The sequence below is a fragment of the Molossus molossus genome, unplaced genomic scaffold (genome assembly GCF_014108415.1).
Source record: "Molossus molossus isolate mMolMol1 unplaced genomic scaffold, mMolMol1.p scaffold_m16_p_4, whole genome shotgun sequence".
Classification (NCBI taxonomy): domain Eukaryota; kingdom Metazoa; phylum Chordata; class Mammalia; order Chiroptera; family Molossidae; genus Molossus; species Molossus molossus.
The window spans coordinates 122,392,004-122,464,092 of record NW_023425377.1 but is presented as its reverse complement, the minus strand read 5'-3'; positions in this window follow the sequence as shown (position 1 = coordinate 122,464,092).

Sequence of the window (72,089 nt, the reverse complement as noted above, 5' to 3'; positions counted from 1 at the left end):
GAGCTGCCGGTGTGTTGTGGGAAGCACCCCTGGAGGGCTGAGCCTCCTTCCATCCTGGGGTCCGGTCCCGGTCCTGGGTTCTGGAAGCTTGTCTGCCCCCTTGAACCCTGGGTGCGTTCTGTTTTCAAGTTGTTGACATGGAGCGTATTTGTCACTTCTCCACTGACAGGCAATGGCAGAGGTTACTTTAAAGCCTTAATATTTTCTGGTCCTTTAATCATTGCTTTACATTTTTATTTCTGTATCCATGTTTGCTCCTTCACAAATATCTCAAGATTTTCCATATCTTGGCATCTGACATGAGGAAGAATCACGTCCTCCGGTGCCTTGTGATCTTCCCACGATGTTCCTCTTTTATCCTTTAATACTTAAGAGCCCCCGAGCTCTGCAGCCATGAGGCCGTCCTCGGCCACCGCTGAAGAAGCCGCACAGTCCCGACGTCCAGCCCGGAGCCTCAGGTCCAAGTGCTGGTGTTGTGTTTGTACTTGGAAAAGCCAAACCTCCCCAAGCAGCCAAGTCTGAGTCTAAGTGTCAGTGAAAGTGCCCATGTAAGTCGAAAACTACATCCAAGTGTAAGTCAAGCCAACCCGAGACAAGTGTTGCTGATGGTGCTTGTAGTTCTTGCTGTTGTTTCACCCAAATTATTTGGAAGTTTCTGGAGTTGCGATCACAGGAGATGGAACAGTGCCACCCACCGCGGAGCAGAAGGAATAGGGACAGTAAATGGTGGAGGTTTGCTGCAGGACCGATCCTAGATTGGATGGAGCCGCCGACGCTGTGGCTGGCACCCCAGGGTGAAGCCGGGACGTATAGCCTTTCCCGTCCTGCTCCAGAAGGACAGTCCCCGAGCTCTGAATGGGCTCGTGTGGAAGAAGGTGCAGCTCAGGCTCCAGAACTGAGCCCCTCGGAAGGGGCTTAGACAGAGCCCGGCACTCGGGTCTGTTCGACATGACCTTGAGTGACAGCGTGGGGAAGGCTGCGCATCGAACTCCTCTCTCCCAGTGTGGCTCTGCTGTTCGAAGCCCAGTGTCTGAGTCTTTTTTTTCTTTTTCTTTTTTGGCTTAAACCTAAATTTCTTTTATTGATTTAAACATAATTTTTATCAATTTTTTTAAAATTGCTTCTTGTGCCCTGGCCAGTTTGGCTCAGCGGTTAGAGCGTCAGCCTGCGGTCCACAGAGACCCGGGTTCGGTTCCCGCTAAGGGCACGTACCTTGGCTGCAGTTTGTCCCCGGCCCTGGTTGGGTCGTGTGGGTGGCAACAACTCGATGTGTCCCTTTCACATCGATATTTCTCTCTTCCTCTCTCTCCTTCCCGCTCTATCTAAGTAAAAAATTGAAAAATGTCCTCGGGTGAGGATAAAAAAACAAAAAACAAAACAAAAATTGCTTCTTGTTTTTCTATGACAGTTGACATACAGTCTTCTGTTAATTTCAAGTGTATACCACAGCAATTACACATTATAAAACTTATTAAGCGATCATCTCCCAAATATCACACTCATCTAACCATACATAGTTATTAGAATATTATTGACCACACACCCTATGCTGTACTTACACCCCTGTTTCTACACTGTAACTACTAATCTGTACTTCTAAATCCCTTCACCTTTTTCACCCAACCCCAACCCCACCCCCATCTGGCCACTCTGAAATTGTTCTCTTTATCTATGAGTCAGTTTCTGTTCTGCTTGTTCGTTTATTTTGATGTTTAAATTCAATTGTTGATAGATAGTATCTGAATCTTGACAGAGATGCCCGGGAAGCTGGCTGGATCCTAGCTGCAAGGGATTTGAGACATTTACACAATTGAAAGCTCAGAGCATCTCGCCTTTTCAGACCCAACCCGGCAGGAATTTCCAGCTGAAACCTGAAACAGGCTGATATTGTGTATCATGCTTTACTAGTAAAAATTGAGCATGTATTACTGAAACTTGAGTATTTTTCTAAAATAAGTTACCATTAGTCATTAGCAATGAACTGTTATTGATGCATCTATATGTAATTTTTTTTTTTTAATTCAAAGTATATTTTCTACTATCACGTAAGGTTTTGAGGCAAGTTTTCTGGGTGTTGAATAATTTTCTTCCTTTGTTTTCCCCATATTTCTGGATTGCGGTAAGAAGCCATTGTCTTTGATGTTTCAGTCTTTACACAAGTTTGTGAATAGACTTCAAGTCCACCTCTTAGTCATTGTTAACTATAAATATCAATACTTCTTGTCTGACTTTGTATTATTCTCCCTTGGTTACATATTCAGCAAATGGCTGTGGCATGGCTGATGTGATTTCATATGCAAGTGTCATCCTCTATTATTAGTCTCCTTAGCCAGGTAATTACATACATTTTTAAGTAATTAGAGCAGAGCTAACATATTCATCTGTGAACATCAATGAGCTAATTTTTTTTTTTTCAATAGGCAATTACAATTTTACTTGAGGGATTGATAAACCATAAAAAAATTTTTAATATTTTCCAAACAAGGGCTTTGGAGATGATAGTTTAGCAGTGTTTGTGTGCACACCAATAGCTGTATATGGTCACTGGAAAGAGCATTTTCCTCATGAGGTTCGATGCTTGAAGCTTTAGATTTGGATGCCGAGTACGAGGTGTGGGCCTTTTAGAAAAGAAAGGAATTTTATTTCTTTTCTAAAAAAAATTTTTCTACTTCAAAATGATAACTAATCTATACCAAAAAGAGGTTTAAAATTGTTAAATAAGATAATTTTGCAAAGCCCCCGGCAAACAGCTTGACCCCTAAGAGGACTTCTGTAACGGGGGAGCCCCGCAGCATGCACCTTTCATGTAACTGAATTCCTCTTACATCACGCCAGTTAGTTTTTATTGTGAAGTATAAAACTATACTCTAGAGCCTATAGAGTAATGTGGTGAGAACCCTTTTTTTTTTTTTTTTTTGCTGAAAAAGTGTATAATTTCTTGCTGTTTTCTTTTTCCAATACAAAAAATTTCTATGAATTGTTATTTCCATTTTTCTTAGCTGTATAATATAATCCTTTAAATGAAAAATATTAAATGCAAAAATTTTGCTTTAAATCACTATTACACAATTACAATATAGGCTTTCCATCTGGACACGTTATATATTCTCTTTACTAAATTTAGTAAAGAATGATTAGATTATTATTTATCTAATAAAACTACGTTTAGTAGCAAAACGAGAACAACAAAACAAGAACAAGCCCAGTCTCCGGAAGAAGAGCCTGATTTAATGTGAGAGCGTGAACTGTGTATTGCCACCTGGCTCCACGTTCTAGAGGCATCAATACAGAAAACAGAACGTCCTGTTCCTGGGAAATGTACGTTCTGGTGGTGGTGGGAAAATAGAAAATCAACAACAACAACAAAAACAATGTCTCAAGTAGCAACAGGGGCTTTGAAGAAAAATAAGCTGGGCTATGAAAATATCTGGTACCAGTGAGGATAGCATGTGAGTTTCAATGGGAGTCAAATCCTCTCTGATAAGAAAAAAGGAAGGGAAAAAGACATAACAATGTTTCATGAAACTGTGTTTCAGGTAGTAGAAGCAGCAAGTGAAAGGCCCTAAGAGAAGAATGCATTTTATATGTTTGAGAAGCAGAAAAAAAATGTTGTGTGGCAGGGTGTCACAAGGCGTGGAGTAGTAAGAGGTGACGTTGGAGAAGCACCAGGGACCCATACCTTGTAGCCCCTGGTGGGCCACCAACTGGGCTCCGGAGTTCACTGCACTCAATATGGGGAGAATTTAGAGGGTGCCGAGCAGATTCGCAGCGAGGTCTTATTTTTGTGTTTAAATGATCACTGCCCTCTGTGTGGTTCATTGGGAAGGAGCAAGTGTAAAAGATGGGAGACTGGTTAGGAGCTCAGTCACCCTCGACGCTGATCTGAATCAGGGAGCCACTGAGAAGCAGGAGGGTCTAATATGCTACAGAGGTGGATCAACACTCATTTCCTAAGGCGGGGCTGTGTGTGGGATGTGGGGGAAAGAGCGATTTCCTCCTACCCGGAAGAAGGCAAACAGTAGGACTTTATTGGCTCAGTTAACATAACAATCTAGGCTGGGCTCCAAGAACCCTTGATCAGTTTTCTGGCTCTGTGGTTCGTGATTCCCTGTGTATCATCCGTTACTGGCCAACCTTAGCCTTCACTGAACTAACATGACTATAGGAACTCACGTGACCCATCTCTACATTATACTATTTGGAAGGGAGAGCTCTTCTTTCAGACTCTATCAAATTAAAATCATAAGTCTCCCTCTGATCCATGGTTATATCTCCATGGTAACTTCAGCACCACTGGTCTCTGCATCCATCAATCATTACATTGGATTAGCAGCATTGGCATGATGCTCTCACACCTGATGGCACTCTGTGTTATATAGTCTTTTAAATTCATGACTGCATAGTCTGTGTCTTCCTCATTGAGATGTTAAGAGCCAAAACAGCGTAGGAAACATGACCAATACTAACTTTGCGTTCAGTCATAGGCAATCCTTGCTGAGAACATACTCATCTTTGAATAAGTATTTAAAATTAATAGGATAACGACATGCATTTATTTTACTGATAATTTATAGGATTTTACATATATTGATTGTGATTAATTGGTATGTTACTAGAGCATCCTCTGACTACTGCTACTGACATTTTACTACCAACCACCTGGCATACAGATAACCTATAGATCACAAAGGGATATTTCTAACATTTAAGCAAATAATCCACAGTAGAAAGTGGATAAATTAAAGTCATCATTGACTTACTACTTGATCTGAATTGCACTTTGCAGTCTAGCCTCTATTCCCAGAAAGAATACAGAAAACAAAGAAAGAGAAAAGAGAGTAGAGAAAGAGAAGAGAGACTTGAAAGTTGCTATTTCAAAGCATCTAATATTCGAAGACAGATATACGACTATTAAAAAACATTTTCCTAGAGATGAGATTTTAGATGAAATACCCAAAATGCATGATCCAAAAGTATAATCCATAAAAAAATAGGCAGGGTTGCACTTTATGAAAATTAGAAATTTTGCTTCACAAAAGACACTGTTAAGAAAATGAAAAGACAAGCCACAGGCTGAGAGGAAATGGTAGCAAAATACTTATCTATTAATATAAGTAGAGCTATTCAAAACATACAAAGAACTCTTCAAATTCAACAAGAAGAAAATAAACAACCATTTTTAAGAAGTGGACAAAAGATATGAAATGGCACCTCACCAAAGATACGCAGGTGACAAATAAGCATGTAAAACGATATTCAACATTATTGCCATCAGAGAATTGTGATTAAAATAACAAGATATCGCTACACATGTATCAGAATGGCTAAAATCCAAAACACTGGAAATATCCATTACTGGCAAGAACGGAGAGTAACAAAACTCTCATTCATTTCTGATGGGAATCCAAAATGAGACAGGCACTTTGGGAGGAAATTTGGCAATTTCTTACAAATCTAAACAAACCCTTACCCTGTGATACAGCAGCCCTGCTCCTAGATTATTTACCTTACTGATTCGAAAACATTGGTCCACCCCAAAACGTGTATGCTTTATCCATAATTGTCAAAACTGCAAGCAACTAGTATTTCCTTCAAAGGTGAATGGGTAAATTGTGCTACATTCCTGCAACGGAATATTATTCAGCAATAAAAACAAATGCTACGAAACCATGGATGAATCTTAAATGCTTTGTTATAAGTGGCCAAAGTAGGTCTGAGGAATCTACGTAACCTTTAATTCCAAGTATGTGACTTTATGGTAAAGGCAAACTTTTGACAGTCGTGCGACCGGCGGTTGCGGGAGTGTAGGGGTAGGGGATCAGATGGAACTCGAGCGATTTCCTTGCACAGTGAAAGTCTCCTCAACGGCACAGTAGATACATGATATAGTGCATTTGGTAAAATCCAGAGAAAACTAAACCGCAGAAAATAAACCTTCATGTATGCAAATTAAAAAAACAAAACCTCACTTAGGAATGGAGGGATCCCGGAATGTAGAATGTGATAAAAGCAGCTCACCTACTACAAATGCATGAAACAACTTCAAAGATGGTGTTGACCTGAGCAAGTAACTTTGGACACGAGTGGGGTTTGTCATTGTGCTCGAGTGGATAAACGTGTTTCCTGTGGGTGTCCAAGAACAATTCTGTCCCTGCCAAGCGTACACTGGAAATGATTAGGCCAACGGAGGAAGGTTGGTCGGATCCAGGTTTCTTGCTGGTGGAAGGGTAGTTTGCAGATGCCCAAGAGGAGGTGGCTAGAATGATCCATTTAGTAAAGAATTACTAAATACTAAGTACAAATCATGTGTGTAGACATTGTTCCTCAAAGAGGTTAGCATGACCCCCCACTGCTGACGCGTGGGCTGCACGCTCGGACGTCCTTCCAGAGAGGACAGCAGAAAGGGGGAAGCAGTGCCGAACCCCAACACTGCCTGGGCATGTACTTACGCTCAGCAGGAGCGGCGGTGAGTCGTGCATCCTTGATGAGACACTGTGAATATAGTACTGTACTTCTGGGTCTGCCTCCTCTAACTCCTGGAGAAAAATCAGAGGAATTCCTATCGAGGGACACTCTTTAAAATGCAGGACCAGTATCCCCAGAACTGTCCAGGCCATCAAAAACAAGAAAAGTCTCAGTCACGAGCAGTGCTAGCGTACATGACGGATCAATGCGATGTGGTGTCCTGGATTGCACCCGGGAACAAAACAACACGAAAAAACATTAGGCAAAAGTTAAGGCAATCTGAATAAGCTATGGATTTTAGTTAATAATAATATATCAATATTGGCTCCAATTGTAATGTATTCAATGTACCACACTAATGTAAGATGTCACCAATAAGGCAAATGGCTACAGAAATACAAGAACTCTGAACTATGGTCACAATTTTGCATGTACTCAAAACTGTCCTAAAATTTTAAAAATTTATTTAAAAATAATTTGTATCCCCACTCCTCAAAAAAATGAAATTAACTAGTATCATTCTTTTATATATGTCATGAGCTCTGTCACTTTTTTTATATTAATATGCTACACAATACACAACATCTAAAAGAGAACATTATACAAGTAGTTAACTCCTCTAACCCAAACTAATTTCTTAAGAAGCCAGAACAGACTCTGTCTGGATGTCAATGCAGTGACAACCTTGGAATGTGCAAACATCTGGATGGACATTTTCTGTCTTTTCGACTCTGCCTCCAAAAATGACTGACTGAAGATTTTGAAGGAAAATACCATGACAACACTCAGAATATAAAACATTGACAAGATATTAAGATTAAAGAGTGCAGTTCTGATGGGAAAAAGCATTTGTCATCAACAAAGCACTCACAATACTTACTATTGAAGCCGAATCTTTAATGCTTAAAAACACCTTTGCAATTCAGGCCTGGAGATATTGCTTCCCTTAGTGAAATCCTTCGAATCTCCTAAATAATTGAGTGTTCAGAAGCCAGCAACTCAAATTAAAGCTAGAAGTGCTGTTTGTTCAGGTGCTGTGCCTACTGGGACAGAGATTCCTACTTCTGTTGTCCATATCAATTATTCTGAGACTGTGTTTAGAGTCTGCCAATTTTTATAACAACAGAAGACTCTTTTTAAAAATTGCTGACATAAGATTTATTAAAATATCCTAAGAGTAACATTCTATTTCCAAATAAAAGGAATCAGGAGTGGAGGGAAATGCTTGGATGATTAAATATTAAGTCAGTTATAGGATTCTCTCAGATGTAAACATTTAAAATGTGTCAACTAAAATTAGTAACGTGCTGTCTGCAGATCCTTCTGAAACACTTCGAGTCCTTATAAGCAGTAGCATTTTAAAACACTCATCTGCAGATTCAGTATTTTTTATTCTTGCTTTCTGTGTGTGAACATTTGATGCCTTTGATTTCTGAGTCTTTAAAATGTACGTTTAGCACCTAATTTTGAATTGTCACTGGAAACCCAGATCACCACACATAGAAACAGACAGGCAAGACTAATAATTACGAGAGCTTATTGAATTCTAATTAGGCAGGGATTCTCTAAACTTCGGCGAGGTGGAGAACATTCTCAAAAATAACAGGAAATCAGGAAAAACCTGACTACAGCCCTCGGAGTGCTCACTGCCTGGTCCTTCCTGACGACTCTGAACTTGTTGGCAATTAGTGGTGCTCATGATCATTACCATATCTAATTACTATTCATAATATTGGTTATTTATTGTTATTTGGGTTTATTATTAATAATTAAATATGTATGTTCAAACATTGAAAGCATTCTTGATGTAACTGAAGTGAAAATCTCTCTGTGCCTTGCATGTTAAAATGTAAAGGCAGGGAGAAAAGAGATTAACCGAAGACCTTCCATGCACGTATGCAGAAGCCAGGGACACAGACAACGGTGCGGTGAAGGCCTGGGGGGAGGAGGTGGGGGATCTGGGGGGAGGACTCCACAGGGGGAAAAAGGGGTACAGCTCTGATACTTTCAACAATAAAGATAAATTAAAAACATGTAAACAGTAATTTTAAGTATACTTGTATTTTTTCACAAAAGGAAAAGCTGTTGTCACATTTGATGATTGTAATGCTGTGATTTAAAAAATAAATTGCTCTGACTGGTTTGGCTCAGCGGTTAGAGCGTCAGCCTGCGGACCAGAGAGTCCCCGGTTTGGTTCCCGCTAAGGGCACGTACCTCGGTTGCGGTTTGTCCCCGCCCCGGGTTGGGGACGTGTGGGTGGCAACTGCTCGTGTCTCTCTCATGTCGATGTTTCTTTCTCTCTTTTCCCCCCTCTCTTCCTCCTGCTTTATCTGAAGATAAATGCAAAAAAAAAAAAAAAAGTCCGCAGGTGAGGATAAAAAATTTAAAAATAATAATAATAATAAAATAAATAAATACAAAACTTTAAAATAGATAATTAGAGTTGTATTTTAATAACTGATGTACACATGGTGTATTAGTTTGAAAATTAAGGATAATATTTCAATCCCTTGGAGCCATTAAATGTGTTTGTTTTAATAGAAATAATATAGTGGTATAGTATAAAATATGTTTTATCATAATTCTAATCTTTTCTGATTATTTGTTAAATTAGCTTTATAAGTGGGTGAATAACTTTTGAAGTATGCTTTTAATAATTTGTCATTTAATACATTGTAGATCATGACTCTCTCAAGAACAATCCTATTTTAAAATTCTTCACATATTGTGAGGATGAATTTAGAACAAAACATATATTTTAATGCCTCAAAATTTCACGATCAGAAAAAAAATCCCAAATCCCAAATAATAAATACTGAGCTTTCCAGCATGAACCATTTGGTTCGGTCCGATGTGGTTTGGAAGTCCACCCAGAGCGTGCGGGTGCTCTGCGTTTCTTATTTCCGGGCACCCTCAGCAGCCCGGTTCACACATGAGCTAAATGCAGGTCATCGAAGTCTGACGCTGACCCAGAGCAGATTGACGGTATTGTTGGAACTGTCAATTATGAACTCAAGAATTTACAGTCAACACACACTAGTTCAATCCAGACATTAAAAAGAAATGATTTTTTCAAAGAGCAAGAATGTCTCCAGAAGTACACAAAAGTTTCTTTTTTATTTATCTTTCTTATTGAAAGTATCACAGTGGTCCCACCTTTCTTCCCGCACGGACACCGCCTACCGGCCTCCACCTGGCTGTTCCGTGTCTGTTTGTTGTGCACGTGTGCACATCCGTGCTTTGGTCTGTCTCCTCCTGCCCCCCCCCACCCCCTTTCCCGCTGAGCTATGTCAGTCTGTGCCCTACTTCCATGTCTCTGGATCTGTTTTTTGTCAGCTTACTTTTTCATTGAAAATATGAACCTTATTAAAAAGAGGGCTGCTCATTGGTTGGGGCTAGGAATAGGGTGAGGGCAGTTTAACCAGTAAGCAGAAGGGTCAGAGCAAATGAAGGTGGTGACCTTGACCTGTCTGAGTACTGGGTGTGAGAAGTGACCGACCATAACTTTCTAGTAGTAAATCTCTGGACCATCCATGTACCTGCGGGCATGATGGTCAACCTTTACCTTCAGGAGAACAAGCCTGCATCTCAGTCACATATCCACACTGGGCTGGGGTCGTCCACATGTCCCCTACTAACGGTACAGAAGGATCAGGAACTCCAGAAGTGAACATTGAGGCTTATCACACAGAAGAGACCGCAAGGAAACGGGACTGCCTTTGGGTGACCTCGGACAGGGGAAGGTGGACACCAGGTTAGTTCAGAGGCTGCATTGCCAGGAAACCCACACAGGACTTTAAAATCATTACATTTTTTTTTTTTTTTTTTTTTAATTGAGAGCCCAAAATGCTATCAGGGTCTCGGTCTCATCGCCCTCTGTGATGTAATACTGTGCACACAGGATTTTCCTGGCGTGGAAACGCTCACGAGTTTCATTTCGTGGAAGCTGGAGGCTTCCGAGCACTCTCATGGGATTGGCAGCTGAGTCGGTGTGAAAACAATCCCTAGGGTGCAGCGTTGCATCCGTGTCACAGGCCAGAAGGAGCTTCTCATCCCTGAGTCTTATTGGAACCCATGCTCACGAAGCCAGCTAAGGAATACAGCCGGGCTTCCCCAAAGGAGGGTCAGCAGAGAGAGAGTGTTCTGGCCAGAGGACTCAAGTGCCCAGTCCCCTCCCAGTGAAGTCATAAACCAGGGCTTTGCTTTTAAAAATCAGTGTCTTGAGTGTGTTGAACGCCACTAGGCCCTTTAGACACAGACAACGTGGTTTCAGAGTCTGGAGAGGCTGAGGTCAGACCCAGATCAGGCAAGTCCACCCAGGTAAGGAGACGCGAGGAGGTCTGTCGGAAGGCATCTGGCACTGCCCAGCCACCCTCCTCTTCCTCACGCTGGGAGACAAGTCTGATCATTTTTCCAAGGTGAACTCGGCAAAGAGTACTTGAAAATCAAAATGATACTGTTCCTTTGTGCCGTGGTCTGAAACATGTTTTCCTCGAGTTGATCACATTTATAGAGCAAGCTCTTCAGCGTATTTATTGTTCCACTGGTTTTTCAGGTGAAGAAAATAAAACTCGGAAGGATGTCCCTGCATCTGCTCCCACGTTCCATGTATTTCCTTCAAAAGTGCTAACCTCTGGAAGGGAGCGGGAGCGGGAGGTGTTCCTGAGGCTGGCCGCGCTCGGTGCACGGACCTGGAGGCTGGCTACACAGGTGTGCTAAGGGTGACAGCTCATCAAGCTGTGGACACTGATGGAATGTTCATGTTTGTGGACAATTATACTTCAAAGAAGTTAATGAATGTGTGAAATGGCTAGCAATGAAAAAATACGAATGCTCCTGTTGTTGTTCTGTTCTATCTGTACATTGATCTAAAAATGTTCAGCGTAGTACAGTTAGTAACTCAGCAGCAACGCTTCAGCTAAAAATGGATCTATTTCAGGAGCCCCTTTCTTCCAAGCTTTAGAGCTAGCTGGTCCAGGCTGGTTGCAGGTGAAGCCTAAGAGTAGAAGTGAATGCGGCGCTGGACCTGCAGGGACATGTCTGAAAACCCTGACAAACCTCAGGAGCAAAGACCACAGGTCACAATCTCAGGATTCCGCTGGACTAGACCAGCGATTTGCAACTGGCGTGCTTCAAGAACCTTTAAAACATGCGATACCTGACTCTTCAGTCTGCGGCACTGACCTCTTTTCTCTTAGATTGTCAACTGAAAAATCACAACAGCCAACACACCAGCAGTCATCTCGTGTGAATGAATCAAACTCATACCTATGTTCTTTTTGTCAGGTTGGCAAACATTCTATTTTTTGGTGTGCCACGGAATTTTAGCAATTAGTTGGCGTGCGCCTGAGATGAAAGAGGTTGAAAAGCACTGGGCTAGACAAGTTAAACCTAGAAGTGATAAATAAATTATTCACAGAAATATTTTCAGGAGCTGGATGACCTTGAAGATTAAGACTTCCGTGTGGGGAGGGGCCCCGGGGGGGCAGTTACTGGAATACACCTGTGACCGGATTAGACTGGAGGAAAGTGTTGGGGTCTAAGGGAAGATCTGTTCACACACCCACTTCCCACATTTGGGCTCTCTCCCGAGGGGAATTTTAGAGCTTCACACTGTTTCTGCTTCGTTTGTGAAGAATCTGGAAGACTTCTGGAAACACCTAGAGAGAGAGGTGATTTGGCCTCAGATTTTGGAAACTGGAAACGTGTCTCCTGGACTTTTTGAAAGTGACCCTAGAAGAGCAGGCCCTGGCCGCAGCAGAAAGCAGGGTTCCAACAGGAAGTTGGGGGCTGTGCCACACAACACTCAGAGGGTCACTTAATCTGCTCTGAGACTATGAAGGAAAAAAATAAGTGAATAAACACCATTTGCAAAAATCAGGAAGTAGGAAGGCTTCGTTGCGGAAGTGACATTTTGGATGACCCTGGAATCAGGGGGACTGAGCACCTGGGCAAAGGGCAAGCCCGCATTTCCCTGCAGGCAGCAGGTGGCGCTGTCCCGAGCACGGTCTGGTGGAAAAGGGTGAATTCCTGACTACCAAGGAGCACGGGAGCAATGAGGTTCTCTGCAAAAACAAGTCCTGGTCAAAGATCCGAGTCTTTGGACTTTTTCCCTTTGGTGGATTCCGAAAACCGGTGCCCCTCCCCCATCTGATGCTCAGCGGGAAGGATTCTCTTCATGACAGATGCCTTGGCAGTCACCCCATGAAGCCCGGGCAGGGTTCCCCAAAGGAGCCTCCAGGAAAAGTATTTCCAGCTTGGTTACAACCCTATGCTAGGAGAAAACAAGGCCATCAGGAGCTAACAAAATGAACCTCTTGGCCCTTCCAAACCTGGGGAAGAAACCCATGGAAGGTACCTACCAACTGGCCCAGTGGCCCTGATTCTCAGGTTTGCTAACCAAGAAGTGGCCTAATAATCCCAGTAGGAAGTTTGGCCCGAACTTCACGAGGCTGACAGCAAATGCATATTTTTTTGCCTCTTCATCATCCCTTTGATAACCCCCAAGGGATTAAAATTAAGTCACATTCCTCCGCCTCTTAAATTTTAATAGAACAAAAACAGCAAGAATGCAGAAGGAGGAGACTCATAGACCGCAGAGTCTGGGGACCCCAAAGCCTGCACTCAACATGCTTCCCCGTTTCCTGCAGCTCCCGGACCCTCCTTTGGGGAATGACCCAATCAGTAATCCTAGTCCCCTCACCTTACCACTGGGACATGACGCTGTGAAGAACAAAGAGGAGGGATAGTACAATCGTGTCACCTCATAGTCATTATTGCAGTGAAACCCACAAAAACAAAGGAAGAAAGAATCCTGAAGAAGGGCCATGTACCGTTCAAAGGGTAACTAGCAACATTATAAGGAGCAGCAGAACTAAGAGCAAACCAGAGAATTCAAAATATAGAGGACTCGTTGCCAGGTGGCTCACTTAAGAAGGGTTAAAAAAAAAAAAAAAGCCTCTTCCTCCCAAATGCACACTAGGGACAACTTTTGGGTTACCAGAATTTTGATTTCTTTGGTTATTTCACATGCCCTTTCCCCAATTCCCTACCTAACATCTGCTCTTTACCAATGCTCATAGCTTGTTGGGAGTATTTCATTATTCATTACAATGCGAGGACCGGAAAGCTAGGAGGATTCTTTCATTCGCTGTGTGTTCAGAATGGAAGGCAATGAGCAAATACAGATTTGCTTGTATGCTCTGTGTGCCCGCACACTGTGCATCGGATGCTTCAGAGACTGAGATCATGTTTTACGACTGCGGCATCAAGAGGCAGGGTGTCTCCGCGCTCGCTGCGGCTGGGCTGGGTCGCTCTTGTGCAGAAAGTTATGCAGCGCTGCGTGGTCCGTGCCTCAGAGCAGCCTGCACGCGTCCCCTCACTCTTTCGGGTCACTCTGCTACCGGCACGAGGACAGCTCCAGGGCCGTCTGCTTGAGGACGAGGGGCCAGCCATTCCTGCTGCCTCCACCCACAGACCACCCAAAAAATAAAATAAAGGGGGACCTGTGAAAGAGATCGTTCTAAACCCTCAGCTTGCGAGTTAATACCAGATGCGTGAGGAAGCCCAGGCGAGGTCCGCGGGATTGCCCAGCTGACCCATCGACTCGGGAGAAAGAATAGTCTTTGTGGTTTGAAGCCACAGCGTTCCAGCTGGTTTCTTCCATGGCAGGATGCAACCCGTAAGCAAGCCGCTGCGTGGGAGCGAAATGTTATTAACTTAAAATACGAAACTCTGGTTGGAGGCAACGAGCACATACTGGTGGGAAGATGGTGCACAGATACCGAGGAGAGGCTGGGAAATGAGAGAGTTCTACCGGGGCCGAGGAACAGGGCCTCGTTATAACAGAACAGAACAATCGGCAAGACGGTACCAGCAGGTATGTTCCTAACAGACGGCTGGACTTGGCCACAGCGACTTCCAAACAGAACGTTGAAAGTGTCCGTCGGCTGCAGATGATCGGTGGTAGGAACAGGGTGTGTGAGAACGGGCTCCCCACCCTTTCTGCATCGGGCCAGACCGTGCAGGTTCCGGCTCTGCGACATGTGTCGCTGTCCCCACTCTGCGGACATGTGTCTCTGTCCCCACTCTGCGGACACGTGTCGCTGTCCCCACTCTGCGGACACGTGTCGCTGTCCCCACTCTGCGGACGTGTGTCTCTGTCCCCACTCTGCGGACGTGTGTCTCTGTCCCCACTCTGCGGACACGTGTCACTGTCCCCACTCTGCGGACATGTGTCTCTGTCCCCACTCTGCAGCTCTGTTCCTGTGCCCAGCAGCCCGAGCCCAGGGGGACGCGGTCGAGTGAGGCTGTATTTCAGGAAAGCTTATTCATGAGCACGGAAATGTGCATAGAACATAACTGGACTGTCTTACAAAATATCATCTTGATTTTTTTTGAACCATAAAAATTGTAATAAACAATAGTCTTAGCTCACAGCCCGGATAAAACTAGGAGGCGGGCTGGCTTTGGCCGCGCGTCTGTTTGCCAACCTCTGGACTGGAGAGACGTGGCCAGTTTTCAAGGAGATTTTAGAGATATATAAAAAATCAATAAAAGCAAAATTACATTTCATTTTCTATCTTTCTGACCAGGACGAGGCCCAAACTAGAACGTCCCGAGGACAAGCTCAAGTCCGGCGTGTTAACATGAGACCCGTGATGAGACTGCAGTGGGGCCCAGGTGTCCCCTCCGCTGGCGAGAGGGCTTCTAAGACGCGGAGTCTATCCCGAGCTCCCACGTGGCCCAGGCAAGTCACAGAGGGGTGCGTGGTCCCAGGGAACGGGGTCTGGCTGTCAGGACAGACCGGGGTCTGGCTCAGAGAAGCTGACAACGCTGGTAAGTTGCACTTTCAACAGAGCTTCATTCTCTCGAACCTGCTCAGCTGGCCGATGGATAACCCTAACCCAGCTGGTACAGAGGCCAAGAGCCCCAATGGGCACATAGCGAACCCCTGGCAGCTGAGGTGACAAAGTGCCACCGGAAACGCCAGCCCGGCCAGCCCGGCCTGCAGACTCGCTCACTGGGTCACTACGTGGCGGGGGCACGTGTGACACACTAACAAGTCGCTCACGCAGACGGTTCCATCGTTATGTTTACACAGGTTCACAGTATGAAAAAAGTAGGTTCACAGTATGAAAAATAACACAATAATTAATAAAAAATAGTGCAATAATGCAAGAATAAACTGCTGTTTTACATACAGCTGTAAAGCTACGTTTGCCCCAACCTGTGTTAGCTTGTTGGTTGTGGGGGCCTTAAGCTGGAAAAGCAAAATACGTTGGAATATTTCTTGCGGCATAATGTATTTACAAGTGAAGAATAATAGTAGTCCTGGCCGGTGTGGCTCAGTGGTTAGAGCATTGGCCCACAGACCAGGAGTCCCGGGTTCGGTTCCCATTAAAGGCACATACCTCAGTTGCAGTTTGTCCCCGGCCCTGGTTGGGGTCGACTATTTGATGTGTCTCTCTCACATCAATGTTTCTCTCTCTCTTCTTCCCTCTCTCCCTCCCGCTCTATCTGAAGATGAATGCAAAAAAATGCCCTCGGGTGAGGATTAAAAAAAGAATAATAGTAAATACTAATCAGATTTGTGTGGGCTGTATATAATAAAAATTATCTATAGCTTCTTAAAATGAAGAGGTAGTGAGCATTTTTACTAACTCTATGTGAGCAGTGTCCTTGAGTGGATTCTTGACCCCTAGTAGAGAGAAGGGCGTGTCAGTGACACAGACCAAGTGTCTAGTACAGTTCCCCAGTGTTCCAGGTCACAGAATTCGCATTGTTAAGAAAAAGGAATCTATAGGTTGATTTTCGCTAAGTTATAGGTCTCCAAGTATCTTTGGATGTTAGTGTCACATGCTTGGCTTAATTATATTTATTTTCTCCATAAAACAAAAAGGCAGAGAGAAAGAGAGAGAGAGAGAGAGCGTAAATGTAACCATTTTGACATTTCAGAGAAGTCTGACCAGGCAGTGATTAAAACTCCTTTCTCTGAGTAGGGAAAACTTAATGTTCAGCCTGCATGACCTGGAGGAATATGGCTCAGAGTTTTCACACACATTGTAAAAAAGCAACATTGTCAGACGCTATAAATTTTGTAGCTAAAATCTGTGAGAAGAAAATCAAGATCCACTCAAAAGCAGGTCAATTAAACTGTCCTTAATTGAATTTGAGTCCATTTTCAGGCTCATTTGCATTGTTGATGGGGGTGACAGAGGGGAAGCTTATATTCCAATTGCTTGTAAAATACCCAATGCAAGGATGCCATTGTCTTTACCTGCAGGTCTTTTAAAATCACCATCAACTCAAAAAGAGGGAGTGGAAGGGACTTTCTTGGGTGTCTGGTTAGCCTCTGGGTTTCCGTAAAATAAACTGTTTCTCTAAAACAAGCAGAACCAATGAGAAAGAAAAGGAATTAATTTTAAATGATCAAACTGGAAAAAGTGACCAGAAAACCCCTCTGGTCATTTTTTTTTTTTTTTTTTTTTAATTCTGTGTTCTCTTAACCATCATTTATGAGCCACATGTGAGATGAAAAAAGGATGTTAAAGGCCCTGGAGATATTGTAGCTGCATTAGCAACGGACCAGAACTCACGTAAAAAGCTTGTGAAGCCCCTGGCACCGCAAATCTGATGCATAACTTGTGCTACAACTTGTCTGCATTTCTTCCTGTCTTTGACTCATTCTTGGTGTTTTATTCTGACGATAGCAACGATGACCATTTTAATATGGAAACATTTTACTATGGAAATGACCTACACCTCAAAAAAAAAATTGTGCTAGGTGAAATTTTAAAACGGGAAGATAAGCATATTGTATCTTCATTGACATTATTGAATATAATCTTTGATTGTGGCTCCCAAATTACTTCATCCTCTATTGAGATTTTACATATCATATAACTATGTAACCTTATCTGCAGTTGGAGAATAACATGCAATAAAGATGAACAGATATTATGTCAACATATGTTCAACTTTGAATTTTAAGACATGAGAAAGTATTGGCTGTAATTTTCAATGTTAATGCCTAGAAAAAAATGTATTGCTTATAGATGTTCTATATAATTGAGATTCAGATTCAGTACTATTAATGTCAAATATATTTTGGTGTATCCAGTGTTTATCACCATTTAATAACTTTATTGGACAAAACAAGTCATATAAAATTGTGAAGACCCATTAAAAAGGAAAATAGAAACTACAGTTGATTCCAAAACAACCTAACGAATTACAAACAGAATGCAAAAAACTGAGTAATTAGAAAAAAAACTGAGGTATGAATTTTGCTTTTACAAAAGAGACATAATAAGAATCACTCCAAACAGAGCAGTGTATGATTAACATTGTTATATTCAAAGGTACCCTGTGGCTTACCCCAATGCTACTTGAACAATTAGATACCAGTCAAATCAGTTCTGAAATACTGAGTAGATTCATTTCTATAAAGTTATAGTTTATTATTATTATTATTCAGCTATGTGTGTGAAAACTAAGAAATAATTATTTGTTGCAGACAGTTTTATAACTAATAGTGTGTTATACTGTAAATAAAATGATCACTACATTTAATATATCTTCTATATGACAAAATGAGCCAAGGTGTACTTTTCCACAAATATTCTTAGAAAATTACTTTTTTAGGTCCTTGCAAAACTATCTAATTCCTGGGTGCTCTTGTAATAGCATTTTGTAAATAAAAATATACTATTCAAGGAAGACACGCTAATCTAAAAGGACGCATGCTGTTGCTAGTTTCTAGATATTTAAAGATATCTATATTTACATTTAAAATGAATATGTAGAAAAATTCAGACACTTAGATTTACGTTTAGATATTTATAGAGTCACTTGAAGTAATCTTTAAAAAGAAATAAAATAAATTTAATACAGATGGAATAATTATTTTCAAATGTTGAATATTGCAAACAAGTCTCTTAAATTCACTTTAAGAAGTCATGCAATAAAAAGGTGGTCGATATAATTGGCCACTAGGTTGAAGGATAAAACTGAACTACAACCTGCACAGATTTAAAAATCGTCATATCGCAAACATTTTAGGGGGAAACAAAGCCAAAGGCACACTCAAAAAGTGTGTCTTATGTCCCACAAAGGCTGCAGTGATGTCAATGGCCTATGCCAAAGACAGATCAAAATCTGAGTAGGTTAATTTATACACTGTAATGGGGGAAATGCCATCTTGTCACGTAATGCATTTTGTGTAAGATATAATTAAACACTTCTAAAATAAGTTAATGCATCTAAACCGTTATTCCTAGCTCTTTCAGTTTTGGGAAAAGGAGTAATGTTTGTAGCCCCAGCTTGGAATAAATTGTATTGTTAAAATGCTTTCGTGATTATGGCCAGAATATTATAAAGTAGAATGTGGTGGAAATTAGATTTAGAGAATAGTGTCGAAATGAAAAATGACTTTGATATTCTGGGAAGTAGGCAGACATTATGGAAAATACAACATTTTTAGTTAAGAAAAGTGAATTCCAGAAATAAAGATGAGGGAAAGTTGGACTTATTTGAGGATAGTGTAAAAATGATCTTAGGGACAAAAGGTTAGCAAAACTAGTATGAGTCATTGTGATGTTTTTATCACTAAAATAGAATGTAAATGTCTGGTATTTAGCTTTGCCTTGCTTCCTAAGTAAATGTTAGTTTTTATTTTTTGGTCATTATTTCAAAAATCTGGTAAGAGTTATGAATCTCTATCCTAAAGTGTTTAGGTAAACACACCATTTAGCTAATAGATTCTGGAGGCGAGGAGCCCAGGTAAGAACCCCTGCTTTGGCCTTGGAGCAATTAATTAACATCCACCTGGGGGCAGGTGCTGTCTCCCATTCAGGCGAATTAATGTTCCGTCTCAGCACGAAAAACAGAGAAGCAAGAACACCAGGACAGATTCTTCTAAGCAAACAAAACTTTTTCTTTAACTAAACAATTAGAATAAATACTAATTATATTCTTGAAGAGATTTTTGGAAAATACAATATTTAAGGCCGATTTCTTAAAAACTTAAGCACTGCAATAAACTCAATTTTAAGATAACTAATTCTCTTTTTAAAAAATAGTTTTTCCTAAGCAAAACAAGCCAAGCAGAGAAAGACAAATATCACATGATCTCACTTATTTCTGGAATAGAATGAACTAAACAAACTAATGAACACAATAGACCCAGAATCATAGAAGTAGGGTACAGACTGACAGAATCATAGAAGTAGGGTACAGGCTGACAGAATCACAGAAGTAGGGTACAGGCTGACAGAATCACAGAAGTAGGATACAGGCTGACAGAATCACAGAAGTAGGGTACAGGCTGACAGAATCACAGAAGTAGGGTACAGACTGACAGAATCATAGAAGTAGGGTACAGGCTGACAGAATCACAGAAGTAGGATACAGGCTGACAGAATCACAGAAGTAGGGTACAGGCTGACAGAATCACAGAAGTAGGGTACAGACTGACAGAATCATAGAAGTAGGGTACAGGCTGACAATCCTCAGAAGAGGGGGTGGGGGAGGGAGAGAGTGATAAACCACAGAACGTATATGCACCTATGCATAACCAGTGGACATAGACAACAAAGCTGGGGACGGGGCAGGATGGGGGTGTTGGGGAGGAGGATGTCAATAGGGGGAAAAGAAGAAACATCTGTAACAAAAATAAATTAACAACAAAAAAATAGTTTTTCAACATTAACATCAGGTGCCCCTCCATAGGTTTCACATATTACTGTCTTCTTTCTGACCAAACTCCAGACTTGGAATGCGGGAACTATGTGTTCATTGCTACAACCCCAGGCACAGAAACAACTCGACTCAAGTGTCTAGTAGTGTCTGCTCCCCCCGGACACCTACAGGCTTGCAAACCCCTCCGGCCTCCGCTGTGAGTCTGAGAGCACCTCGGACAGAGCTGATGACGCTGGCCCTCAACGCCTTCAGCTGGCATTCCCTGAGCCTAAGACTGCAGAGCACAGCTGCCCCTCCACCCTGCTGCTGGTGGTGGACACTGGCTCCCAGCAGCTAACAACAGAAAGCGGGGTTCGTGCTCCCTGTCCTACCAGGATCGCCCGCCCAGAGGCCGCCGTATACGCTCCGCGTGGCCTCCGGAACCTCTGATCATCGCAGAGTGAGCTTGCAGCCGGGTCAGTGCACGTTCCATTGGGGCCCGGGATACGCGACTTGTCCTCCTGCTAACAGAACTAGCGCGGGACAGGTCTGCTGCTCTCTGTACTATCGAAACAGGTGTGAACGCTGAGCAGTAAGAGAGCAGCAATGGGACCTGAAAAGTGTGCAACCGAGTGCCGAGCAGCGTGCTAAGCCTTCCAGACCCCTGTCTTCAACCTACTCTAGAACCCTCTCACACAGCATGGGCCACCTACTCGCTCAGAAGTCCTGAGTACCTAATAAAGCAAGGTCCCCGAGGCATGCCTGTCTCTCTGCTAATCTATGCCCCAGAGGATACAAAAGACAGTATTGGGGAGAATCAGGAACCTTCTCACTTTATTTAGTAAGAATTCCATTCCCATAAGGCTCTGCTTCAGATCACAGACCGTGTCCAGATGAAGCCGGAATGGACAGGACTGAAGCCCGAGAAAACCTGCAGCTTCCAAAAGGCTACTGAGAATTCTGAGAGCAAAATGATGGTGATGGATTTGTGGAGTGTACTTATTTGAATAAATATAAGAGTGCTGTCTGGATACTACTACACTCTTTGTATTTATCAAGTATCTTTGAATTTTTAATTAACAATGGAGCCTAAGCTTGAATGGGTCAACTGATGACAATTCATTGGTAATTTAGGCAGGACCCGCCGGAGGGGAGATATTTGAAACTCTCAAACATGAAGACGGGTTCAGTACAATGTTGAGCACGCCCGTGTCGGGATGACCGCAGAGCCCGTCCGAAATAACACACTTTCGTGGACGTTTGTTCAGTGTCTCAAAGGTTCTCACTTGCATTCCTGGCTTCCTTGGGTTCATCCGCCAGCCAGTATTCGCCACCAAGGCCCTGGCCAGGTGGTCTAGTTGGTTGGAATGTCATCCCAGATACCAGGTTCAACTTCTGGTCAGCGCACATACCTAGGTGGTGGGTTCGATCCCTGGTAGGAGTGTACAGGAGGCAAGTGATCAATGTTTCTCTCTCACAACAATCTCTGTCTCTCTCACTTCCTCTCTCTCTAAAATCAATAAAACATATCCTTGGGTGGAGATAATATATATATATATATATACATATATTCCCCAACCATCTCTAATACATACATCTAAACACTCAGCCACCACCAAACACATTCACTTAGGCATTTGGTATTAATGTCTCATTCTCCCTTATAAAACTTATTCTGAAAAGGACCAAAAAAAAAAAAATCACACAACGGAGGGTAGCCTAAATTTTTACCCTCAGGAGTTTTTTCAATTTAATATAGGTCAAAGCAATAATTTAAAAAAATTAAACTTTCTAATCTTACTGCCCCCGAACCTCTCCCTGTGGACAGCAGAGACATTTGGGAGACAAACCACATCCTACCCCATACTGCTACCTGTTCTCCTCGTTTGTCCATAAGGAGGATGCTCCTCGTTCTGAGGAGCACACCCCAGCTTTTTAGAGGGTTTTATTTGCATCTCGTATGGCAGAGGGTAATCACTGATATAGAACAGCTCAGATGATTCGGGCTGGTTATAGATGCCACGGGGAATGACTCTCTCTCTCTCTCTCTCTGAATATGAGGCAGAAGAAATGAGTGTAACTAAGTAACATTACATGTCATTTTAGCCATTTTATATGCAAAAAAGTTCTGCCAGTCTGGGAAGTTTGGGACTTTCTTTCATTCTTTTTTTCTTTCTTTATTTTGTTCTTTCTCATCTTACATATTTTGAGAAGTTCAGTTTTGTCTGGAGTAAATCCTGTACAGTTTGGGAAGATTTTCAAGAAAATACCAGTCTAGGTAAATCAATTAGCTACAGATCTTGAAAATCAGATTACATTGAATATTTTAGAATGTTTTATTTTATCTTTTATATTTGAGAGGTGTTATTTCGCATTTTAGCTGCTAAATTTAACCTTCCAGCAATTTTTGAATCAGTTACATGTTTGTTATGGGCTGAACCACGTCCCCTGAGAATTCATACAGTGAAGCCCTCAGAGTGTGACTGTATCTGGGCCTTTAAAGAGGCAGTGAGTTCAAAGGGGTCAGTAGAGGGATCCTAACAATGCGTCACACCAGGACTAGGGTCCTTATAAGGAAAGGAGATTAGGACATATTCAGCAGAGACAGAAGGGTGACCGTGAGGACAAACTGAGAAGGTGGATATCTGCGAGGCAGGGATAGAGGCCCCCTTTTCTTCCAGAAGAAATCGAACCTGCTCACACCCTCGTCTTGGACTTCTAGCAGCCAGAACTGTGAGGAAATAAATGTCTGTTGTGTAAGCCACCCCACCTGTGTTATTTGTTATGGCAGCCCCAGCAAACAATACAAACTTGTAGTCTAAAAGCAACTCTAACCTCTATGCTCTTCGTCCAAAGCACCAAGTTTTTCACTCCTAGAGATCTCAACAACTTCAGATTGCTTAATTACACCAGCTTTATATCAAAATATCTTATAAGAACCAATTATAACCTATCTAAACCATAAGAAATAAATTATGAATTTACTTACGTTCTTGATCAGAGATTCAAATTCCTGATCTTTGAGACCGTGGCGATTTCTCATCCATGGTTTTCCCAAAAAGCCCCAACACGTGAGCTGGGTGGCCTTCACTGTGGTTTGAGGTCCCGGCAGTCGGTGTACCCCCTCCATGATGGGAGATGTCTCGGCCCTGGCTCCCCAGATCCGTGATTCCAGAGGGAGGAAGAGCTTTGCCAGCCCGGGAAGCAGAAAGGTCTGTTCACATGAAGACGAACTGTCTTGTGTCTCCTGTAAACCTGGTGAACGAAGACCAGGTCCCTCCCCATCTTATTTCGCCCCTGGCCCTGGCCCCCGCGTGCGCGGGCCTGCGTCGGGGCGTCAGTGTGGACAAGGCGGTAAATGCATCGACGGCGGCGCTTTTCTTCTCTTTCTGAGACTGTGGCTTCGTCTCGAGTAAGAAGAGGGGAGAATCACGGAAGGAAACGAGGTGCTTGGCGGAGCCCAACGAACTGTTCAGCTGCTGTACATTTAATGTATTTCAAAACCGGATTTGAGATATTTGTTCGCATTAGGCAAATACAGCAAAATAGTGAGCACGCTTTTTCTCCGGATTTACACGAATCTGTATTTATTTTTAGAGGCTGTCTTGTAACGATGATTTCCGAAGAGTTTAATCGGCATGATTTACTTTCCCGTGGCTTATTATTCCTGTGACATCTGAATTGGTATCTGAGGGAAAAAATGAGAGTGATATTCTGTTTTTTATTTAAAAAGAAAGCATCACTTTTTATCAGATGGAATTAAGCTTTTCTCCAGATGACACAAATCAACTTCTTTTTTTTTTCTATCCTCACCCGAGGACATTTTTCCATCTTTTGTTCAGGTAGAGTGGGAGGGAGAGAGAGGAACAGAGAGAGAGAGAGAGAAACATTGATGTGAAAGGAACACATTGAGTGGCTGCCACCCGCACAACCAAACAGGGCCGGGGACAAACTGCAACCGAGGTACATGCCCTCAGCGGGAACCGAACCCGGGTCTCTCTGGACCGCAGGCCGACGCTCTAACCGCTGAACCAAACCGGCCAGGGCACAAATCAACTTCTAATACTGGTTTTAGAATGACCTGACACAGTGCACCCACAAACATACACGTCCGTACGTGCGCAACTATCTCTCCTCTTTCTGAGACTTAACATCTTGATCTGATGGTGTTTGACCTTGAAGGCTGAATTCAAAGACAGATAGCTCATAATGGGAACATAAAATACTCATATCAGTGTCTCTCTTTTTTCCTTGGTCTAGCTGTTTTCACACTGTGTATTTTACTTGATGTAATGACCAATTGAGAATTGCAATGTGTTTTTTTAGGACAGACTAATTGACATAACAAATCACCCCTGAAGCATATACTGGCTCAAACATAATAGACGTGTACAGCTAGCAACCTCTGCTCTGTAACATAAACATAATTTATTTCTTCATAGTCTTCCACATGAATAAAATACTTTGCTTTTGTCATGGCCCAAAGAGAGCACATGAACTCATTCTCAGATCTGGAATGCATGAAGTCATCGGACCTGATAGCCCAATTTGAATCGCAATCTTTAATTTACCATCTTACAGTTCAGGGGAAAAGATAACCTTCACCAGGACTGTGTGTTGCCTTTTCTCTGAGAAAGAGCAGAAGAAAACACATTCTTGATACACGGATAAAAGGATACATCTTTAAAACAATTTAACCAGATTCAACCAAGTAATAAAATGAATTTCCAGACCCCAGAGTGGCATCGTCCTCCACAAACATGTTGGATTCCTATTCGTTTATTTCTGACTGTCTCAGATGGATGGGGACTGAGACTCGCCATCTGTGACACGTGACGTGGGAACCCGTAACAAGATACTCGCACAGACTTGTGTGGACAATTTCGAATTCATAAACTTCACTTTCTCTTCCAAATGTTACATTCTGGTTCTAAAATACTCAAGGCTTATAACCCGCAGACTGCATTTAAACAAAGATACTTTAAGCCATACAATTTTAGATGACCGTCATGTCTGACCTGTAACAGCTAATAGAGATTTTTGGCCGAACTAGTAAGTTTCAGCTCAAGGCATCATTATCATCATCATAAAAGAAATAATAGTTCAGGAGGCCAGACGTCCGAAGTCAAGGTGTTGGCAGAGCCGTGCTCCCTTTGAAGAGCGAAACCCTTTGCTGCTGCTTCCCAGCTCTGGCTCACACTCCCTGGCACTCCTTGGTCTGTGGCAGCATAAGCCAGCGTCTGCCTCTGTCATCACACGACCGTCTTCCCGGTGTCTGTCTGCATCTCTAAATCTCGCTCTCCGATGAGGACACCAGAATCGGATGCGGGGCTCATGCTGATTCAGTATGACCACATCTTACCTCGATCACCTCTGCAAAGACCCTATTTCAACATACAGTCATATTCTCTGTGGATTAGGACTGCCTTTCAGGATGTAATTTAAGTCATAACCATAATCATCAATTTCATTTACGTAGTGCTTCCTATGTGCCAGGCACTATTCTTTTTTTTTTAATTTTTCTTTCCTTTTATTGATTTTAGAGAGAGAGAGGAAGGGAGAGGGAGAGAGAGATGGAAACATTGATGAGAGAGAACATCCACTGGCCACCTCCTGCATGCCCCCCACTGGGGATTTGGCCCACAACCTGGGCATGTGTCCTGACCGGGAATCAAGCCAGCGACTCTTGGTGCAGGGTCGATGCTCAACCACTGAGCCACACCAGCCTGACTGTGCTTGGCACTATTCTAAGTGCTTTATGCAAATTAGTTCATTTCATCATCACCGTGATTCTGCAGAGTAGGTACTATCATTAACTCCACTTAACAGAATAGGGAAGTGAGGCTGAGGTTTACTTCAGGATCACTCGTTCTGGGTTTACATCCCAACTGGAGTCGGTGTTTTTAAACATGGCAGGCTACAGCTTCTCAAATGAGACAGGACTCAGTCACTGAAACACGTATTTTTGAGCACTTCTTTTGAGTGGCGGGCATAGTAGAACCTGTGTTTAATGCTAATGCTTGAGGGATTTTGATAAAAATATGAGACTTCAAGGTACATATATATTTATTTTAATATGAGTTTGAGGAGGTGGTTTGGACTTGGAGACACATGGTTTATTCTTTCTGTGTGACTTTGGACAAATTATTTCAGCTTTCTTTGCCTCAGACTTATTGTGAAATGTTGAAGATTTAAAAAGTTAAATATGGCCTGGCCAGTGTGGCTCTGTGGTTGAGCATCGACCCATGCACGAAGATGTCACCGGTTCGATTCCGGGTCAGGACAGTTGCCCAGGTTGTGGGTCTGATCCCCAGTGGGGGGCATGCAGGAGGTGGCCAATCGATGTTCTCTCTCATCAATGTCTCTCTCTCTCTCTCCCTCTCCCTTCCTCTCACTGTAAAATCAATAAAAAAAAATTTTTTTAAAGTTCAATATGTGTAAAATGACTAGAATAGTGTCTGACGTAAGTGCTATTATGCTATTAATCATTATAGTTACCATTAGTACTGACAATACATCCTGAATTGTTTATTTTACACGAGTGAGCTATTCTATAAGGCAGTAAACAGAAAGTAAAAAAAATGTTATTTTACTTTTTCCACTTCCACTTGATAAAAATTGCTTATTTACTCGACAATAGCTATAAGCACCTAGACAGAGAAGGAAGTTCCTCCCTCCCCTGCCGTCCACCTGTCTATAACCAGGGCAGAGGAACCGGGGGGCAGGCTGTGCCCGGTACTAATGAGCACAGGCAGGTCAGTGCCGTGACTGACACCTTCCTGAGATGCCCACACCATGCGTGGGAAGTGGCAAATCTGCAGCAATCTTTGGGTGAGTGTAAACACAAGTTTCTGACCTGCAAGTGTGAGTTGGCTTGTTATAATGACGCCCCCAGGTGAGAGGAGACCATCTCACCAAACTCGCGTCCTTCCCCGAGTGAGAACCGGTACCACCCGCCTCACAGGATGACGGACACCCTCACTGAGGTCTTGCTTTTTCTAGGAGCACATCCTCCCTCTGATTGTAATTGGAGTCAATAAGCAACAATCGACATTTGTCTAGGATGATTTTCTCTGACATTTACTTGTTTTTCTGTCTACAAACTATAAAGAACAGCTAGCATCTTTGATTTCTATACTTCAAAACATTGAAGGGTTCTTTCCCTTCAAGATGAACACGATGATGCTTTTCAGTTAGTAAAGTGGAAAACTTGAAAGTGAGGTGGATTTGAGGACGAGAAGTTACGTTTAATGAAAAAGCAACGTCATCGAGCATTTTCTGTCTGGGACACTAACATCAAAAAGGACCCAAACATGCTCGATTAGCCCAGAATAAGCGAAAAGATAAGTCCCTATTTGTTATCTGATGCTTACAAAAGTATATTCATAAAATAATATTTAAAAATTTATTTTTTCCCCGGGAATAACAGAAAGTATGTTGAAAGAAGAAAATTTAAAATAAATCAACTATTCAAAAAAATTGTATGTAAACTGTATGCCTCACAGCAGAGAATTAAAAAAGTGACTATTGCTTTGTGTATACCTACTCTAATAAACATGTATGGACGACGAGTTTCCCTCCGCTTGGAATTACCGGCTGTCTTTGTTCTGTTCCTGCATGTCTCAGCTTAGGTTCAAAGTACAGTAGTTTGGAAGAGAAAAATGAGAGAAAACTTCTGGTCTGCCTTTAAGTGAGAAAACAGATACCGTGTAGTCATTTCTAGTAGCATTACAATGTTTCTTCAATACATTGTCCCTTGCCTTTTCTTCTAGTTCAAACACAGTAGCTCAGAGACAAAAGCAAACTCTTACCGTAAGAAAGAAAACATTCCCCCGTCTTAATAAATATACCAGGGGACAGGAAGGAACGAGCCCAGTGGGGGAAATGCCAGGGGTGCATGGTAAAGGGATCCCCAAGGACACCACAAAGAATTCCACAAGTATATGCTTCCTAAGGAAGATGACTCCGCTACATATTGAAGCATTTAATGCAATTTAATGAAAATAAGCAGAGACTATGTACGGCAAACCACATATGTGCTACAGATTGGAGCTTTTCATCAGCAGCAGAATAACTCCCCTTCAGTTTCGGAGCCCTTTTGCAAACAGACACAGAGCCACATGTGATATGGGTGGAAAAAGATGATTTGCTTTTGCGAGATAAGTAGTTGGATTAAGCTGATCAAAACAGAGGTTGTCCATTTTGCTTCTACTGGGGACTTTCTGGTCTCCTGACAAATTTAATTCACTTTTTTTTGTTTGTTTTGGTGGAAGAGTATCTTATGTATATGAACTCTATCATGTGCGCGTCCACTAGGAAATCTCCATATATGTGGACACTGTTTTCCTGGGGAGTAAATCTGGTGTACGTTGTCTGGGTATTCACCCCGCATGAAGCGACACAGGCATTATGCTTGCACACACTCTCTGAACTAAATGAGTGTCCCTTAGGAGCGGGCATGTGGGAGCTTGGAGGGCTGAATTGGAATCAGCACTGATGGTGCAGCCAGTCAGATTCCTTCAGCATCCTCTGCACCGCATGCCCAGCCCGGCCTCCGGGGCTCACCCTGGGTGGCACCCCACAGGCGTAAGGCCCTCTGGCGGAAAAGACCCCAGCAGGTTTGCCACAGTCTCTGAGGCCAGGGGTCGGCAAACTTTTTCCTTTCACAGGCCAGAGAGTCAATATCTGAGCCTTTCTGGGCCTGATGCTGACCGTCACAAATCCTTAGCTCCGCTGTCCTGGGCTGGAAGAACCAGAGGCCACACGTAAATACATGGATGCCGCTGAGTTCCAATAAAACTTTATTTGGAGACCCCTGATCTAGACATCATGACGTTTTCCGACAAGTTAAGGCGTTTGGTGTGAATTGCTCATAACTTTGAGTGTCCCTTTGGATCCATCATTCTCTAGTCACTTGATTCTTTTGTACACAGAATTGTTGCTCTGATCACACAGAATGTCCTTTGTTCTTGCCTCAGAAGTTCTTTTGTGTTATTTCTTTAACTACATAAAATCGTCATTCCCTCTTCTATTCTAGAAAGTTTTATTGAAGGCTGACAAAGATGTCTGCAGGACATAATAAAGTTAAAACAGATGAGAAAAATGAGGCAGGGGGTTATGGCAGAGACAAACAAAATGAAATGTAGCAGGATGAGGTGCACAGGTCGAGAGAGTCTGCGCATGTTCTCGAAGGGAAGACATTCATGTCCGCAAACAGCTAAGGTGAAGGAAGAAGGAAGCTTAGCAGGTGCGTAGCTCAGAGAGTTCAGGAGGTGAAATCCCACTCGACCCCTGGGAGGAGCCTTGGGGGACCCCTCGTTCTGGTACCTGAGAGAACAGGCCCGTGGGGTCTCCCTCCCGAAAACGGTGGCAGTGTGCTCATAACCTAATAATGTACACTTCCAATAACTCAATGAATAGGTTCCAGGGCACCTTAGCTGAGACTTTTGAGGAAACTATTGATCATATTATTGCTTAAATATGACTTTGCTTTGAGGCAAGTCGCGGTGGTACGATAACCAGTCTCCAGTGGGACCGGATGGAGTGCGTTACTGCAGCACGAGGGGGCCAGGGGTCCGTCCTGTGAGGGGAAGCCCACCTTCAGTGCACTGAGCACTGGGGCTGAGAGGACAGAGGCCAAAGCATCTTTGAAAAAGAGATTAGGGAAAGGCCACAGAAAACGGGCCACGTTCCTTCCGATGGCACGTGCCTTCTTTGGCTCAAACACCAGGCAGAAGCCAGGCTCCCTGTCAGCCAGCTGGGGTGAGAGCAGAGACAGCCGGGACAGGGAGGACGGTAATACTGTAAGGGGGGTTTGTGCCCAGAGAAAACCATGGGAAGGAGTGCAGACAGCCCACACCCTGCGCCGAGCAAGGCCACGCGAGCGGCCACAGGAAGAGGAGCCGTGGGCACCCCCGTGAGCAGAGCGAAGTCTGACTCAGTCTGACAGTGTAGTACGTGAGTATGTAAAGCAGGGGCAGAGGGAAAGAAGAAGAAGAGAAACAGTCGCAGCAAAGCTTCTTGACGATTCGGAAAAGTACTCAGATCCAGTCTTGAAAAGTACTCAGATCCAGTCTTGAAAAGTACTCAGATCCAGTCTTAAAAAGTTAGGAGTTATTTTTTTAAAAGATATTTCTCTCAGAAAAGATGATCCGCTTGGTAATAACAGACACGAAATCCACAACGAAGACACAAGCAATAAACACACACGCATCCACACATATATGTGAAGTTAAAGAAAAATAAAGCAAGTCTCTATTGTAAAACATTAAAATACTACTGAATCTGAAAGTTCTTTCTTTTTGTCTCTCACATGGGTGAAACTGTAGCAGTTCCTTTGGTGGGAGAGAGCTGGCATCTCCTGGGGGGAAATATTTCATTTTACCTTTGAGCTTTCCATTAAAGTTTGGAAGAATACTGGTTCCGACTCTGAACTTCAGGAATGCTGGGCAGTTTTCCTAAGGCTGCACCTGCAGTCGGCCTGGCATCGGCACCCTGCTGCCCACAACGGCTCTCCTCCTGGACTCACAGCACTGCAGGGACAAGCATGAGGACCAGACAAGGCAAACTGCTTCGGTTGGATCCTGACCCAGCTCTTCATCTCTCTGGGACCTCGGGCCTGGTACTTCGTCTCTTCTCTGTATTTGAGTTTCCACATCCGTAAAATGCAGGTCATAGAGCCTGCCTCCCGGGATCGGATGACAAACACATAGCCCGTACTCAACAAGAAATTACTGCAATCCAAGAAAAGCTAAATGGACATGTTTCAAACAAGACTTGGCTACATGTTGTATTGTCATAGTTCTTGTATGAAAAATTAACTGCAAGAGATCTCTCCACCCCACCAAAAATAGCTAAATACACACACACACACATACACACTGTGTGTGTGTGTATATATATATATATATATATTTCCTACCATTAGAATTCTTTATTTCAACTTTGTTTAATTATATGCTAGACAATGAGGGATTGAGTTTATTTTCCTAAGCTATGTCTAATAAAAACTTCACATGCAAATGTTCATATTGAATTAACAGCTAATATTTCTTTCAGTAAGTGATATAATACTTCTTTATCATTTACAAATTGCAGTTTGAATCCATATTTGCTTGGCCTCCTGCACATGCCAACAACCCCACCACAGTATGTTATGGCAAGTCATGGAGATTTTACTAAAGATTTTAGGGACAGATGCCCACCTTAAAGTACATTTTTATCAAATATATTCTGAATAATTTTGACTTTGACCCCTTCAAGCTCTCCTGTCAATTCCTGTCCATAGGGGAGGAAATGAGAATCCTCCCATGTCCTAGCGATTCTCACCTTGGTTTAAACAAAACCCTGGGATTAGAGCATTTCCTAAGGGAGGGTCCTTAGAAAACAGCTCCGTCAGATGGAAGAGCCCAGTCCCTTGTTTCTCAGACATTCCCTGCCTAGCTACCTCCCTGCTCACAGGGACCCCCAGGCCCCCCTCAGCCACCTCCCTGCTCACAGGGACCCCAAGGCCCCGCCCAGCTACCTCCCTACTCACAGGGACCCCAAGGCCTCGCCCAGCCACCTCCCTGATGACAGGGACCCCCAGGCCCCGCCCAGCCGCCTCCCTGCTCACAGGACCCCCTAGGCCCCCCTCAGCCACCTCCCTGCTCACAGGGACCCCCAGGCCCCGCCCAGCCGCCTCCCTGCTCACAGGGACCCCCAGGCCCCGCCCAGCCGCCTCCCTGCTCACAGGGCCCCCAAGGCCCCGCCCAGCCGCCCTATTTGCTCCTCCCCTTCCCTGCACTACCCGCTGCCTGAGCGCCCTCTGACCACAGCACCCAGTCGGGCCTGTGCCCCTGCACCCTGGCCCCTCAGCGCCGGCACAGGCCCCGGAGCCGCACAGGGGAGAGGTGCTGAGCTGCTTGCAGAGTCACGAGTCACGCCCTTCTCCTGAGGCTCCGCGGCAGTGTTGGGGTACAGTGCCTAGCACAGCAATTTATTCTTTTCCTTTCAAAGCTGCGTAGCTGCCCTGGCTGGTTTGGCTCAGTGGTTAGAGTGGTGGCCTGTGGACCAGAGTCATGGGTTCGATTCCCAGACAAGGGCATGTACCTTGGCTGTGGGTTTGCTCCCCTGCCCCGGTGGGGTCGTGTGGGAGGCAACCAATCAATGTGTCTCTCTCACATCAATGTTTCTCTCTCCCTCCCTCTCCCTCTCTCCCATGCCATCTAAAAAGTCAATAGAAAAATGTCTTCAGGCGAAGATTAAAAACAACTAAAAATAAAGGGTGCAGAGCTGATTTCATGAATATTCATGTTTCAAGGTCTGTTCTATGGTATGCCCTCCATTCTGACATGTGTCTAGATATGCTATACGTTATATGTATGTACTATCTAGTGTGTGTGTGTGTGTGTGTGTGTGTATCTCCCCTGCCTCCCTCCCCTCTGGCCGTTACTCCGTGACAAGAGAGGGGACAGTACGATCCCATCCTCCTTAATGCCTTTTGGCTGCTCTTGTCACTGTGTTCTACCTAGAATGCGTCTACTCTTCTCCCCAACGTGCACACACACAGTCCTTTCTGAGCCCCTCCTCCTGCTGCCTCCAGAGTCGCCGGCTCCTCAAACACCCCCCGCTATTCGAGCACGAGTTCTGCTCAGGCTCGCGGGAGCGTCCGAGCGGACCAAGCTGGGGGTGCTCCCGCTCTGACCTCGGGCGGCCGTGGAAAAGCAGTTTCCGACCCGCGTCGGCAGAAGCACACAGATGCATTTAATGCACGCGGGCACAGGCGAACACAACGTGCAGTTCCACGTGCAAAACACACCCAGCAGCCAATATTGGTGACAAAGTTTTTTTTTCAAAACTTCTGTCACACCAAGAAATGACTTTTCACTCATCGTTCACGGTGTGAAGCTCCGTTGCTTACACGGCGCAGTGGAGATAAGTCATTGCGAAGTTTTTATCTGACTTTTCTCAAAACCAGCTTGTGAACCGTGCGTGGGGGTGGGGAGGAGGCTGCGTGAGTTGTGTGTGAGAACACAGGGCCGAGGACCTCCTGCCTCAGCGATCACACTGTGAGCACACCACAAACCGCGGTGACATTATCCACGCGCCTGGAAATGCAGACCCGCGGCCCATGGCCTCCTAATGCCCCAAACAGGGGTAGGACTCACTGACTAATGGAATTCGAGTCTGAAACAAACAGTTCTACACTCGGCACTATTTCTTTTTCACAGATATACTAACCAAGTCTATTATTTTTCACGGAAATGTCTAAAACTGCTACAAAAATAATTCAGGAATATGCCTGTTAATCTTTATTCAAAATAGGTTCTATATTTTCAGTGGTTTAATCCATTTTACTTACATTTTTTAAGAGCAGCTTTTGTCTTTATTGAAAACCACTCCTAAAAGCTCAAATTTGTAAAAAATAAAAAATAAATAATAATAATAAATTCTCTTTTATAAAGAACGATATATCTGTAACGTTCAAGAGATTCTTGGGTACATTTGCTTTTTATTCCAAAGTGTTAGATGGATGAAGTTTCTTCCAAGTAATAACGTGGAGAAGAATTCTACTCTCAAAGAATCCTCTGAGCTGAAAGTTCAGAATAATCCACTTAGCTTCCTTGAATTACTTTTTCTGTTGTTTATCGATAACAATATCTGGCCCTCACGCTCCACCATGTTTTCTTCAAAACACTGGCTCTGAGGTAGCACCTTGGGACAATCAATAAAGACAACATCATGGCATAAAAAATTCCCAATCAGCTAATTACAGTTGGATGGATAGTCTTCCAGAAATGTGACAGCATGTCTGTACTGATGAGGGAGAGCCGGGAGGTGTTTTCCGAGATATCAGATTGCACCTAGGAGCTGCGCCTCACCTGTGTCAACCTCTGCTTCCTGAGGTCTAACGACGTTGCTGATTTGTTGGCTTGTTTCGGCCCTGATGTAAGTATGTATGTAAGTAAGTATGTATGTAAGTAAGTATGTATGTATGTATGTATGTATCTCTGGAATCGAACCCAGGTCTCTCTGGTCCGCGGGCCGACGCTCCCACCGCTGAGCCAAATGGGCCAGGGCTGGTCCTGGCTTTCAAAAGCCCTCTTTAACTCAGACCCTGCACTGAACAGTCTTCACCCCTGGGCTTGGACATCACTGTCCTAAACAACAGAACGAAAAAGGCGAGAAGCAGGCCCTCCGTCTACACCACTCACCTCGTGCATCTCTCGAGCCTCGTTTGCAGAAAGCTCCTGGTTTGAGGAGAAAATAAAGAAGCGGGTCGCCCCTGAAGGGAACTTAGATGAAAACGGCGAGGCTCTGCTCAACGTGGGCTTTCTCATCAGTGGGATAGAAGCTCCATCTGGAGATGGGATTGTTGGCAGCCTTCAGGAAGGAGCTGGTGGCTGGGATACTGGGACGCTTCGGACAGGAAATTGCATCTCGGGGCTTGCAACCGGGCCAGCCTGTGCCAAACGCCTGGTCTCCATCAGTATGTGGGCTCTGCCATCTCATTAGAATGTACCGTGGAGACGACAGGTGCAGCCAATGACTGTTCAAGCTCAGCCAACGAGCTTTGCTGTTACGTTCCAAGTTTTACATTGAGAAGAATCTGTAGACAGTGTTCTCTGTGACTTCTTGGCTTATTCATTTTATTTTTTTACGATGTTGGTTTGGCCCTTCTAAATGTGGGTGACTAGCTTCCAGCGAGCCACGGTCTAGCTGGAGCAACGGACATTGAATGAAAGATCATACAAATACTCATTTAATGACATTCCTGGAAATTGTCATGAGAGAGACATGGAATCACCTGTAAGTGTGTATCACAGGCTCCGCCTTCTGCAGTGTGCGCAAGGCAGAACTTGCAGGGTGTGTCAAGTTCACCAGGCCCAGTGGAGGGGTGGGGTGGAAGAGGACCACTCCAGAGGGTGAGAGATGCCCAGATGAGGCCCTTGAGGCAGGATGACGCTTGGTTCTTTCCACAGACAGAGAGAAGACAAGAGTGGCCAGGGCTTGATAAGTTAAGAGGCGTCCAGCACAAGATGAGACTAGCAAAACAATCCCAGGTGTGACCTTCAAGAGTGTTATAGACCACGTTGAACGGTCCTTCATTCATTTAATGTGCCCAACCTGTTATCTCCCGAAGACTCAAAGTGTGCCAAGCGCATAGCACTGAGCTCTGGCGGCCGTTGGAGGGAAAGGAACCCCGATTCGCACGCAGCTGAAATACCAGCGGGAGACGTAAAGTAAATGAGTGAATATAAAGTAGGTCGAGAAGGGCTGTGGAGAGAAATAAAACAGGGTAAGGGAGAGAGGAAAGAGGAAATACCTACCCCGGAGATGCTGTTTCACTTAGGTGCTGAGGGCAAACCTCATTATATGGGGCCCTTGCGTGGAGAATTGAAGGATGCGGCGAGACACGAGGAAAGGACACACTGGGAAAAGAACGTTCCATTAAGCAGGAGTTTTTAATCTGACCTTCTGCCTGGAACTCAGGTAGTCCATGAACTTCATTTAGAAAAAAAAAAATTAAAATATGACTCTCATTAACCTCTAACTGACATTAAGTATTCCCTTAAATCTTGAATTTTACCAACGATCCACAGGAGTCCTTGCTGCAACTGTAATTTTGTTAGCCAAACAGTTTGGAGAAGTTTTTATTTCCGAGAGCAGGGCCCAGATTCGTGAAAGCGTGCACACCGACCACTGCTTCGACATCACGGTTACCGTTAGGTCTGTCCTGCTTCTGGTTATCCGGTTATGTCGATGAATCAGTGAGGAAGCCTGTATGTGACTATACAACACATGTAGGTTTAAAATGGGTTTTAAGTAAAAAAATAATAAAATAAAATTAAGGAAATTTGTAAAGCTTGATGATAAAAACTAAATTACTTAAAAACTAATTAATACCCAGAAAATTTTACCTAACGGGGATAATAGCCTCACTCCCTATGAGAGCCAGGAAAACACATCGCTTTCCTCCAAAGCACTTTGCTTGTTAAATCAAATGTTTCAGGCGCGACACTTTATCAGTTGAAAATTGAACCGTGTGAATTAGAACCCTGCTCGGAACAATTTCCTTCCCTGCCTTCAATTACCTACACGCTGAGCTTCCGAAATTTGCATTTGCTTTTCTTCCCAATAAATTTGCCTCCTTTTGTCTTGTCTTAATTTATTTTTCCTCTGCAATATCAAAGTTTCCATGGGTAAGACCTGGAGTTAACTGGACGCGTTTATTGTCTTGGATACAAGGAAAGAAAGCAGATGTGTTTGGATCAGCTCTGTCCTGGTGTGACTGTTTCTCTGACTTGCCCAGGCCGGCTGGTCCTTCACGGTCCGCTCTGAACAGCTTCATCATCCCAGCTCGGTACTCCCCGGGGCTACTTGTCCTCCACCGTGTTCACTTCTTGTCACTTCTGAACAATATAGACCAGACCATAATGATTTTCATACCTATTTACACAAAGTTCCCTAGGCTAGTTCTGTAGCGTACTCACCATTTTTTTTTTTTTTACCAGCTTTCTCTCTCCAGCTAGGAAGATACTGGTTTTACTTGTTACTGTTTTTAACAGCTAAAGCTAATGTTCTTTCTGCTATCTTTCCAATAGAACATATGTCCTCCTACATCTTCCTTAAATCCCAAGTTCTAGGAGTCTCTTGATGTCATTTTAGATTTCCTTTCTTTCCATGTATTTGGTTTGTTTGTCCTTCTCAATTTGCTTGTTTGATACATTCATTCTTTTATTAGGTAATATTTATTAGAACTGTTTACTGAATGTTTTTGTTGTTGTTTTTTAAACAGACAGAAATGAAAGAAAGGATAATGATTTGCCAGGAGACATCACTCAAGTTTTCTCTTGTTAGCTAAGAATTTTGAATGGACTTCAAAAAAATGGAAACACCAGCTTGGGGAACATAGACTTGGCCATAATAATCGCTCAATAATTGTTTCGCTTTCATTCATTCATAAAATATTTGAGTCTTTAATAGATATCAGCCATTACAACAGATATTTGGGGACAGGGAGGTGACTGTGCTCAGCATGATGTCGTGCTTCATGGAACTTGCAATAGAAGGGGTCAGTAGGAAATACACAAAATTGTAAATAACATATTCACCGGCTTTAAATTTTTTAAACTCTCAAGATCAAGAATGTGATGAAGTGTTTAACTGGCGACTGGCCTGGCTTCTCAAAGGAGATGCTGTTCATGCTGATGTCTGGAGGCTACATGCTGAGGACCTAGGCTGCGCAGCCTGGGAGAGCCCTTCGGGCAGGCGATTGGCCGTTTCATACCTGCCAGGGAAAACAGAGCCCCTGCTGGGACATGAGGTAGAAAACTGGGCAGAGCCAGATCACGGTGGGCATCGGAGGCCATTGTAAATACACAGGACTGCATTTCCATGGGAAACATATAAAAGATTTATAGCATAAAAATGAAGCACATGATTTGTAATTTATAAAAGAAATATCCTGAAAATATTATGCAACATGAATGTAAGAAATAAAGTAAATACTGGTATAGGTATATATTTTTTAAGGAAATGATGTCAGTGATAACTTTTAGCAATGAGAGAAGAAAGAAGGGTACCCGCTTGGGCAATGTAGGGAAGCAAACACCACAGAACTTGGTGTTGGTTCGGAGTGGATGAGGCAGGAATGTGGGGTTAAACACCCGATGGGCAGTGTGCTTTGGAGGGGTGAGAACAGCCTGCAGGGAGAGCTTCCTGAGGGCAAGAAGGGGATCCGGATCTTCACTGAGACATGCTCAGTGCGGGATGTGGGTGAGAAATCCAGGTGGAGAGGACAAGTGGACAGATAGGTATATGCACCCTACTCGGAGTGGTCTGGCTGCAACACGACAAGGAACAGAGCATAAGACAGTGGGCAAAGGCTTCGCTCCACAGACCGTGAGCCCAGGGAAGAGGCAGGGGAAGAGTGTGGGCATTCCGCATTCAGAGCTGATGGTCTGCGTTATCAGGGGCAGTCATGGATGATGGAGGCGGATGCATGAAAAATGTCCCTCTTTTGCCAGGGTTCAGTTGAATCTAGCTTCCCGTAGAGGGAATGGATCTCGGCATGGGTGTGCGATTTCACTCTGGGTTAAGACTAAATGCTGTCTTGGAAACCTGCTCCTGTCACCTGACCTGGTGCAGGGACCACATGTCCAGAGTGCACACCCAAGAAGCCTGGAGGTACATGTGACCCGCATGACATTACTAGACATTCTGTTTTGTCAATATGAGACCCATAGGTGGAGCCTCCTGGAAAAAGTGGAAACATTGAACTCATCGTTACTGCAGGACTTTCCTACCAGAAGCCTTGATAAGTCACTTAGGGTCAGAATGGGAGGAGGGAAAGAATGTAAGAAGGTCAACCTACAGTGATGGCTGATTTGGGGGAGCCTCTAAGTCACCTAAGTCTCTAACAAAGATCCAATTTTCCCAAGGGGAGGGTAGAAACCAACAAACTTACTGTTCTCCCTGCTGCACCAGCCTGCACATTAAGCTCTGCCTCATGTTGCTATGAAGAGGATCTTAGGGACCAGGGCCAACCAGTGCCCTGCCAGTCTTGTGGGGTGAAGTCAGCAATGGGCTGCTAACAGTCTTGGCTGCTCTCTCCTTCCCTCAACTGTAAACCCAGTTTGAGGGCCTAAAATTTAAGTTAGGAATACAATTTTAATAAGAGTATCTCTGCCATGCTTATCATTCCTTCATTCTTTCATTTACTTTCTTAACTTTCTAAGATAAAGCGTAGCAAGAATTAAGGGCTCCCTGAAGGGAGAGATAATAGAAATGTTCTCAATACCAATGAACTTGGGATCCTTCTAGTACTTTTAACTGACCGCTCAGAGAATGAATGAGAAACACTGCCATGATCGGAATCGAAAACCTGGGGTAGGGGTGTCAGTGGGGGAAAAGGAGAAACATCTGTGATAAAAATAAATGAATAAATAAAAATAATAATAAAACATGCAAAGAAAACCTGGAGTAGATACTGGAGGCCCATGATAGAAATGCCTGCAATAGGACTATGAGTAAAGTTTGTGAACTTAAAGGGTGTCGACTCTTGGGTATGCAGATGTAGATGTGCATAATCCACCCACGATGGTTTAATGGTAAATTATCAGGGACAATAATGGATGGGTGAAGGCAAGAATAATAATGATAAATTAATTGTACCCCAGCTCCTTTCCCAGTGGGCAGTGCCTTGATGGGACCCTGTGTGCACACACATTTCCACGTGTGACTTTATGGACCTATACTACCCAGGTGATACCTTTTGTATAAACTAAACCAGCACGCTGTAGCACAGTCCTGATCTATTTGAACTACTGGACTGTTTGGTTGTGGAGGAGAAATGATAACTGGAACCATGAGAATGTTAAAAAGAAGCACCTAGACACGACCTCATCCGGTCATTCACATCCGCTTCCTGAGCGTCCACAGCTGCTGTGGCCGCTCGCTCCCCGACGCTCGCGATGCCGCCGTGAACCGGACAGTCTGCTCTCATGGGCCTCGCAGTTCGGATGAGGAGAGATTCCTAGTGATAAATAACACCAGCTGATCAAGTACATAGAGAGTACGTCCGCGATGCTAAGAGCTACGAAGGCACATGGAAGGAGGAGGGGATGGAGCGTGGTCATTAGGGTGGGGTGCGCTATTTCATGTGATCATCCGGAGGTCACATCTGAGCAGAACCTGACTGAGGTTGGGAAGGAGACTTGTCAGAGTCCGGGCTGGGAGAGAACATTTCAGGGAGAAGGACCTGTACAAGGCACAAAGCCAGGGACAAATAAATTTTGTCTGTTCAAGAAGAGACATTGCCTTTTCTACTCAACATGTCCCTGGATCTCTCTCTTTCCTCTTTCCTTCCTTCCTTCCTTCCTTCCTTCCTTCCTTCCTTCCTTCCTTCCTTCCTTCCTTCCTTCCTTCCTTCCTTCCTTCCTTTCCTTCCTTCTTCTTTCTTTCTTTCTTTCTTTCTTTCTTTCTTTCTTTCTTTCTTTCTTTCTTCTTTCTTCTCTTCCTCCCTCTCTCCCTCCCTCACCCCTCCCTCCCTCCCTCCCTCCCTCCCTCCCTCCCTCCCTCCTTCCCTTCCTCCCTTCCTTCCTTCCTCCCTCCCTCCCTTCCTTCCTTTAAACTAATCTGCTTTTTAAAGCAAACTCTCTTAAGAGACCAAAAAGAATTATTTAAGTAGGAAGATAGATTAATTTTTATATAAGTTGATGTGACAGATTGAAGCTACAATACTATTTCTTCCCTAGGTAAGAAAGATTGCTTCTTTTTCAAACTTTATAATTCCGTTTGTGGTGGTCAGTAGACTGCTCCATTGAATATTGGTTCAACACTCATTACTCATCACGAAAGAAAATGGATCTCTATGTCGTGGCTGCCCTTAGAGTGATTTCTTCTGCAGGATGAGAGGTGTTCTTCCCCGTGTGCCTGCAGAATGACAAAGGTCTGTGCGCCTTCGGTCCAGCTTCAGGCAATTTTTCAGTCCTCGGAAGCCTGGGAGGTGGATTGTGCTGTGGAATGAGGAACTTCCTATGGATTCAAAACTATGTTTGCAACTGAAGAGTTCCTGCAAAGAGATAACTCAGGATCTGGTAAGCGCTTTTAAGATTTGATCGACCCCAGTGCTTACACACTTGCCTTCCCCTGCCTGCCTGTGTCACATGAAAAGAAGTTAACAACTTTCTCTTCCTGTTAGCGTAGCTGCGCAAAAATAACACATTCCAGCAAGGAGGGAGGGAGGTTACAAGCAACAGGACATAGAGACTTGCCAAGGGGCCAGCATTTCCTGGCTCACAATTGCAGGAAGGGCTCTGCCTCATTATCAATGCAACCTGGATGCTTTGATAGGCAGCTGTTTTAAAAGCTGAACAACACTTGCGGTTGAAATATTGTGTGTGTTATATAAGGCTCGTGCAGAGGAAACACGGCACCAGATGGACCAGACAATAGTCCTGTCTGAGGTTTTGTTCTTTTGCTAGTAGTAAAATAAAAATAAAAAAAATAGCCATATACCACTTTGCTTTTAATAAAATCTCCGTTGTTTTAGAAAAGAATAGTGGGACCGCCCTGAACAATAGATTTCCTCTGCAATGATGCTGATTTTGAAATGTACCGAGTTAAAATAGACATGACAATCACTCTGGGGAGGACATTCTCTATGCAGCACACTGAAGCTGTTGTCTTCAGCGCAGTTAGGAAAACTGGTCAGCTGGTTATACGTGTACCCCCTCTAGTCAGGATGGAGCACGACTTTGGATCCGTTCTTGGTATTTAAGAAATATTTCCTTGCTATCTATTCTGAGTTCTTAGGAGATATGTAACACATAAAGATATAATAGATATGGAGATTACATAGATTTTAATGCAGATTTAACTGTTATATATACAGTACATTATTGATGTCTCAGAAAATTCACTGGCTCTGATGATCTTTCTGAAGCGTGATCAGAAGAAGTTTTCTTTCAGGTGGGAATGAATGAAAACCGGAGCTTCATTAAGTCAGCACCTGTAAAAGTATCTATTCGTGATACAAACATGTAATACCATGTCTTATCTTTAAGTGACAGAAAAGTTGACTATTTTTCTCTCAAATGCGTTGTGACATGTGGTCACCTTCAGCAACACGAGGGCCCCGGCTCCGAGTCTTCGGCTCGAGTGTCTGCCTGGGTGCGCGGGTGGGACACGGGCCTGCTTGCTGAGCCCCCAGGAAAGCATACGCTGCTCACCGGTAGTGAGGTCCACTCTGGTGCGGGGGGGGGGGGGGTAATGATAATTTCTACAAGCTTTGTCGTTACCCTTACCAGGTCTCCCTCAATGTCTTCCTACATGTGAAGAGGTAGAGAGAAATGCATCTGGGCTAGAGAAAGTGAAGCTTGGACTGGAGAAACAGTTCACACAAATGTGAACTGTGGTTGTGGTGAGTGGTTAGAGGAGATGGCCCATTCCCATGGTGCACTCAGCACCCAGCCAGCTCCTGCCGGCACTGAGGACATCCAGGGCCCCCGTGCGCCCTGCAGGCGGTCTGTGGTCCTATCCGCTCCCGGACATAGTCGTAGTTGGATCAGGAAAATTGCTCTGGTTGTGGTCCAGGAGGAAGACAGGAAAGAAAGAGACTGTTGGCAGAGAGATCCCTTAAGAGCTATTGTGAAAACATGAAGAAGTATTGAGAGAGAAAAATCTAGTTACATATTGTATGTGCTTCACAAAGGAGAGAAAACGTGATGAAGATTCAATAACTTTAATTTTCCATTTGCATGATATTTGGGTGGTAATTAAGATGCATCGCTGTCTTCTCTAGTAGCCAGTGTTACCTGGTTTAGAAATTTCCAAACCTTGAACTGTGATGTCGGAAGTGTGGATCGCAGCAGTGTAGGAGGAAATTTGATTTTAGCTGTTTAGGAAAATAATAGCACTTAGGAAGAAATCAGTGAGTATGTGTTACTAACTGCTTTTAGAAAACTTTAGTTAGTACACTCATTTTGATTTTTGCTTAAATTTAATTGGCATGCAGCATTTTAGTAATTTAGAGGTTTTAAAATATTAAAACTGAGGGACTATACATTAAAATCATGGAAATTACAATATACTGTAAATGTTTCCTATTTGGGCTTGAAAACAGCTCTCTAAAGTAGGTAATGGTTTCAAAAATGATCAAAAATAAATTGCATAATCTATTTGTCCAATATTTTCACCTACCTGCCCATTACAACTCGCCATTTATATTATGGAAGAATGTGATGTTATGATCACATGTAAAATATATACCTACGAGGTGGTGGAGTCACTAGATGGTTTTAATTACAAAAAGCAAAGCAAATTTCTACAATCTGGGTTTGTCCAGGAAAACAGAAATTACCCTAGATAATTTAAGAAGGAAGGTAGTTAATACAGAGAATTAAAGGCTCAAACGTTGTTTGGAAAGGATTGGCCAAACAAAACTTAGGAGAAGCAGTTAAAAGTTTTCAGGAAATAAGGACATTTTAGACCTGCCAAGAAATTATTATTGATGATTTCAGGCACCTTAGAAATAGTATTTTTAAGCAATCATTTGTTGATTTGCTTGATTGAATGCAAAATATTCCGGAGAAGGCAGAATGGGCGAATTGTGCATTTTGGGTCTCGGGTTTATCTGATCCATCAATGTTGCTGTCTAACGTCGGTTCCTCTGTCATTGAGACTTTATATAGTTCCCACTGCAAAAAAGAAAATTCTCCTGGCTCCAGCGATAAAGAACTTAATTTCAATTTAAAATTCAACCACTAACAGTCACTTGTTTTGTCCTAGAATAATTTTCCAAGGTGTTTATCAAATGAAGAAACTTGCTTTGTAAACCTTCAAAAATGAATGAAAACATTTGCAAACTCTTTTCCCTGTGTCACCTTTGTGTGGGCCAAGAGTCTGAAGGCTGTTAAAATGACAGGCTTGAAGTAAATGCCCCTAATCAAGAACTTCAACTGCCTGAGTCGAGTCAGAGGCCGGCCTACAGGGTGTTGTAAAGAGACTAGCAGTCCTGAGACCAGAGACGGGAGAGGAAAAAGTCAGAGATTCTCAGAAGCAAGGAACCTCATTTGCCTTTGAGAGCGATATCTGAACACATAGTAGGACCCCCAGTACTGCCAGTGGACAGGGGGCTGCCAAAGCTAATAGGCTAAGAGGACCTGCTAAATCAGATCACAATGAGATATCACCTCACATCCGTTAGAATGACTGCCAGTAAAATGCAAAGGACTAACACGTGCTGGTGAGGAGGACAGGGAACCCTCATACACTGTTGGTGGGATTATAAATGGGTGCAGCCACCATGGAAAATGGTATGTATGGATATTCCTTTAAAAATTAAGACTAGAGTTGGTCCAGCAATTCCTATTCTGGGTATTTACCCAAATAATATAAGAATACTAATTAGAAAACATATATGTATCCTTATGTTCATTGCAGCATAATTTGCAATAGCCAAGATATGAAAATCTAAGCATTCATGGGCAGATGAATGGATAAAAAAGATGTGTACATATATAATGGAATACTACGTAGCCATAAAAAAGATGAAATATTGCCATTTGTGACAACATGAATGGATCTTGATGGTATGAAAGCAAAGGGAAATAAGATGGCCAGAAATGGCCAAAACTTTGTGATTTCACTCACATGTGGAATGCACAACAAAAAAGTAACAGATGAACTAACAACACAAAACAAAACTAAATTGATAAAAACAACAAAATGGTGGTTTCCAGAGCAGCAGGGAAGTGAGGGAGGTCCAATGAGGTAAAAGTGGTCAAATATGTGGAAGGAAATTAGACGTTGGGAGGTAAGTATCCCACATAGGATACAAATATTGAATAATAATTTTCACCTGAAATTTACAACATGTTATTAACCAAACACTTGAAACTTATATAAGGTTATTAACCAATGTTATCTCAATAAACTTACTAAACAAACAAATAAATAAAGGAAAGGGAATTAACTTAATGAAGAAAGGAAAATTCTCATGTCAGTATATACAGGCCTATCAGAGTCTTCTGGACTGGTGATGCCGCCTACATGAATGAAAAAGAGAGAGAGAGAGAGAGAGAAGAAAAACAAGAATCTTTGGAAACTATAAAGACTACTGAGGAATGAACCCAGTAGAGAAAATAATACAGGCCAGGAAGAAGGTGATTGAAAATCATTTGACTATTAGCTCTGTTGATTACTAGCAAGGAGATTTTGAGAGTATTGCTTAACTTGCCCAAGTATAGGAGTTTAAAGTGAGCGTTGTGTTCACACTGATTTCACATGCGCCACTGTTCATGAACCACATGACAAAGAGGTTCTAGGTAAGTGTGGATACATGCCTTCCATGAAGTCTTTATCATTGTTGTATATAAACGAACTTTTAGGGAAGTCTATCTGTCCTTCATGTTTTTGAAATCTGATCTGGTAGAAGTGTACATCGCCAATCACCCAAGTATTTTGGACCCCCCCTAACTTCCGAGGGTCCTGCTGAGGTAGAGAAACTTCATGCAGAATGTGGATAACATGCTTGAGCACGTTGGAGACATTCCAGAGGGGAGAGGCGGTGGGCAAAGTAGCCAGGGTGGTTCCAAGAATCTTATTTCCAGGGAGGAACACGTATTATTTGACAGAACAAATAAGAAGAAAAAATATTTTACAATCAAGTTTGAAGAAGTTAAAATTCAAAAGACAAATCAAGCAAAGTATTTTAAAAAATCAGCGACGATATTTGTACCATAGAATTAGGTTCAGACTTAATATTTACTTTTATTTGAATACTGGCTCCTAATGGAACGTACAAACAGCTGGCTTTGTTGATCTAGTGGGTCCATGTTAAGACTGAAGAGGGGGCCGTCAGAATCATTGCAGCTCCATCCTCATCAGATCTGTGCTTGCGGAAACTAAGTACGCTCTCGGGGTAATTTATTATAGACATTTCTTTGTTTGTCTTAGCTATATTATTAAAATGACATAAGGGGATGAAATGAAATAGTACAGCAATTACAAAGTTTAAGACGTTTCAATAATAGAGAAGCACTCAGCTACATCTTTCATTACCACCATCTGTGTTGTGTATTTCATTTTAAGATTAATAGCAGGCAGGGTTTTGCTTGTTTTTTTGTTTATAGGGATTTTAGACCCAGATAGGGTTTTCCCATCTCCAGAGAATATTGTAAAAAAAAGAGACAGTTATCTTTCTTGGGTGGCAAGGACATTCTCAGGGTTTTTCCCAGATCCCCCCTCTTCCAACCTCAATAAACCTACTGTGGTGCCTCAGCATCGACATATTTTTATTCAAAATAAAGAGTACATTATCTTTTACCTAACCTAGAAAAGCAACATTTTTGATAATGATATATTCTCATCTTCTTCTGGAATGCTAAGTACAACATTGGTTTAAATTTACACTAAAGTAAGACTTAGGGTTGGGGAAAAGTTGTCCTTCGTGGTTTCCTAGAAATAATTCAATGTTCTGAACTGTATCTCCTCCTAGTGGTCTCCTAGAGGTATCACGATTCCCACTGTGGGTAGCTCACTTCTTAATTCAATTCAGTTCAATTCACTTCTGCTCAATTCAATTTCACAAGAATCTGTTGAATGGGTATTGAACAGTGAACACTGGTAGATGCTGCAGATTGAGAAGGGCGCATGACTTTTACCCCAAATAGCTTCATGAGCTAATGATGTTAATTACTTGTAGTACTTCTTTTAAATTAAATAGTAACAGTGGCGTATTCCAATACAAATAGTTGGATAAGCCCCCTGTCCGAAGATGGAGACATTTCCAATGCTGCGTTAGTGTCCAGGAGACAGACTCACTGTGCCAAGTTCGAATACAAAGTATTGAGCCGCTTGAATGTAGCGGGGAGCATGGTGCCCTGAACCACTGCCAGGAAGGTGTAATGCGGGGCAGGAAATGGATTGGCTGTGGGTTAGTCAGAACACTGCTTTCTAGCACTGACTCTGGTACCAACTGTGAGAACACAAATGACTTACCCAAACGCTTTCAGTCGGACCCCGACTGAAGGGAGGGCAGAGATCCAAATAGCCCTGGAATCCCTTTTCCTGGGTTTCTATAATTCCAGTTTTTGCACTTCCACAAGATAAAATCCAACTAGTGTTTGGACCCATGTTGCTAGGATTGAAATAGTTTTTAAATCTCCAAATTATGTGTTGAGTCCACAAATCCATTCAGATTCTTTACAGTATTTTCCATGATAAAAATCCCTTAATTTTTAATATTTAAAAATGAAAAATAGAAACAATTTACAAAACAAATTTATATTTATATATGGAATAAATGTGTAATAGTCACAACATAATATAGCTGCTTACCTCTAAATCATGTTTTTAAATCAGTAATAATTACTTAAAACATACTTTATTTAATACAAACACTAAAAAGCAAGAAATAAAGAAAAGGAAGGAAGGAGGGAAGGAAAGAAGACACATGGTTGGAAAATATAGGAGAATTGTAATAGCCATTTCTGATAATTATGGATATTTTTCTTAGATGTTACACAAACTCAGCAAGTACTTTCTTAGAAGGCATTTCTAATGTGGAACCTGAAAACACTATTTATCTTCTAGTACTGTTACACTGAAATCCCATTGGTCTAATTTGCACTTTGAGTGAATCTTTTATTCATGCATAATGCTCACCATGCACATATCACTTGGAAAATATTGGTTCACCAGGTTGAGGAGATCACTTGGATCCTGACATATTTTCCGTTGAAGTTTTCTATTTTTTCCAGATTTTTGGAAGCCCTAGAGTCATAGAAGTTTAATGTTGAAAGTAACTTTGGTGATGATCTAATTAAACACCTCTGCTTGGCTGACCTTGGAACAGAAAGGTTAAGTTTGTTCAAAGCCACCCAGTGACTACATCATGACTTGAACTCAGTCTCCAAAGTCTCAATCCAAAAATCTTTACACTTGACTTTCAACTTGGAGTTCAAATTAGAATAGGAACAATATTGTCTTACATATTCACTTGGGATCAGGTCTCTTTACTTTACCAAAGAAGTGAAAAGTAAACATACCTGACATTGCAAAAGAGTCTTTTTGAACCAACTTCAAGTTATTTTCCTAGCAGAGCTAAGAGTGTTTTTTCCAATATTATTTTGCTTATCCCAGTGATGTTACCAAATACTTGTTCTTCTAAAAAATAATAGTTTTTATAACTTACTTCAATTTTGTTTTTAGGTGACTTAACTTCCAATTCCCTAACTTTGAGAAATCTCAACATTGCCTTATATTAACTCTATAAGACAAACTTTATATACTCCATAATAATTCAGTTGGTACCTTACTTTTCTAGATTTTAAAGGACTCAAAAACACTAGAACAGTATATACACTGAATCATAATTAACACTAGTAGAAAATCTTCAGGAGATATTCTTTTAACTGAAGTTATTTAGTCTTCCTAGAGAAACATCAGCTTATGCCCAGGGCATTCAATTCTGGGGGCCAGTTTAAAATTTGCCTGGGTACTTCTACTTCCATATGTTTGTTAGATACTTGACCAGAATAATTTATGTTTGTTTGTAAACCTATGTATGCCAGGTATACTTATGATCATTATAAACCACTTTTATCGGGTGCCTACTATCTTAAAGGCATGAGTCAGTTGAGAATATAGCAAATAAATTATACTGTAAAATATGGGTCCCCAACTTGTAACATTGGGGTGTGTTGGCAGGGCTACTTGGGAAAAGTTGAGTGATGAGTTAGGATACAATAAAGGAATAGTATCTCAAAAGCTGTTTTGTGAAGTCTTAAGTCTTCTATTAGGGTAAGTAAAAGTTAATAGGCATTATTTTCTTTTCCATCATGAAGTCTGTATATTAAAATTATACTATTGCAAATTTGGTGTGCTTATGTATTATTTTCCTAATATTGTAGGGAATTAAAGATTTCCAAATAGTCAGTCCATCCCTCTAACTTCTGATAGAGTTATCTTCCAACACTGTGGGAGAGATAAGTCTATTTTTTGCTTTTATATACGTTTATAAAAGTTAGTTTTGTTATTCTCTTGGTTTAAATAATTACAACCCTTTTGTCCTAATGACTAAAATAGCAGTTTCCGTACCTGTGCTCATCTACTTATGTTGAGTTAAATGATAGGCAGACATACTGGATTACAATGATGACATTAGTACAAAAAAAGATACCATAAATAATTAAATCCTACCTCTTGAATTATGCTAGCACAACTACCTAAATAAAAATGTAGTATGTGTCCGGCCAGTGTGGCTTAGTGGTTGAGCATCAACGTGCGCACCAAGTGGTTGCCAGTTCGATTGCTGGTCAGGGCACATGCCCGGGTTGTAGGCCTGATTCCCAGTGGGGGGCATGCAGGAGGCGGCTGATAGATGTTCTCTTTCATCGATGTTTCTATCTCTCTCTCCCTCTCACTTTCTCTCTCTCTCAAATCAATCAAGGCAAAAAATTTTTTAATGTAGTATGCTAATTACATATAAATATAAATAAAGTTCCTGATAGGTACCACATAATTTTCTAAAACAACAGTTTATAAGAAGAATATTAAGAGCAATATTTTAAAGTTTGAGACTAAGCACATCATTTACACTTCTGTGGCTTTAGTTGTAAAATTACTGGGGTATTGAATACTAGGAAATGTTTAAAACAGTTTCTTTTAGCCGGGGAGATGGATCATTGTTCCTCTCTAGTTCCTCGTTATAGTTTCCCTATAGTATTACTGATCTTTAACCTTTGCAAAATCAATACTTTTTAAATGTGCACTTGGAATACTGTCACAGAGATGTTATGTGGCTCACATTATAATCAGGAGAACAAAAAAATTGTTGCTCTGTTTCATTTTGTCTATAACAATCTGGCTTCCTTTATGATTAGTTGGAAATAAAAAGCTACATTGAGTCCAATGTGATTTAAAACCTAATCAAATCCAATAATTTTAATAGTTCACAAAGAAAATAGTCTTTTGAAAATGACAACTTGACCTCTCTTACTTCCATTGTCCCCACACACTTGACAGTCTTGAAGAGTGTTGGGTTGGATGTGGGGACAGAGCCAGCTGGGGACTTGATGACCATACAAGGAAAAAGGAGTGTCTGGACCCGTCAGCTGCTCCCTGGGGCTCAGACCACTGCAGAGTGGGTGTTCTGTGTCTGTTGCAGAATTTGGCCCTGTCTTCTCTCAGGATCCTCTGTTGGCATTTGCTGCTGACATCTGGAGCTGATGAACACAAGATGTAATTTTTCTCTGCTCCATCAACAGCTCTGCTTACTCAGCCCTTGCTGTGGTGCAGACTCTAGCACTTCTGCATCTGGATGCTTGGCTCTGTCTCTCCACCCCACCACAGCAGGCTCTTGCCACATGGGGACCAAGAGATGCTTGGGAGATCATCTCTGTGCACCTCTGGTCCCTTTTCTCCATTCCATAAGCATACGATTTCCCTTCGTGGAGACGCAAGGTCCTGTGCCCAGCAGGCTTTTCCAAGTGACCCAAACAAAGAAATGGACAAGAGCTCCCTGTCCTCAGCCTCCTTATTAAACTGGTTGTACCTCTACTCTTCAAGGCCACTCCAGAGAGGGAAAATCAGGACGAATCTGACAGCTTCCTGCCCAGTACTTTCCCTGTTGTGCCCTGGATTTAAAGTGTCTGCTTACTACTTCTGGTCAACCTAGGACTTCTCTCTATTGTCTAGTTCCCAGAGCCTGAATCTCGAATGGTTAAAATGGGACATTACAAAAAAAAATTAAACTAATTTCTTCCTCAGCAATGCTGGGTTTTCAAGCCTAATATCTTCTTGAAAATTCATATTTGTAACATCATAATGTAAATATTGATTTTTTAAAATATTTTCTTTTATACTCCTACCCTGGCGGTTTCATTTCTTTGAAGCAGACGGGGGCGGGGGCTGACTAGGGAGGTCATGTCATGAAATGCAAATGACCGGAGACCTTTAGCTTTTTCTTTATTTATTGTTGTTGTTTGTTTGTTTGTTTTTTCCCCAAATATGATTTTTATTATAGATGCTAAACTTGAAATCTTCCTTAATTTTTTTTTTACATCTCAAAATGTCTAGGAATATAATGCTTAAACCAGGTTACTTGGCCTCATTCAAGGTATTGTCTGTTTCTATTTGGTTTTCTTGGTGAATGTATTCTTCTTCACCCAAGAACAACACATATTCTGATACGCACGAACATAATCTTTCCTGAGAGGTCTTTATAATAGTCAAGAGCAACATGATGGTCTTTGAATTGCTTGTGAAAATAAACCAAATTCTAGATAAGATTTTATAATATTTTAAAAAGTTACTAAAACAATAATGTAATATATATTTAAATGGCAATCAAATTAGTCACCAGCCAATGTTTATTAATATAGATAATGTGTGAGCTTTGTCTTGCTCTCTGTGTCCCTTCGTGTTAAGTTATCCGCGTGGTGCCCGCATCCCCCCTCACTCTCCGGCCGAGATGGGTCAAGGGAGGCGCGTGGAACATCGTGAGCAGAACGCAGCGTGAGCACCGTCTCGCCCAAACGATTGTCCGAGGCGTTGCAGGTGGCTGAGTGTCCTATTTATTCCTAAACTACCCTCTGCCATTCCTACTTCCTATTGACTTTTTCCCTAAGTGCGCATGTTTAAAATTCATTCACGTTTGCTTCCCTTAAATTCATAAACCCTCTTGCATTAAGCTCCTGAACTCGTGTGCTGCCTAAATAAATAAATACTCATTTATTGCAAAGAAACATGTATTAGAACCTGAAATATTTCATTCCTGGTACCATTCAAATAAAGGAGGTAAGTTTCCTAACATGGGAAATCTCTTATCCAGAGAACATCAGAGAGGTCATAACTGTTTCATATTTTCCCATGCATTTTATGTACTTCTTTGCAGATGTTCCCATTATATAAAATTTCATTTCAATATATGTAAAATTTTGTTTCCTTCGTTAATACATCTAATCTAACCTAATCTAGTTAATCTTTTTTAGGCAGGTCTTGTCTTTCTGAGTCGAATTCTCTTTCCATTATTATCTATAAAATCTGATGACGTAAAACCGAGATAAAAATGACAATACTAATAAATAAGGTCCTCACAGTCCTGCGCATCTGGAGATGAAAAATGTTAACTTTAAAAATGGAAAGTTATGGAATACCACTCAGCTGCCAGAAAGATGAAACACCGTCATTGCGACAACACGGATGGATCTTGAGAAAATCAAGCAAAATAAGGCTGAAAAAGCCAAGAACCATATGATTTCACTCATATGTGGGACGTAAAACTGAAAGCAGCAAATGGACAAACAACAGAAGCTCCTAGACACAGATGATAGGATGGTGCTTATCAGAGGGGAGGGGCTGGGAAGGGTCGGCTACGGTGAACCGGACCAAATCCACGGTGATGGAAGGAGCTTCGACACTGGCTGGCTGGTGGGCACACAATGCAATACACAGATGATGTATCATAGAATTGTACACTTGAAACCTATTTAATTTTATTAACTAATGTCACCCTCATACATTTAAAAAATATTAACGCGCACATAAAAATGAAAAGTTAAACAAAAAATGGCAAACATTGTTGCAGATAACCCTATGATTCTAATTTGTATTTTATTAAATTATTACTTTGATAACTTGAAATATTTGGCTTTATAATGATGTATACACTATGTGCAACATATTTGTAATAAATAACTGCATTTTACATATTTAATAATTTAACTGTTAAAAAATAGTAGTTATAACAGCTTATCTTTACAAGTTAAAATAATACTGTTACCTTTTCCTGAATAGAGAAATGATGTAAGAAAAGGAAAACAACCAAGAGAACTGATGAATCAGAAATGGTAAAATAAATAACGCCAAAATTAAATGAAGTATGGAGTTTTAAAACTACTGGATAAAATTTAAGTAAATACAAGTATTTGTGCTTTATTATTCTGCCTGAGAGCATGGAAATATACGATTGATAGATTACTTCTTTTGTTATTATTTTCAAATTTCTAAAAATATATATTAAATATTTTCCACAGAAAAGAACCATATGTGCTCTTAAAATATTGGCTAAAAAGTATCCCTTGGATAAAATAAATATTAACACTTGGCACAAAATGTAAGTTGTGACATAGTTTGCTCAAACTACCTCAGTATTTTAAAGTTAAAGGAGGAAAATTATAAATACTAAATTTAATTTTTTGAAAGTTAAGAACAAATCAACAAATGACTAGTGAAAGGTCTCTTGTTTCTATGGCACATGTTCTGAGTCTCTATTTAATTTCATAAGCTTTGAAGGAGTTATCCTTGGTTCAATTTGTGGTGATTAGATTCTTAAAAAATTTTTTTTTCTTTATTGATTTTACAGAGAGAGCAAGTGTGAGAGAGAGAGAGAGAAATATCAATGACAGAGAACATCAACTGGCTGTCCCTTGCATGCCCCCCATTCAGGGACCTGGGCATGTGCCCTGACCGGGAATCGAACGGTGGCGACCTCTTGGTGCAGGGTCGATGCTCAACCACTGAGCCACAGGCTGGACATAGCAATTAGTTTCTTATGAGAAGAAAGCAAAGCCCACCTTGGTCTTCTATCCCACTGGAGAAATGCTGAGCCTCACCTCATTCCAGAGGTCACTGTATTTCCAGCCTAAGTGGGGATTCACTGAGTTCCAGAATGATTCTGCATAGTACAGTATAGAGATAATAGATTGAAAATGTGTAGCAATGGAAAGCTTCAATAACATGCGAATGCCATACACTTGTGACATATTCCTGTCTCATACACACACACAGAAACATTGAATTAAGGAGTAATTTAGTGAATGGATATTTGGTAAGTATGGAATTCTCTTTCTGAATATTGTCTAGGAATATCCTCAACTCCTACCTTTATTTTCTTTCCAAAATTTGAAGGAATACAATGCTATTCTGATTGTTCAACTAAAATATATATATATATATATATATATATATATATATATATGTAATTTAGTTATAAACATTTTAAAATCAGCTAACAGAATCAGTCTGCGAGAGAGTCAATGAAGAACTTCTATTTTAAAACTTGATTTTGAAAAATAGTTCTGAAAAGAAAAATTGCTCTACATTTCTTGGTGAAAGTGGAAGTAATGGGGGTAGCAGACCATCGCTGGGGAAACTCTCTCGGTCAGGTGGATTGCACTAATTTCAATCGTGGCCCCAAGTCTCAAACCCAAACAACTCTCTCCCTATGTTCACTTTCAGCGGAGGGTCCTGCGGAATATTTCCATGAGAAAATAAAAGCAACCAGAAGTGAACTTCCACAAGCTCCTACCCACACACCTACCTTCTGCGGTGTGCCCACTGAGGTGGGGGCCTTCTCCACGCTCTGTCGGCCACACGCACCGTGGACCAGCCCCTCGGGCCCACCTGCTCTAATCTACCTATTGCGAGCACCATCACGCTCCACATTCGCTCCTAGACCGTGGGATCCCCCTCTACTGCATCCTCTCACACACAACCTGCTACTGATTATTTGCACAGTCTTGAAAGAAAGCAACTGAGAACGACTTTTCCCAACAACCTGCTCACAGACGTCTCTGCTCCTCTCCGGTGACATCCCCGCAGAGAGCGTCTCCATGCTTCCCCTTGCTCTCAAGTGACAGTCACCGTTTCTTTTGGTGGCCTTGCCTCTACCCACTCTTCTGTCTCCCACCCAAACGCTTAGCCCTGCGTGACCCCAGAGCACACTCTTAAGGATGCTCCCCCAGCTAGTCTCCCCTCTGATGGTCTCAGAGTTGTGACAGTCGTTTATACCTCAATGGTTCTCTCATGTGCATTGCCAGTCCACACGTCTCCTGAACTTTAGATTCCCATATCCAAATGCCTAGTTTAAATCTTCTGTTGGGGGTCTAACTCATCATTTCTTTTCAATCGAACTTGGACCTTGTCACCCCATCCTCAGTTCTACCCACCCCTCCCTGGAAAGTTCAGCCGCCCAGAGTCTGCCTATTAGCGGACGGCCACGTCCTTCCACGGGTTCAAACCCTGGCGTCACTTGACATCTTTCCTCCTCTCATGTCCTTTGGCTCTAAGCAATATTTCTCCCATAATGACCTTTCTCAGCCCTTCCTGCGGTGAACCGGGTTCCAGCCACTGTGATTAACCTCCTGGATTACTGCAATTAGCAACCTAACAGGCTTGCCTGCTTCCGGGGTGACCCTTATACTGTGTAACTGAGAACATGGCTACTCTCTCTGCAGCAGCTACCTCTTTGCTCAGAGACAAACCATGTCATTGCAGCTTTCTGCAGAACCCCACATGGTCCTCAGCACCAGCGTCCAGACAAAGAAATCCGACGATAATGAGATCATTGACATTTATGCTTTTAATATTCTCTTAACAGGAGAACCCTGTTTTGTCATATATATATAATATGAAATGTATCTTCACTTATCTGTCTACTATTTATCCAGTGACTATTGTGCTTATATATACATATATGACATGCAAAGTTGTTTTTATAGTGTCATTATGTTCAATGTGTCTTTATACTACATATTTGTACAGTTGTATTTTCTTTTTAAATTACTTTATGAGGTATGATTGACATGTAAGAAGTGTATATATTTATACATACAACTTGATAAGTTTGGGGATAAGTATACACCTACCTGAGAACGCATCACCACCATCAATGCTATGAACATATCAATCACCTCCCAAACTTTCCTCCTGCCCCCCTTTATTATCATCATCATCATCATCATCATCATCATTACTATTATCTGTGTGTGTCTGTGTGTGTGGTAAGAACACAGCATAAGATCAACCCTCATGACAAGTTTTAAGAATACAGAACAGTGTTATTAGCTGCAGGCATTATTCTCTCTAATGGAACTTCTTATTTCCCTTGCATAACTGAAGAGTTGTACCCTTTGACCCTCATGTCCCCTCCCCCAGACCCTTGGCAGCTACCTTCCTCCTCTTTGCTTCTAGGAATTTGACTATTTTAGGTTCCACGTATAAGTGACGCAGTATAGTAACCTGTCTTTCTGTGCCTGGCTTATTTCTTTGAGCATATTCTCCTCCAGGTCTACCCATGTTATTGCTAATGGCAGGGTTTCCTTCTTTCTAAAGATTAATACTAGTAAATTACTTGTGCATTCCATATTTTCTTTATCCGTTTACCTGCCGATGAGTTTTTTTTTTGTTTTTTTTTAATCCTCACCCGAGGACATTTTTCCATTTTTTGTTCAGATAGAGCAGGAGGGAGAGAGAGGAAGAGAGAGAGAGAGAAACATCGATGTGAAGGGACACATCGAGTGGCTGCCACCCGACCAACCAGGGCCGGGGACTAACTGCAACCGAGGTACATGCCCTTAGCGGCAACCGAACCCGGGTCTCTCTGTGCCGCAGGTCGACGCTCCAACCGCTGAGCCAAACCGGCCAGGGCTGCCGATGAGTTTTTAGGTTGTGTTCGTAATGTGGCTGTTGTGAGTTATGCTGCAGTGAACATGGGAGTTGCAATGCTGATTTCAGTTCCTTTGGATAAACACCCAACAGGCAGACTGCTGAGTCAGCTAGTAGTTCTATTTTAAAAGATCTGAGGCGAATCCATTCTGTTTTCCATAGTGGCCGAACCAATCGACATTCCTACTCTGTGTACCAAGGTCCCTTTTCTCTACTGGCCAATCCTGGTTACCTTTTTAAAAAATAATAGCTATCTAACAGAAATGAGGTGATGTCTCATTGTGGCTTTGATTCACACGTCACTGTGACTAGTGTTGTTGAGTACCTTTTCGGTCGTTTGTATGTCTTCTTTGGAGAAATGTTTATTTAGTTCCCTAGCCTATTTTTAATTGATTTATTTATTATTTTGTTATTGATTTGTATGAGTTCTTCACCCATTTTGAATCCTGGCCCATTATCAGATACATGGTTTGCAAACATTTTCTCCTAATCTGTAGCCTATCTTTTTACTTTGTTGATCATTTCCCTTGCTGTGCAGAAGCTTTTTAGCTTGATATAGTCCTGCTTGTCTATTTTTAATATTTTTGTTTTTGCATTTATCTTCAGATAGAGTGGGAGGGAGAGAGGGGGAAGAGAGAGAGAGAAACATCTATGTGAGAGAGACACATCAACTGGTTGCCACCCACACGACCCCAACCGGGCCCGGGGACAAACTACAACTGAGGTACGTGCCCTTAGCGGGAACGGACCCTGGCATTCTCTGGCCCATGGGCCGATGCTCTAACTGCTGGGCCCAACTGGCCAGAGCTATGTATGGGTTTAGTACCATTTGATCATTATATAATGATAAATGAACCTTATATCATTATTTAATGGCCTTTTTGTCTCACTACAATTTTTGACCTAAGCTCTCTTTTGTGTGATATAAGGATGGATGCTTCTGCTTTCTTTTGGTACAATTCGCATGGAATACCCTCTTCCATCCTTCACTGTCAGCTCATGTTTGTCCTTCTGGCTCAGGAGGGTCTCTGGGAGGTATCTGTGCACCGCCATCCGGTACAGGAGCATTCTGAATTTGACTGTATGTGAACTTTGCCCATGAGTTTTCCATTTTCATATGCTCCCATGTTATTGATTAGCGTCCTCTCGTTTCAGACCGCAGGCTCCCTTCAGCATTACTTGTGAGGCAAGGCTAGTGGAGATAAACGTCAAGCTTTTGTTTGTCTGGGAAATTCTTGACCTCTTCTTCATTTCTGGAGGACAGCTGTGTGGGTCAAGTATTCTTTCTGGGTAGATCTTTCCTTGAGCACTTTAAACACATCATCCCAGCCTCCCCAGGCCGGCAAGGTTTCTGCGGAGACATCCAGTGATACCCTAAGGGAGTAGGTGACAGTTCGCTTTCTATGTCACCTTGCATGTGACACGTCCCTTTTCTCCTGCTGCTTTCAAAAGTCCTGTATTTGACTTTTGAGAGTTTGATTATGATGTATCGTGGTGAAGTCCCCTTCAGACGGAAACTTCCTCTGCCAGCTTGTTGGTCAATTGTTTTCTGATCATTTATAGATCTGGGTTTCCGTTTCTCTCTCTTTTTTTTTAATCCTCACTCGGGGACTTTTTTTTTTTTTTTTTTTTGCATGTATCTTCAGATGGAGCGGGAGGGCGAGAGGGGAGGAGAGAGAAACATCGACATGAGAGAGAGATATCGAGTGGTTGCCACCCGCACGACCCAACCAGGGCCGGGGACAAACCGCAACCCAGGTACGTGCCCTTTGGGGAACTGAACCCAGGACTCTCCAGTCCGCAGGCTGACGCTCTAACCACTGAGCCAAACGGGCCAGGGCCCGTTTCTCTCTTCACCGTCTTCTTCGTGATTTGATGCCGGATTTCAGTTGTGTGGTGCGGTAATGTTCTCGTTCTCTTTGGTACTTCTACCGGGTGTTTTCTTCGTGATACCGCGAGGCTTACAGAAAGCATTCTGTAGTTACACAGTCAGTTTTAAGCTGACCAGAGGGTCTTATACCAAATTTTATGTAAATATTAAGAAGCAAAAGCATATTTATTAATTGGAGAATAAGTATAACATGCACTGTTTTCATGATTATATCACTAAAAGTGCCTTTTATGCTCATTCATACAAATACGTAGAATGTTTATGATAAAAGTTTTAATGAAAGGGAAAAGACTAGTTACAGATGATTACCAGGAGATAAAAATAAACAATGATGGAACAACAAAGTCAAAACAAGAACAGTTTTTAACTGCATAAAAACCGGATTAGAAAAACAAGTCGTATTTTTATAGGTTATTTACTTTGGGTAGTGATCTTTGAAGTTTTTAAATGTTTCTCATGTGTTCTAGTTTTCCTTTATGGGCATGAGTTATATTAATAATGGAAAAATAGATATATTTAATTATTTATTTAAACATGGCTTACACAGATGACTCAATTTAATTTAAAATTATGCTTAGAGCACACTTTACTTAATTGTGCTTAGAGCACACCCCCAAATTATTACATTTATTTTTTTTCCCTTTAGGAAAAATACATCATTTTAAATATGATGTTCTACATTCATATGTCCCCATACGAACCCTTGTAGCTAGCATGAACGCTAACATGCATACATCTGTTGAAATAAAATGTCACAATTATAATAGTGTCCTGTGTAGTAAAGAACATCTGTAGAGGGAGATCCAAAGTCCAGCTGTGACACCTCTTCTCATTAAACTCGTTCCTCAGCCTCCTTTATAACGAGATAAAACTAACAATTTCAAAAGATATTGAATAATCCATTCCCTTATATACTTGCTGATGTTTGTCCTTTCACGGATGTTACAAATTTAATCGCAAACATTTGCATTATTAAATACCTTTTCTAATTTTGGTGTTCAATATTGTATACACAGGGTGGAGCAAAGTAGGTTCACAGTTGTCTGGATGGAAAAGAAAATACCATCATTAATAAGTAATAATACAGGAATCAACTCGGTTTCTGCTACTCACAACTGTAAACCTATTTTTGCCCCACCCTGTATTTATCTTAATGCTCTTTGTTCTTCCTGAACGTAATGGCCCGGCTGGGCCTCCTTCACTCTCTCCATCTGCTCCAACGGACTTCCTTTCTCTCTGTACAGCCTGCACATTCCTGCCTGGCCCGTCTCCGAGGGGATGCTCGTCGGGTCGCTCTCCGAGGGGAACCGACCCTGTGACGCCCGGCTGGAGGTTCGCACCGTCTCTCTTTCAAAAACACTTCTTGCCTCTAATGGTCATGTCGGGTTTTGTGAACCACTTTCCTCCAGGATTCTTCAAAAGCCACGTCCTCTCTGTGCGAGAAAGCACAACGTGCTGACTCTCTGTACACGTACCCGGAGGAGGGTGGATGCGTTAACAGTTTGGTTTTGTGGATCGAGTCTGTCTTTTTTCTTCTGTGAGTTATACCCTGGAAACACGCCAGATCGAAGAGGTTGGGGAAGAAGTGATCTGTAAAACTGTAACACGGCTAAGATCGAAAACTGGAAACATCTTGTGGTCTAGAGATACTTTTGTGTTATAATTTTTTCCTTCCACATCTCCCTTTCCACGAGGACGTGCCCACTGGCCCTGCAGCCCCGCCTTCGCAGGACGCCGGGGGTCCCCGATCATCCCGGGTGCTGCTAACCCCTCCCGGGAAGAGGCCCTGTGGAAGCATTCGTTGCTCAGCAAGAGGCCTAATTGGTATAAAAACAGTATTTAAAAATACCTTCCATAAAGAACAGGTCGGTGGGCTCTAAGTAAGATGCTGTCAGATGTGATCATGGTGCAGCAAGCCTGGGAAAAAGTCGACAGAATAATGAAATGTCGTGTGTCCGATTAGTACATCAACACACTGTGCTAATAAACGTCTGTTTACTTAACTTGCAATGACATGATCTCTAAGTAAAATCGTTCCATTTGTGTTTAAGCTTCAAAGTCAGAGGTACAAACAAAGGCGACAGGTAACGAACTTCCCTTTATGAAAGAGGAAGATGGATTTCAAGGCAGGAGACTGGGCCTAGGGAATAAAGGGACCATTGAAAAGCCAACCACTTTCAGCTCAAAGATTCCTTCAGCTTGTCAGAAAGCAGCACTAAGGGGGGGGGGGGGGGCAGCTCACACTGATCTGAGACCCAAACGTGAAGCTTACACTAGTCAGTATGTAATTAGCGCCTTGCAGAACACATCCAGGGCGCTGGATTTTCCTTCTCTCCTTTATGTGAATTGATTCCTCTGCTCTTTTCCCTGTAACTTAAAAGGAAGAAAATGGAGTGATGGCGGGGACTGTGGGGAAAACGGAGGAAACCCGAGAGCTGGGTGTCCGTGTGGGGTGGGACTCAGAGTAGGTGGTCTCCAGGGTCAGTGGACCTTGCAAAGGGGCCAGTGCAAAGCAAACAGTGTGTGAACCATTCATCTCCAGCGTGTTTATACAACTGTAATTTTGTATTTTGTATGTTTACTGCCACTCTGATGATAGAAACAGTTAGGCCTTGACTTAACAGTAGGCTTCTGGTCATCTGCCCTAAAAAATAATTTGTGATCACACACATGGTAAAGTTGAATGAAACCATTTCAAATAATCTGATACTTTTAAGTAAGAATGGCCTTTGACTATTTTAAAGTATTGAGAAGTTAACTCTACCAGGTCAGTATTATTACTTTACTCTTTTGTTGTATATAAAAATAACAACTTAAATTTAAGAAAAACAATATGTTTCTGTAATCTAGGACTAAGTCATTCTGAAGAATAGGCTTTTTATCACAACAGATTATTGACTTCATATATAGTTTAAAATGTTTTATATGGATTTTATTTCTTATCAGTGTTATAAGGTCTTTGGGTATTATCTCCATACTATTTCTATTAACTAGGTATTTCTTATTAGTTCTGTTTTGAAAATATATAATTAGGTTAAGTACTTCTCCTGGGAAGGTTCCAGAATTTCTGAATAAAAAGTGATTATTTTGTAATGTAAAAAATTCCCCCCCAAGCCTGGCTTGTGTGGTTCAGTAGATTGAGCATCAACGCATACACCAAGAAGTCACCGGTTTGATTCCTGCTCAGGGCACAGGCCCTGGTTGCAGGTCCGATCCCCAGTGGGGGGCTTGTAGAAAGCAGCCAAGCCATGTTTCTATCTCTTGCTCAATCTCCCTTCCTCCCTCTTTAAAATCAATTTAAAAAAATTTCCCCCAAACTGGAAAATAGTCAAGATCTCTCTTTCACCCAATAAACACCTTACATTTGAAAATTTCATTCAGTGTCTATAATGTACTAAGCACTGTGCTGATGACGAACACAAAACATACACAATCCCATCTCCTTAAATACACAGTCTGTGGTGAAGACTGGTTTTGAGCAAATGAATCATTCTATAATATGAGTATGGCATACTTTGTTAAGAAGGTGATTTAAAATGTTTCAAATTTTAACCAAGATAATTCACTACTAGACATTGTTTGAAAATATCCATGTCCATGATTTAAGACAAATAACAAATTTGACAAAGATTACTATATACCATAAGAAAATGTGTAATGAATACAGAAAAAATATTTATCTGAATATGTTATTTATTTATTTATTTTAAATATATATTTGTATTGATTTTAGAGAGAGAGAGGAAGGGGCAGGGAGAAAGAGAGAAACATCGATGAGAGGGACAGATTTATTGGCTGCCTCCTGCACGCCCCCTACTGGGGATTGAGCCTGCAACCTGGACACATGCCCTGAATGGGAATCCAGCAGGAGACCTCTTGATGCATGGGATAACACTAAACCAACTGGGCCACTGGCTGGGCGTGAATATCTTATTTATTAAGAGTTAAACAGATAAGTGTGATTGAACACCTTTTCCTGATTTTATGGATAGTTCTTAATTTTTAGCCATCTCAACAACTTCAAGAATGAAACCTACTTTTCAGCATTAATATGGCTCATTGAGATACTCAAGGTATGGAAACTTTGTATCAGAATCATGTCACTGAGTTTAAAGGAGACATTTGTAGTTTGAAACGAAAATTCTTTTTCAGTTGATTTTGGCACATCTCACCAATATGCAGAATACATATATTTTTTCTTTAGTGATTTTAGAGAGAGAGGGAGAGGGGGAGAGAGAGAGATAAACATCAGTGAGAGAGAACATCGATTGGTTACCTCTTGTATGCCCCCAACTGGGGACCAGGCTCACAACGTGGGCATGTGTCCTGAACAGGAATCAAACCAGCGACCTCTTGGTGCCTGGGTTGACGTCCAACCACTGAGCCATATCAGCTGGGCAGACAGAACCTCTTTATTCCCTTCTCTGTCCCTGCCATCCCTTCCACTAACTAATGACAGTCTTACAATTTTAGAAAACCTGGGATACATGGCAGAGATTTCAGAGAATTCACAGCTAATTAGTGAAAGTCCCTCAGTGAAGCTAAAAACACAATGTGTGTAAATAATTTAATCATGTAACATTTGTTCACCAGGAATTACACTGCTTAAAAGAGTTAAACTATGTTTTTCTCTGAAATTAAGACTTTTTGGAGAAGTAATCATGAGTTATAGGGCTTATCTGATTTTTCACTAGCTGTATTTCATAGATGTAAAGGATCTTGAAACAATCTTAAATAAGAATACCTATTATTGATGAAAACGGTACAAGTCATAAAAAATCTTCAGAATTTCCATAAACTCAGCCAATATCTTGACAATGCAGAATTATATGTTAAGAATATAAATATTCTTTAAAAAATAAATAAGCTTTAGGAAATTGGATCAGTGCTACTTGAAAGGCATAGTTTACTTTTTCAAAAGTCAGATTTTCCAGCTCATGTGGAATAAGAATTAGGTCACATTGGAGGCGGTTTCAATATCATCCATGCTATCTTAGCGCTGCGTACTCGAGTTCACGTGGAAAGAGAGCGCTGTGGAAAGCTGGGCGAAGGGGGAGAGGAGGAAGAAAAGGGATCCACAATCTCTCTGCAGCCTGTAGGAGTCCAGCATCCATAGCCAGTGCAGTTCTCATCCACATAAAGGCTAGAAGCCAGACCGACCCCAAAGGAATCGCATCGAAAAAGAAGAGTTACTTGAAATAATAATTACTTTCTTGAGTTGAAAGATCAAGCCTTACCCCTAAGATATGAAATAATTACAGATCACAGAGCATGTGATGGAACCTGAATGAGGACGTCCAGAGCCGCGACCCCGGACGGAAGGCAGGCGGGCAGCAGACTTCAAAGGGCGATAGAGTAATGCCCGGGTCCCTGTGCCTACAAGGAGCTCGTCATCACCGTCATCTGTTCCTTTGTGTCCCACTGCCATTCTTACATGTCCTTAGGCCCGGGAAAAACGAGACAGCTTTCTGTGAAGACGAAAGCTGCTCATTTAAGTGCCTGGAGTAGAATAAAAACAAAACAACAGATTCTTCTTTTCTTTTTGTAAAAAACAAAACAAAACCTTTCTTTCTCTCGTATTATTCAAATTCTATATTAATTTTATTGACGAGAAGAAAAAATTGCCTTTATTTTTAAGTCAAAGGGTCTGTTGAAAATGTACCCTGGTAAAGAACCCTTCACAAAAGTGTATATTGTAGCTGTAGTGGTGATATTTTAAGGTTATTCTGCTCAGCCACTTTGGTTTTCCCCGAGTGATGGAGGTGTTCATGCTATAGCCCAGCTTCTCTGTGTTCTCAACAATAGCACTCGCCGCATGGCCTAAACTAGCTGGAGAATTCTCTTCTCTGCTTCACAGGTGAGCATGTGGCCTGTGCCCAGCCAACTAGTGTAGTGTTTACAATTAACAATAGTCCTGGAACCTGGCTGGTGTGGCGCAGTGGTTGAGCATTGACCCATGCACCAAGAGGTTGCTGGTTCGATTCCCAGTCAGGACACATGCCCAGGTTGTGGGCACGATCCCCAGCGGGGAGCATGCAGGAGGCAGCCAATCCATGTCCTCTCTCATCGATGATTCTCTCTCCCTCTCCCTTCCTTTCTCTCTCAGATCAATAAAGAAATAAAAAAGTTAAAAAAAATAGTCTTGGAATTGTATAGTCATATTTATTTTCTCATAGATGGGGCATATCTCAGGCCGTTCTAAGCCTTCCTTTGGTGACTGTTTAAATACAAACAAGCATAAGACTAGATTGTGAAAGGAATCCGATTCTAAACGCAAAAACCCACACACTTCTCTGTTCCAACCGTCATGTGAGGAGCTTGGAAGTTGCCACTCTGTCCGAACAACAAGTAAAACGCTGAACGAACTGGAAAATCGACGACTCTTAGCAGGTCCATCGGATAAGTGAGAGCACAGGGAAACCAGTCACCGAGACTGGAGACAGGAGAAGGCACGGAACCCCACCTCCCTGCCGCAGCAGGAACCCAGATGCGGGCTCCATGGGGGCCCCTTCTCACTGCGGCTGACTTGTTGTGAGGGGCTCAGTGCGCTCTAGTCTGAGACTTACAAACGCGGGGCGACCTAGTGCTGCAGGGCAGAGTGTGAGGCACCTGTGAAGTTCTCAGTCCAGAGACACACATTCACTGGAAGACTGAACTCCAATGACAGGACTGTACAATGCTTTTCCTTCCCCCACATCTACCACCACATTCTTAAGGGGCTATTTACAGCAGCTTCGTTCCAGTACTTCGAGCCCAGCCAGTGATGGAAAACACTGATGAGGTATACTAAAAGGCACAAACACAGTTTCGAGAGACAGAGGAAGCATCAGAAACAGACTCGGATATAGAAAGGATGTTAGCACATCAGCCTGTGAGTTTAAAACAACTATGATTTATATGCTGAAGTTGCTAATGGATAAGCAGACAGCGTGTGAAAACAGATGGGCAATGCAAAAATCAAAGAGATGGAAATTCTAAAAATAAGAAATAAATGATGAGTGTCTTTGATGGATTCATTAGCAGACAAAGCACAGCTGAAGAAAGACTTGTTGAGTATGAGGATATCTTAATATAAACTTGCAGAACTGCCCTGGCCGGTTTGGCTCAGCGGTTAGAGCGTCGGCCTGCAGTCCAGAGAAACCTGGGTTCGGTTCCCGCTAAGGGCACGTACCTCGGTTGCAGTTTGTCCCCGGCCCTGGTTGGTCGTGCGGGTGGCAGCCACTCAATGTGTCCCTTTCACATCGATGTTTCTCTCTCTCTCTCTCTCTGTTCCTCTCTCTCCCTCCCACTCTATCTGAACAAAAGATGGAAAAATGTCCTCTTGTGAGGATAAAAAAATAATAAAAAACTTGCAGAACTGAGAAGCACAGAGAAAAGAAAGACTGGAATAACTAAAACAATATTCAAGAACTGTAAGCCAATTACAAGTGGTATAACATACATGTAATGATGTCAAAAGGAAAAGAAAGAGAGAAAGGAACAGAAAAAAAATATTTGCAGCAATGTTGATTTAGAATATTGATTTGGACACCAAACCAAGGCATAAAACTGTCTTTGTTGACAAATGACACGATCGTTTATGCAGAAAATCTAGAAGAATCAATAACAACAAAACCTACTAGAACCATAAATTATTATTTCAAGGTTGCAGGATGCAAGGTTTATGAACAAAGTCAATTTCTTTCCTATGTGTCAGCAATGGACAAGAAGAATTGGGAATTAAAAACGCAATACCACTTACATTAGCAGCTCCCCCAAATGAAACACTGAATTGGAAATCTAACAAAATACTACAGGGTCTATATAAGGAAAACTTTGAAGAAAGAAACAAAAGAAGCCTGCTTGGTGTGGTTCAATTGGTTGAGCACTGTCCCATGCAACAGGAAGCTGCTGGTTTGGTTCCAGGTCTGGACATATGCCTGGGTTTTGGGCTCAATCCCCAGTAGGTGGACTGCAGGAGGCAGCCATTCTATGTTTCTCTCTTATTGATATTTCTATCTCTCTCTTCCTCTCCTTTCCTATCTCTGAAATCAATAAAAAAAATATACATATTTTTTAACAAAGAAACAAAGAAGAATCAAACAAATGAAGAGATAGTCCATGTTCATGGATAGGAAAACTCAATATTGTTATGATTTCAGTTCTTCCCACCAAAAGATAAAAGAAGTGTGGAACCAATTCTTCCTAGAGTTCTTAGAAGGGGTGGGGTCCTGCCAACACCTTGATTTCAAACGTCTGGTCTCTAGAACTGGGAGACAATAAATTTCTGTTGAGTTAAGTCAACAAGTTTGTGTTAATTAGTTATGGCTGCCCTAAGGATCCAAAACACTGACCTTTAATGGAAACAGTAACATACCATACTTCGTTGATTTTCATTATTAATTTTTCACATTGACTCTCTTGGTTATTTTATATATTAACACATGTGAATGCTCCAAAGTCTATTAATATTGAATAATTATTTTATTATTAGCAAGGTCAAAATTTATTTAACCCGCCTTCCACCGATGGACACTGAGGTTATTTCTCATTCATTGGCACCACTAACACTAACACAATTAACATTTTTTTCTACATGTGCCTATGAATACATGTACTATTGGTAGAATAAATTCTTAAAAGTCAAATTTTTTGAAGGTATGTACATTTAAATATCCCCTCTTCATTCTATTAATCTTTTTTTCTCTTTTTTCTTCCAAACTCAGGTACTGTTAGTACCCTGGAGATTTAAAAAGCATGTGGTGTATTGTTCTTGACGGTCTAGTAGAGGATATGTTGATAACTACGTGTGCTAAATGGTTACAGGTATACACGGAGCACAGGTGGGCACATACCATGCACAGAGAGATGGCCAATTATTGCTGAGCAAAGGCGTTCTGGAGATAATACTTTGTGTCTTAAAACACCGTCTGCTTGTTGGGCATTCCAGGCAGAACGGACAGCCAGGATAGAAAGAAAGCTGAATCTGAAAGAGTAATTAATACATTGATTGACCCGAAGCAAATGTCCTGAAAACGGAGTGCAACAAGCGAGGACAGTGGGTTCCATCCGTGCTGTCCAAAGGAAATGGAAAACTGTTTCTCTATGTAATATGGAGCCAATAAAATATTTAAAGAAAAGGAAGGATACGGTCATAATTGAATATTTGTAGTCATTTTGACAATGCAGAAGACCGATTTGAGGGAGTATGGGTAGTGACTGGAGGTCATAATATCAGTTCATCAGTTGCAAAAATAAATTCTATTTCAAGAAAGCTTAAAATCAACTTGCTCACCCAAATGTCCATCAGTAGAAAAATGGATAAAAAAGCTGTGGTCATGTACGCAATGGAGTACTATGCAGCTGTAAGAAAGAAAGATCTCTTATCCTTTGAGATGACATAGAGGGACCTGGAAAGTATCATCCTAAGCAAAACAAGCCAAGCAGAGAAAGACAAATATCACATGATCTCACTTATTTGTGGAATATAATGAACATAACAGTCTGAGGAATGGGGTAGTCCCAGAGACGTGGAAGTGGGGTACAGACGGACAATTCCCAGAAGAGGGGGTGGGGGGGAGATAAACCACAGAACTTACATGCATGTATGTGTGAACAATGGACATGGACAACAAAGCGGGGGACACAGGGCGGGGAGGGAGAAAGAGGGGGCTATCAGTGGGGGAAAAGGAGAAACATCTGTAACAAGAATTAATTAATTAATTAATCAATTTAAAAAATCAATTAGTTCGAATGGAGATTTTCTTTCTGCCGAGTACTCAGTGCAGCTGAGAGAACTCCCCGATCTGTCCACAAGCAGGTGCACTTTAGAAGACTGCTCTTTTTTCTGTCTTTATTTCCGCTACCTTCAGGTCAGAACCGTATCATCCCCTATAAGGCCTATTTCAAACGCCTCTTCGTGCTCACACTTTTCTCCACTTTTCACAGCCTCTGTTCCATTTCCACGTTGCCCAGAGTGGGGCCTGTTCACAAAAGAAATCTGATGACGTCATTCCGGCTTCAGCCCCACGTCCTGCGGTCCACACGAAGGGGTCCCGCCCTCAGGGGTCTCGGGCTTCCCGGGCCCCTTCAAGCTATTTCTCACGTCCAGCCACAGGGACTGTCCTTCCCTGTGCACAGTAGGTGCTGCACAGCTTCAGGGCCTTTTGCAATCTGTTTCCCCGACTGAAAATCCTATGTCCTTCTTTAGCTCCACGTGCCAACTTTTTTTCTTAAAAGACAGAAATTGTCGCTTTCTCTTGGAGGACCAGCTTGTCGTCTATAGCAAAGTGGGCTCCGTGGGGACTGCGGTCACAGCCTGTTCTCGCTCACCTTGCGGCATTGTCTGCGGGGCTGTAATTTTTTGTTTCTGGTCTGCCTCCACCGGTTTCCAAGTCTACTGTGAGCAGAGACTAGCCTGTGGCTTGGCACACTGTAAGCATTGCATTTATCATCCTGGAATGAGTAATTAGCTAAGATTTCACTCTGTTAAGAGAAGATGCCTGTTACGAGTGCGATAGCATCCCCTGCATGTAGCTGGGGTTCACTCTTGCATGTTTTCTGTGAATACTGAGGTAGTCGTACGCGATTTGTTTTCAACCTGGTTTCGTTATGTATATTGTTTGAAGGATTGTCAAATTGCATTGAATTTTCTTTTCATTTAAATTTGCTCTTGATGTCAGCACAAGAACTAATACTGTGTATGTAGCACACATGAGTTATTTTAAGAGAGATTTACAGTTCACATAGTGCTTGAATGAAATCCTGATCCGACACATTCGTGAAGTTGTTAATGAAATGTTAGTGAAATTAAACTGCATGAAAAATTTAAAAGCCTACTATTAGGTTGCTCTATTTTTAACTTAATTTTTAGAACTTGATAGAAATTAGCAGGAAAAAAAAAGTACTTAACTAGAATGAAGTGGGACTTCATATACCAGGGGAAAAAAAAGTCTAGATACCTAGTGATGACATGAAACATGTCCTCCTTTACTTTAAAGTAAAAGCTAAATTTGTGTGGCATTTTATGACTTCCCCAGTCTGATTAAAAAGGGTCATTATGCTTTCAAAACACAATGTGGCATTGATGTATAAATAATAACTTTTTTTTCTTGTTTAAATGATGTTAGTTTTCCAAATGTTTCCTGTCTTTATGCCTATTATGTTATATCCCTAAAGACTCCAGTAAATTAAGACAGCGCTATCCAAAAAAGGTTACCTAACAACAACATAAACATAGTCAGAGCACACTCCAAAATTCAATGTGTTTTCCAGTGACTTACTTCATGGTTGCATTGAAGTCTTTTCCTACTTTTCTGCAAGCCCATACGGGTTGGATACAGAAAACCTCGTGGGTAATGCACTTAGCTCTCTACTCTTTACATTTTTATTTCTGCCTCTCTTCTACTAGAATACAAACTCTTTGAGAGCTAAATCCAGTGAAATATTTTTTCCTCACAAATTTTAGCCTGTTGCCTCATACAAGGCCAATATTCGATTATTCAACCAGCATGACTTGAATAAGTGGGTATTAATGAATAACTATATACTCTGCCTGGAAATAAATTTAGTGAGGAGATAATAGGAAAAGTTTTTTACCCATATATTCTTTGTGAGGCATACAATTTGGGGGGAGGGGCGTTAAGATGTAGAATTCACAATAGTTATTATGAAATTGATGAGGCATCTCTCTGCTGCGGACATGGCTCGTCCAGTGAGCGGCTCTGAAGTCTCAGCTTCATTAACTGGGTGAGAGTTCTGTGTCCGTGCAGCACCTTAATAATGTACAATAAAAATGGAGCAGCACCCACATCTTCTCTGTGGCTGGATCGCAAATCTGTTCCAGGTCACGGTGAGCCGATGAACTCTCCTTGGGCTTGACTGACTCCGGAGAAGAGCCCACAGGGTTTCATGGAGGAGATGCGCCCTGAGGCGTTCTGCTTCCACTGAATGCAATGGCTCTCAATATACAGGGGAATTTTCAATGTTATGAGAACTATTGCCATTTTTTAGGTAGATGTCTTTAGTTTTCTCACATAAAATTAACATTCATTTAATTAATATATACTGATTATTAAAATTAACCTGAGTGTACTTTTGAGATATGCAGAAACCCAGATAAAATGAGAAAGATACATGAATAAGTGTACATTCAGTTACTGTGAACCTGGGTGGGGACAGGTTTCTTTGTATCATATTTGCTCCCTGGCAAACATTTTTTATTTTTTGCCCCACCCCCACACAACATGAGATCACCTCCATTGGTTTCAGGGCAGAAGTGCCAGTTTGAACTCTCAGGCCCATTATTACATCTGGGAAATCTGGGTTCTCTCCAGATGGTTTCATAGGAGGTCCGGACTGTCCGTTCACCATTCTTAATTCCTGTCTTGTTTATATCCAGTTTAATGACCGTCTGGCCTCTGTTACTGGCAGAGGGTGTTACAAATCCCTGTGGCCATTGGTCCAGGCTTCAGTCACAGCTACGGAGAGGAGGGAATGGAGGCTGGATCTGGTTGCTACTCATGATGTTTGGATCTACACTGTCTCATAAAGTCTGACAAGTACACAATGGTTACTTCTATGCAAGCTGGCCTGGCTGCTGACCCCGGCACTGGTCTCTGCTCCGTACTTGTGGTCAGTTCCCACGGATTTACTCACCACTCAGCAAGCGAGTACCTCTCGCAGATGACCATACGGATTTCTTTTAGATCAGGTTTGCCAATTCCTAAGAAGGGTGTTCTAACAGAGCAAGTGTAAGTTAAATAAAAGGCTTAGTGGCCACTTGGGTCCAATAATTTTAGTGTCAACTAAGATATTTGCAGATTTTTTTATCCTCATTATGTCATCCCTCTTCAAACGTGTCCTGCTTGTGAACTCTTTGGGGAGCGTAGTCGCCTGTGGATCTGTCCCTCTGAGTGCTCTGTGCCTTGACCCTTTTCACCATCTTCACGTACATCTCTGCTGGAGCAGGGCAACTTAAAATATTCAAAAGCGAACCCGCGTTTATGTTTCCCATCTTTCATCCACTGTTCTGAAACGGAATTTTCATAACTCATTTGCATTTGGAACGAGACCTGATCTTTTCCTTCCGTCACTGTTTCTGTCATTCATTAGTTTTTCGCTTTTACCCCAAGTAGAGAAAAGGGGTGCCTCATTCCTATTTGCAGTCAAGTGCTTAACACAGTTTATGGATGTGAATGGAAATAAATTATATCGAAGGTGTAAATCCACTCTGGAGGTTTGGCATCCTAATCGGAACATTTTTTTTCTTTGGCTTTTGTAAATCATTTTCAAATAGAATGGTAAGTGAGAAAGAAGCATCCTAGATTTTAAATCAGTGTTTAACAACACCACCTCTAAGATACTACTGCCCCAAATCTATGACCTGCATCTAATAAAATCTATTCCAAATTGGAACACATTGTGTAAAATAATTAGCTAATGATCTTAAAAGTATCAAGGCCATGAAAGTCAAGGAAAGACTAAAGGAAATATTTCAGAATAAAGAAATATAAAGACCATGACAATAAATGCCACATGCGATTGTAAATTTGATTTTTCATTATACAAGTCATTATTAAGACAGCTAAAAAAACCTAAATGAGATCTGAGGATTAAATGGTATTAGTGGGGCCCTGGCTGGTTTGGTTCGGCGGTTAGAGCGTCGGCCTGCGGTCCTGAGAGACCCGGGTTTGGTTCCCGCTAGGGGCGCGTGCCTTGGTTGCAGTCTGTCCCTGGCCCTGGTTGGTTGTGCGGGTGGCAGCCACTTGATGTGTCCCTTCACGTCGATGTTTCTCTCTCTCTCTCTGTTCCTCTCTCTCCCTCCCACTCTACCTGAACAAAAGATGGAAAAATGTCCTCGAGTGAGGATTAAAAAAAAAAATGGTATTAGGGGGTAAATGTTCATATCATGATTTGGGTGGTGTCTTGTTATATAGGATAATGGCCCTATTTGTGGGAAATACACACTAAAATATTTGGGAGTGATGAGTATAAAGTTGGCAACTTATTCTCAAAAATATTCTTAGAACTTTTTCTTCCAAGTTTAGTAGATCTGAGTAATATCAAAATAAGAATATTAAAAACTAAAAATTAAGTTTATGGTTATGACACATATGTTAAGAAATTGCACTGTATT